At 35.0% G+C, this 71,431-nt stretch overlaps 3 protein-coding genes, 1 long non-coding RNA gene and 1 pseudogene across 9 annotated transcripts; 2 read left to right on the plus strand and 3 right to left on the minus strand.

Annotated features, from left to right (window-relative positions):
• Window positions 1–21,026: 21,026 nt before the first annotated feature.
• Window positions 21,027–24,176, minus strand: LOC110823051 (basic helix-loop-helix (bHLH) DNA-binding superfamily protein). 5 transcript variants are annotated; one of them, XM_022053320.2, is made up of 10 exons: window positions 24,026–24,176; window positions 23,783–23,887; window positions 22,978–23,366; window positions 22,655–22,831; window positions 22,505–22,570; window positions 22,246–22,314; window positions 22,080–22,163; window positions 21,825–21,980; window positions 21,610–21,715; window positions 21,027–21,386 (listed from the first exon to the last, which is right to left on the minus strand). In XM_022053320.2, the coding sequence occupies exons 3-9, from the start codon at window positions 23,362–23,364 to the stop codon at window positions 21,611–21,613; spliced, it is 1,044 nt and encodes a 347-aa protein (XP_021909012.1). In that variant the 5' UTR covers window positions 23,365–23,366; window positions 23,783–23,887; window positions 24,026–24,176; the 3' UTR covers window positions 21,027–21,386; window position 21,610. The 5 variants fall into 5 exon arrangements, with proteins under 5 accessions (XP_021909012.1, XP_021909015.1, XP_021909011.1 ...); XM_022053323.2 differs by having other exon boundaries at window positions 22,978–23,225; window positions 24,026–24,173; XM_022053319.2 differs by having other exon boundaries at window positions 23,783–24,171.
• A 2,964-nt stretch (window positions 24,177–27,140) lies between these two features.
• On the minus strand, window positions 27,141–27,936 carry LOC148239796 (uncharacterized). Its single transcript, XR_015816415.1, has 2 exons — window positions 27,849–27,936; window positions 27,141–27,614 (listed from the first exon to the last, which is right to left on the minus strand). It is a non-coding gene; the product is annotated as an uncharacterized LOC148239796 (long non-coding RNA).
• Window positions 27,937–49,017: 21,081 nt separating this feature from the next.
• Window positions 49,018–55,514, plus strand: LOC110807302 (uncharacterized). Its single transcript, XM_088210914.1, has 14 exons — window positions 49,018–49,226; window positions 49,318–49,417; window positions 49,542–49,664; window positions 49,858–49,955; window positions 52,392–52,475; window positions 52,639–52,772; window positions 52,926–52,998; window positions 53,090–53,135; window positions 53,297–53,406; window positions 53,504–53,611; window positions 53,688–53,747; window positions 54,118–54,179; window positions 54,628–54,940; window positions 55,104–55,514. The coding sequence occupies exons 1-14, from the start codon at window positions 49,149–49,151 to the stop codon at window positions 55,317–55,319; spliced, it is 1,605 nt and encodes a 534-aa protein (XP_088067040.1). The 5' UTR covers window positions 49,018–49,148; the 3' UTR covers window positions 55,320–55,514.
• A 113-nt stretch (window positions 55,515–55,627) lies between these two features.
• On the minus strand, window positions 55,628–60,717 carry LOC110807311 (mitochondrial phosphate carrier protein 3, mitochondrial-like; annotated as a pseudogene). The gene is made up of 7 exons (XR_015816161.1): window positions 60,238–60,717; window positions 58,877–59,197; window positions 56,897–56,936; window positions 56,779–56,822; window positions 56,309–56,523; window positions 56,087–56,209; window positions 55,628–55,962 (listed from the first exon to the last, which is right to left on the minus strand). The product of XR_015816161.1 is annotated as a mitochondrial phosphate carrier protein 3, mitochondrial-like (transcript).
• Window positions 60,718–66,317: 5,600 nt separating this feature from the next.
• ACP4 (acyl carrier protein 4) lies at window positions 66,318–67,340 on the plus strand. Its single transcript, XM_022053263.2, has 4 exons — window positions 66,318–66,542; window positions 66,627–66,713; window positions 66,797–66,922; window positions 67,023–67,340. The coding sequence occupies exons 1-4, from the start codon at window positions 66,471–66,473 to the stop codon at window positions 67,155–67,157; spliced, it is 420 nt and encodes a 139-aa protein (XP_021908955.1). The 5' UTR covers window positions 66,318–66,470; the 3' UTR covers window positions 67,158–67,340.
• Window positions 67,341–71,431: the final 4,091 nt, after the last annotated feature.

The raw sequence follows: 71,431 nt of genomic DNA on the forward strand, positions 1-71,431 counted from the left end.
GATAGGAAATAGGGTGAGGGATCCTTACTTGTTTCGGAGTCTGAAATCGGGTTCTCACTGCGCCTACGGGCAGTCCCTAGATTCCCTGAATTTTTTTTTCAGAAACTGAAACACACTTTCGGTACCTGCACATGTCCCCAAAAACCCCAAATAAGACCCAGGGCCTATTCGGCCAATTTTGAAATTTTGACATGGCGCCACCGCCGCCCACGGCGGCGATCCACCTCGGGTTGGCCGTTTTCGGCCGAATTCGGCCAAACTTGTATTGGTTCCTGTGATAAAACACCCCTAGGGCCCTCAGTGGGCCAAAAAAATTCAGAAAACTGAGACTTACCGGCGACAGAGCTCTCGGGTGCGACGGCTTCTCCGGCGCGAGTCGCGATTTGGTATTTTTTTCTCCGATCAACCTGTAGAGGAAAAGACGATGGTCACAGTGGTGTAAAAATTACATCAAACGGGAATCGGAAAGGGCCTCATCGGAGGCAAAAACTGAGAAAACCTAAGGCGGCGCTGCTAGGCTTCGGCGATGTTTTTCGGCCAATTAGCCAGTGGTTTGGCTCTGATTTTGCCACAGGTGGGTTCAGCATCAAATTCCGAGCCAAGAGGAGAAATTTTACCTCGTTTAGCGGCCGAAAAGTGCTCCGGTGTGGCGGCGGGTGGTGACGGTCGGTTCCTCCGGTGGCTGGACTGTCTTCTCCGGCGAGGGCTCTAGCAGCTAGGGTTTGGGGTTGGGTGTGGATAAGATTATTTATAACCCTCTCCTTTTAATCTGAGCCGTCCATCACGATTTAATTTGGACAATCCAATAGCGATAAATTTGAAAATGAATCTGAGTCGTCCATCGCGATGCGATCTGGGCCGTTCGTGCGTGATTCAATCTGGATCGTCCGCACGCGTGCAATATGGGCCGTTCGTGCGCGCGTTTGATCTGGATCGTCCGTGCGCACGGGAGCGGATCTCAGCCGTCCGATCGTGCACAGGCGGATCACCCACGTGGCCCGTTCTGCGTGGCCTTTCTGCGTCAGCGTCTCTGCCACGCGGCGTGTTCTGGTTGGCCGGAGTTGCTGACCGGGCTGCTGACTTGGCTGCTGACGTGGCACAATTTTTCTAAATTACGTTTTGACCCCCCGGTTTCTGATTTTCTTTTCAAAAATACCTCCAGAATCCAAATTTTCACCCCTTTTCCCCAAAATTATTTTTAATTAAACCCCAAAAATAATTTAACCCATTATTATTATTATTATTTTTATTTTTATTTTCTATTAAATTAAATTAAACTAAATTAAAACATTTATTTTATTACTTAAATAAATAAATAAAAGAAAAAACTAAAAATAAAAATAAAATTATAATAATTCCAATAATAATAATAATAATAAATTTTGGGTGTTACAATTTTAACATTCAAAACCCACTTAAGTAATATTAGATCTTCAACTTTTCGTTCTAAATAACTGCTTATACTTTAAAAAAATTTCAAAAGAACTTTTTTAGCATAATAGAAGGTAAATTTCTATTGAGTCAACACCACGACTACTAAAGTGATATGACATGGTAAAAGATTTATAGTTGACAAATTTTTATGGTGTGACATCCACATGGATTCCATATTATACTGGTATTTATGCTCTCCAAATTTAACTTCATCATTATTTTTGAAAAAATAAAAATAAAAATGTTGTAGAAAAAAGATGGTGGTAATTAATAGAAAATGAAGAACAAGAAAGGAAAGGGATTAATGTGATTTGAGAGGAGCAAACCCTAATCGGTTGCCTCTAGAATTTTCTTTCTTTTACTTATGAATTGATACAAAAACAAAAGAATATATATGAGGAAAATTGGTGTATCTACATTACACCCATACTCACACGAGCACTTCCTCTTCCTAACCCTAAATATAAACAATGTTATTTTTATAAGTATATATATACACATCATATACACATACATACTCATGTCATGCTGTTTGGAGCTTGCGAGTTAGCTCCTTTTGACAACCCTCGTCAAGATGGAGAAAAAATGTTTCTTACTCCCATTCTGGACATGTGCAAATGAAGTAATGTTGCTAATAATGGCTAAGTTAGGCATCAACAACTCATTGTGTACTCCCAAAATATTTTTTCATTGGGCTTCCGTCTTGTGTCCTCTTACGGGTCAAATGATAATTTAACTTTATGTGTTTTGTTCTTAATGATAAACCAGATTGAAGAGAATGTGTAATATACCTTTATTGTCATAATATAAAATTGTTGCTTGTGGATGTTCAACTTTCAAATCTAACAGTACATACTTTATCTAGGTTATTTCACAACTTGTTGAAACCATCACTTGGTATTCTACCTCTGCGATATAGTTGGTTGCTTCTTTGATTTTTAAAAAATTAAGAACGTTCTAAAAAACACATAGTATCTTGTGATAGATCTACGTATATCATGGTAAATTCCTCAATCATTGTCATATTTGGTCTTTAATTATAATTTAGAAGAAGATCGATAGAATAATCCTTGCCCCGCAGTGCCTTTAATGTATTTGAGCACTTTGCAAGCAATATCAAGATGTTAATCATGTGAACATTCCATGAATTAGCTAAGTAACTAGACCAATTATGATAAATATGTTCTCAGTAGAGTTAGATACATCAATTTGCCTATGAACCTTTTGTATATGATTGGATTAGAGATTAATTTACCATTTTCCCTTAATAGCTTTAGATTATGATCCAATGGCACATTTAAAGCTTTTATATCCAATATTCCCATTTCAATCAATAGATTCAAAACATATTTTCTTTAGTATATATGAATTCCATTATCAAATCGTGACTTTTATCTCAAAAAAATATTTGAGATCTCGTAGATTCTTGATTTTAAAGTTCTCATTCATTGCCAATTTCAAAGTACTTTATTGATTTCATGTCATTACCTATAATAATTATCTCATTCACATAAACCAATATAAAAACGAGCTTCCTTCCATTATTCTTCACAAATAACCATAATCAACCTTTGATTATTCAAAACTTTATTGAATAATGAATGTTGATAGCTTTATGTACCATTGACGTGAAGCTTATTTCAATCGATATATGTTTTTTTATTAGTTTACATATTTTTTACCTTCCTTTATCAGGATAACATGATGATAACTCCATATACACTTGTTCATTTAAATTCCAAGCAAAAATATATTATTAACATCAAATTGTCAAAGATGTCACTCTTTAATAGGTTGAGGAAAGAACTAACCTCATAGTGGTAATATTTATCATTAGTAAAAAAGTTATCGAAGCTGTAACTCTTTAATAGTTGTCAAGGAAAGGACAAACCTCATAGTGGTAATCTTTACCATTAGTAAAAAGCTCTCATAGTAATCCAACCATTCTCTTAATATAAAACTCTTAGTCACTAACCTTACTTTAAATCTTTCTACCATACCATTAGTATTGAATTTAATTTTGTACACCTATCTACATCATATTGCCCTTTTATTAGGTGGTAGATTTATGAGTATACAAGTCTTGTTCTTTTTTAATACATTAATTTCAGCCTTCATAACATTAACCCAATTCGCACTTTCACAAGTTTCGTGGTACAAACTAGCTTGTGTTATGAGTTAATGCAAGTACAAAATTTTTGTACTTATTGCTAAGTCTATCATATGAGACACTAGATGATATGGTATGGGCATACACTCCTTAATTATTCTGTAGTCTGATGGTTTTGAATGATCACTTAGTTATATTCTATTGACATATGTCATCTTTCAATAAGGTGATGGCTTTCTGATTCTATTAGATCTTTCTTTGGCCTTAGGAGAGGTAGTTTTGTCTTTAACTTAACTTTAAAATCTCATGAATTCTTCCTCCATTAGATAAGGGAGATAGAGGCCTTGATATTTCTTTACCTAGTCAATCTCTGCATGTCTCTATCTCAATATTCTTGAGATTGGGTTCGTTATTTATACTATTAACATGGTTAACACTTTATGAGACTTCTAACTCATAATTTTATAAACCTAGGTACCTTGGATCTTTACTTGCTCGAGACCTATAGGAAAAAACATGTTCATTAAGCACCATTGATACAAAGATTTGTCAACTCTCCATATCTAACAGTTTGTATCCCTTAACAATAAGGGATATCCGAGAAAAAACACATCTTCTTACCATTGGATCAAACTTGTGTTTGTTATTAGTCAAAGTCGAAGCAAAACTAGACACAAACATTTTTAGGTGAGTGTATCTTGATTTAGTTTTTAAGAAAAAATTCAAAGATCCAAGTATATTTACTAAAGTCACCCATAATAGAAAAAAATATCTACAACCACCATATGGAACTTCATTTTTAGGGTCTCTAAATGTCACTAGTATTAAAATAACATTTAGACTTATGTTAACTAATTGGAAACAAAAATTTACTAGGTCTTGCAAGAAAACAAATATAACATTGTTCATGCTTAATATTTTTGGAAACATATAAAAAGAAATCTGACTTAAGTAATCTAGAATGCTAAGATGATAGTTCCACAAATCAAAACTCTCTATTTAGTTGAGTTCAAGTGTTACATTTATGGACAAAACCCATATGGTCTTCAACAAACATGTTCTATATTGTTGTAACTGGTATAGGCCTTTTGCCAGCTTACCCACTCCAATCGTCTTCCAAGTTAAAAGATCCTGTATTACCTAAATTTCACATGATTAAACTAGATAACATTTTGAGTCGTCAGCCAATCTTTTAGCTGAAGACTTAATGCTTCTGATATCCTTACTGTCCCAATATAAGAAACATCAACCTTATCTCCATTTGGCAATGTAATAGTAGAGATAATGCTCTATATTACTTGTGTATAGGTGTGGTGTGCATACAATATAGTCTTAACCACTTGAATCAATAATCTAAGGAACTATATGTTGTTTATTTAATTTTATTAAATAAGTATTGAGAGAAAAAGACATACTAGAAAACGTTAAAATATTATTGTCTTTATAGGAAGTAGGAAATGGTTGTACCAAATGTCCTAACAAGTTATCCTATCATAATAAAACCATAAATTATGCATGCTTTCCTGTGTAATCATAAGCTCTTTTGGGATATCTATCTCCTCAAACATTAAGGATGATGAGACTTGATTAACACTCGATGCCTTCATCTTCCTACAAAGTTTGTGCCCTTTCATGTATTCATGAGTTTATAACAACCTTCTACTTATGCTTAGGCATGCTGCAATAGAAACTCACAAGTTTATTTAGAATTTTCTTAAATGAAATGATTTGTTAGTTTACATTATTAGTAATAGTCTTCTGATTTGAATTAAGAGCCCTTGTGATTTTATTCAAATCTTTAATGCTAAGGCCAAGGCTCTGTTAGATGGATTATCCAGTTAGATTTCTTCGTGTTTCTCTCTTATTGTACCATTGAGTACACCTTATTCAAATTGGGGGAACAATTTAATTTGTAATATTTTTACTTTTATATATTTATATGATTCATTTAATTCCACAAGAAACTTTATCATCTAATTTCTTTATCAGTACTCCACTACAACTTTTAATCTTCCAATGTATAATTTGGAATATACTCATAGTTAAGTAACTCATTAAAAAACATTTTGAGTTTGAGAAATAAATTCTTATAATATCCTAGTTTTCCATAATATTGGCTATCGATTGCTTTACCTCATAGATCTTAGGACCATTCTACTTTAGATGCCCTTGTTCTAGCTTGATGTAAAGCTAATAAACGTGTCAGTATAAAAAGTGCTACACTTGATATCTATAGGCAACATAGTTTTTATCCATGTAATAACAATATTGTTGCACCGAAGCTAGTGCTTTACAAGTAGATTGTTTAGATCTGTTAGTTGCTTCAAACTTCCATCAACGAAACCTAATTTACTCTTGATTCTCAGGGCACGCTTCACGGATCTCAGTCATGTGTGATAGTTACTAGAATCTAGAAGCTACATCACAAGTAAGGTCCATGAGCTCTCGTTGACTCTAATATAGTGCAAATTACTTGGATGAGAAGAATCAAAGGTGATTCTATTCAATGAAGTTGGGTTTTGAATAGGATTTGAGTTGGAGTCTTCGTTCTCCATCATTGGCTTTGATATTATAAAAGATTTTAAAGAAGAAAGATGGTAATAATCAAAAGAAAATGAATGAATAAACAACAAAAAGGACAGATGTGAATGGAGATGAGAAAACCCTAATTGATCGCCTATATAATTCTCTTTCTTCTTATTAATCGATATAGAAAGAGAAGAATACATATGTGGAGGAAAACTGGTGCACCTATATTACAAATATACATGAGCATTTTCTCTTCCTAAACCTAAATATAAATGGTGTTGTTTGTATAAATACATATATACATACAATTTACACATACAGACATGGATCCCATATGGGGCTATGCCACCTACTCCGTGTTATTCGAAACTCCTTGAGTCAGCTCCTTGTGAAAAAAAAAAAACTATTTCATCATAGAGAAGTACAAGGGAAACGACTATGTAACACCCAAAATAATTTTTTCTATTTTATTTTATTTTTTATTTTTATTTTTTTGATGTAATTTAATTTAAATTAATTTTTGTGAATATAAAAATATTAATAATCATAAAATTGGGTAAAAATATTATTTGGATTTAATTGAAATTGATTCTGGAAAAAAGGGGTGAAAATTTAGATTCTGGGGGTATTTTTGAAAAGAAATTCGGAAACCGGGGGTCAAAACGCAATTTAGAAAAATTGTGCCCCGTCAGTGCCATGCCAACAGCCACGTCAGCGGCCCAGTCAGCAGTCCTGGCCAACCAAGACCTGCCGCGTGGCAAGGCCACGCCGAACCGGGAACGGGCCATGTGGGCGATCCGCGTGCGCGCGATCGGACGACCCAGATGCGTCCCCGCTCGCACGGACGGTCCAGATCAAGCGTGCACACGGACGACCCAGATGCACGCACACGGACAGCTCAGATGCACGCACACGGACGGCCCAGATTCAATCAAGTACGGACGACCAAGATTTAATCGCGATGGACGGCCCAGATTTAATCCAAATTAAATCGCGATCGAACCGCCCAGATTAAATCAAGATGGACGGTCGTGATTAAAAGGCAAAGGGTATAAATAAACCCCCCACACCTGACCACAAAAACCCTAGCCGCCAGCCCTCGCCGGAGAAGACGAACCAGACGCCGGAGGAGCCGGCTGCCGCCACCCGCCGCCGCACCGGGGAGTTTTCCGACCGCCGATCGAGGTAAATTTCATACCCCCGGCTTGTTTTTCAATGCTGAGTTCCCCTATGGCCAAATCGGAGCCAAACTCCTAGCCAAACGGCTGGAAAACACGGCCGAAACCCAGCGGCGCCGCCGCGTCCCTCCTCGATTTTTGCCTCCGATGAGGCCCTTCCCGGCCTCCGTTTGATACAATGTTTATATCACCGTGATCACCATTATTTTCTCTACAGGTTGATCGGAGCCAAATCACCAAAACACAAACCACGCTGGAGAGCCGCAGCACCCGAGAGCACCGCCGCCGGTAAGCTTCGATTTTTTGTAATTTTTTTGGCCCCTCGAGGGCCCGAGGGTTGTTTTATCACAGGGACCGATGCAAGTGTGGCCGAATTCGGTCAGAAACGGCCGAAAACGGCCAATCCGAGGCGAATCGCCACCGCTTGCTGGAATTGCAATATTGGCCGAAAGGGGCCCCGGGTCTAATTTGGGATTTTTTGGGACACGCGCAGGTACCAGTAGTGCATTTCAGTTCCCCGAAAAAAATTCAGGAAAAATTAGGGACAGCTTGTAGGCGCACTGTAGAGACGTATTCAAACCTCGAAAACAAGTAAGGACCCCTCACCCTATTTCCTATCACGGTATTAAAGTTCAATAAATGCTAAAACGGTATTTCATGAATCAATAGATGTGTGAGATTGTTTAAGGTCGCTAATGGAGCTCGAGTCTGGTGTGTTTGTCGGTCAGCTATTGTTTGTCCTATTTTACAGTTTTAAATGCGGTATGAGGTATGATGTTTTCATTTCATAGTTTCGTGCATATTTCTCTGTTTTATTGATTATGGATTGAATGACTAAGAACCCGATGTTGTGTGTTGTCTTGTTTGGCATAAATTACTGGTTTGCCTGTTGTGTGTGATTTGATGATGCTGACTGAGAAAAAAGGGAATAAAAGGTTACGTAAATTAATAATTAGATAATGTAGTCAGCCTGACTAGATATCCTGGGAGATGGTGGACGGACCGGGTCCGTAGGGAACCCTACCGGGATTGTGGTCTCTCATACCGGACGGGGTATGGAGACCTTATGTGTTTTGGCACCCATAACGGACGGGGTATGGGGACGGCCCTGGAATCTGATTACAAGTATTAAGGGTTCACGGGTAGCGGGACCCCTATGGATCCCCATGGATACTAGTAGGCTGGTAAATGAGGAAAATATATTGTGTAATGATTGAAATGCAAAGGCGTGGTAAGTATTATGTTATACAGTTCATATGATTTCATGATGATGATAATGTTATTGCTTTCGTATGTTGTTTTATGAACTTCATCGAGATAAGTTGACAGTAAATGATTTTATTATTGATAAAAGAATTTGTTGTAAATTATGCTCCATTGGTCTTTTTGTGTTTTCTACCCACCTTTACCTCCGTGACGGTGAGATAGTGTGATGTCTTTACTGGGCTGGTGTAACTCATTCCTTATTTAACCATTTCAGATCAGGAAGAGATTGTTTCCGAGCCCGTTCCGCAGGAAGACGGCGAAAGGGACGCCTGAAGACTCCGTAGTTATATTTATAGCTTTTATTTTTGAGTTTCTCTTTTAGTTAGTTTGTTCTTTTATACTTTGAGCATGTTTTTGGTTTTAGTGTAAGGGATGTTAATCAAAACTTTTATTACGCTTCCGCATTTGACCTTTTTAATACACATATTTCATTTAAAAATTCCGGGGCCGTTACAGACTACTAAAGTATAAAATAGAAGACAACCACAATATCACTTTAACAATGTGTTGTAAGAAGGTGATATGTATAAACATATAAGTAAATGAAATTGAAGTGATGTGTGAATTTGCGCCCATTCCAAATTGCAGTTAGTAGAGCAGAGAAGTTATTGACAGAAATAGTAAAGGAGAGAAGTAAGGTGTGTTGGCAACAAAATGTTCTTTTTCTTCATTTGCATGAAGAAGACAAATAAACATGTTTCTCAATTTAAAAATGGGTGCTTGTAGAAAATCCTACAACCTCTTGCTCAATTGTTTATTTTCCACATATTGTTAATTATTTAGGTAAATATAGAGTAAAAATGCATCAAATAAAACCCATAAGAGAATGAGAAGAAGAATGAGGCAAAGTAATTCAAGAAGTCAGAAGAGTAGTTTAGAGACCTTCAAGAGTTAATCAGTCATTAATCCAAAGTGGGACTAAACACACACCTAACCTAGCAAGAAGAGTGTTTTTTTTTTTCCAATGATAAGGCGAAGAAGAAAAGTTTTTATACTTGATGGAAAATTGGTTTAAAAAAATTAATTTTAAAAACGTAAACGTTAGTCTTATGTGGCATTCACGTAGATCCTCATGTTAGGAAAATTTCAATTTTTTGTAGTCACGCTATGCCACATCAATGGTCACATAATGTTGATTTAAGAAAAAATTAATTTCTATTAGGATACAGGGTTATTTAAAAAAAAAAATTGAAAGTAAACTGATTTATTTAGAACAAATAATACTTAAGTAGAAGAAAAAATAGTAAAGGAGTATATTATATATTTAGGTTCATTATTTAATACTAATACTTGATTTACATATATAGAAATGGATTAAGAAAGATTATATTAATCACTTGGCCCTAAAAGAAGCATATATTACTTATCACTTTAACGTAAAACAAAATTCAAAAGGAGACAATACTGTAATTGCCAACAGAGAGCTTTTCTTTGTTAATATCTAACTATATATATATATATATGTATATGTCTTAATTTATCTAAGTTCATATATTCAAAATAACCGGCATGAATGGAATAGCGAAGTTCGATATCTTAATTATTTTGATTAATTAATAGCAATGAAATTAATGTTGATGTTTCATAACTAATCAAACATGGGACCTGCAAAAGTAAAACAATTTAAAGGAGAAAATACTTAAAAATAAACAAAAGGGTTCCCAAAAAGAACAAATTAATGAGTTGGTGAGCAACATATAATTAATTATACTATTTTTCTTTTTAATTGGCTATTAAATTATTAATTATTTATTCTCTTGGGTTAATGTTAAAGACTTTTTTTATTGTTTTTTTTTGGATAATCATTTTGATTAGTAAATGACATGCTATTTTACTCAAGGAAATAGTATGCTAATCTACAAGCCAGATTTGAGCTATATACCTTTGGGTTATTTGCTTTTTTATGATTATGCACTTTCTTTTATGTGTGTGTGTATATATATATATATATATATATATAATTTGCATACCAACAAAGCTAAAAAGGAGAGAAGTTGGGTAGAAGATGATAAAGAAACAAAATGAATTCTGTAGTTAATTCTAGATGTATATGACTTTTTGATACAGAAGATGGGACTGGACAAATGCCTCGTTAAATCTCAACACCATAAGCATTTACAGTTTAGAAATAAATATAAAAATTCCACACAAAAAATGAGTCAAAATTTCCCAGCATAACCTAATATTTGAGGCAGTCATTCAATTCAAATGGGTTTGATTTTATATCGATCGGCCAGAAAATGTTTTGATATAACCAACCATTAATGAGGAAGTATATGATTGTTCCAATAAGTCTGATATGCAAGCATTATTGTGTTTGTCCTATCATCATGTCAGCCACCAGTCCTTTTTTGATTGACATGTCCGAATCAATTAATATTTTATATTATATTTTAAGTTTATTTATTTTCGAAACTGGAACAAGTATGGTAATTACTAATCAAATTTGTGTGTTTATTAAATTAATTATATCAATAATGTTATATTAGCTTCTAATTATGGTGATTGATTTGCATGGCTAATCAAATCAAAATGATTAACGTCATTAAAAGTAAATGTTAATTACATGCATGTCGATGCAGGGTGACAATTATTATTACTGTGCAGCTAGTAGATCACAATTCACAAGTAGCCCAAACAGGAATTGCCACTAATTGCTAAATAATTATATAAAAAGGTACTGCCTAGAAAGTAATTACCCCAACAGTATATTAATAATCATGATCATAATGATACTAATATATAGAAATATATCAGCTAACGTATATATCCAAATCCAATCCATCTAATAAGCCGCGATGATTATGACACCCATGATAGAAATTATATATGTAACGTTTTGTTTTTGTAACGTATATATGCATATATATATATATATATACACACACACACATGGAAAGCGGAATGAATGAAAATAAGGAGCATTAGAAATATGAATGTCTTCCGGCTCATTAGGTAATGAAATAATTCTAAGTTTTGCATTCAAATAATGGGAAAGGAAGAAAAGAATAAAGATATACCTCCAGCTTCGTCGTCCGTCAAGTGGCTGTGAAGCATTTAGTAATAACTATTCATTGTCTCTTTCACTCGTCGAAGGTCGCAAAAAAAAAAAAGAAAAAAAAAGAAAAAAAAGCAAAGCTTCCCCAATGAAAGAAGGGGTTATATACTTCTATGCAGATGAGTGCATGTACACTGATTTACACCAAAAGACAGCCCAATGCGTGTTTAGTGAAACAATATTTTGGACTAACCTAGTCCAAGGAATTGGACTAGATTGCATGGACAAATGGGCTCAATAACTTCCACCCTCAAAATGGTGAGTAGACGTTTTCTACTCTCATCTTGATCATGTGCTCCTTGAGCAACCGATTAGCTAACACCTTTCTAAAAATATATGTCAGTTGTTGCTTACTAGTCACATGTTTTGTAACTATACTCCCTTATTGTATTTTTTCTCTCACTAAATGACAGTCAATCTTGATATGTTTAGTTTTTTCGTGAAATACAGAGTTGTGGCTATGTGAAGAGCGATCTTATTATCACAATATAATTCTATAGGTCCTAAGTTGCTTTCTCCAAAATGGCTTAAAAGGTACATGATCCATGTGAGCTCACAATACCCAGCAGTCATTGCTCTGTATTTCGCCTCAGCAGATGATCTAGAAATAGTTTGTTGTTTTTTTTTATTTCTAAGACACTAGTGAGTTTTCAACAATAACATAGCATCCCGTAACAGATTTCCTCGTATTAGGGCATCCTACTATTATCAGTGTAGGCATGCCTTTAATTTTAATTCGGACGTGCTTGAATAAAACAAACCTTATCTAATTGTTCCTTTCACGTACCTCAAAACTTTATATGCAATATTCAAGTGTTTACTTGTTGGAGTCTCCATGAACTGACTAAAAACTTAAACTGAATATGATAAGTCGGTCTAGTGAGAGTTAAATACATCAGTCTTCCTATCAATCTTCTATACATTTTGGGATCTTAGGTCGGATCTCCTTCATCCTTTAAGAGTTTAGTTATTTGATCCAAAGGTAGTGATGAAATTTTGCTTCCCAAAACACTTGCATCTTTTAGTAAATCCCAAGCGTATTTCCTCTGACATTTATGCATGCCATCTCTCGACCTAACTTCTTTAATTCCAAGAAAATATTTTAAATTACCCAAGTCTTTGATCTTAAACTCACTGTCAAGTTTTAGTTTTAACTCATCAATTATGTTATTGTTATTACTTATCACTATAATATCATCTATATAAACTAGAAGTACTATGAAATTCTTACCAGTGTTCTTTACGAAGAGGCTATAGTCTACTTTAGACTGATTAAATCCTTGTTTGATGATAAATTCTGAAAATTTAGCATATCACTGTCTAGATTCCTACTTGAGCTCATACAAGTTCTTCATGAGTCTACACATCTTTCCTTATTTCTTTGCATATCCAAGCAACAACTCTATGTAAAATTATTCATCCAGATCTCCATGTAGAAAAATATTGTTGACATTTAATTATCGGAGATGTCATCCTTTTATTGTAGCTAAGGTTAAAAGTATACGTACTAAAACTATATTTGCTATCGGAGAGAATGACTCTTAGTAGTCAAGACTTTCCCTCAGCGTATAACTCTTTGCTACAAGTTTGGTTTTGTACCTCTCCACTAATCCATCTATCTTAAACTTTACTTTATAAACCCATTTGCATCCAATAGCTTTCTTTCCCTTGGGTAAATCAATGACTTTCCATGTTTTATTCTCCTTAAGCGCTTGCAGCTCATTTTTTTATAACATTTCTCCAATTAATGTCTCTACTAGCTTCTTCATATGTATTGGGTTCTGTTCGAGATGCTATGCTTTATGTATATCTCTTGTATCCCCCCTTAAGTTTAGCATATCAAACGGTACTTGATATTGGTATGGCTCAATTTCTTTGAGGCTCTGTGTCTAACATTTCCTCTTCACCATTTTGATATTGAATTTATTCACAGATGTAATCTTTTAGGTCGTTAGTTGGCTTTCTGACCCTGTTTGATTTTTTTTCTAGGTGGATATTCACTTATAATCTCTCCGTCTAATTCCTACACTTCATGGTTTATCTCTTCACTTGAGTTTGCTTCTCCTACTTAATTAGGAGCTGTTGTTTCCAAACTTTGGTCATGTTCTTCCCAAATATCACTTTCTTTAAAGTTTTGAGTGGGGAGGACAATTTATGGATCAACAAAAATATGTCCTAATTCTTGTGCGATTTATAACTCCTTTTTGCATTCTTTACCCTTGCAGTGGAATATTTTTTCATAAAAAATCACATTTCTAGAAATAATGATCTTACCAGTCTCTTTATCAAGTAACTTGTACCATTTGATCCCAAATGGATACCCTTTAAAAATGCATTTCCTGGCCTTAGCAATTTATGTCTATTACTTGTCAATGTAGATGCAAATACAAGACATCCGAATACCTTCAAGTAATTGTATTCTAGTTTCTTCCCGTATAACACCTTAAAAGGTGTTTTGTTTCCTATAATTGCAGAATGAATTCTATTAATAAGGTAAGTGGTAGTAAATATAAATTCACTACAATACCTAATGTCTAGTCTGCTCTAGAATTTCAAAGCTCTTGCAGTATTGGGGATCTGTTGGTGCTTCCTTTCCACCCTTCCATTTTGTTGAGGAGTCTCTATATAGGTTTTCAAATGCATAATCCCCCTTTTATCAAAAAAATTCCTCATCTCAGAAAGGAGAACTTTTCTGTCAAATTGAGTTTTAACAAATATGCAAAAATGTTTAATGTGTAGACTAGTTTCAGCCTTATTTTATCATATAAAGCCATGTGCATCGACTATAATCATCAACAATAGTTAAAAAATGAAGATATCCATCATATGAAGTTTCACTACAAGGCCCCCAAATGTCACAGTGTATCAAATCAAAATAATTGTTTGCTCTACTATTATTATCAGAAAAAGAGAGTCTATGGATTTTTGCTAAAGGACAAATATAACAAATTTTGTAATTTTTGAAGTTCAATACATTTGAGTTAACATTTGACTTGGATTGTGAAGGGTGTCAAAGCTTGTAATGCCAAATATCAAAGTCTTCTTCTTCTTGATTGTGTATTGATGCAGTATCAGCCGCACTTGTAAAATACTGTTGAGGAAAATTTTCTGGTTTTCTGGACCATTTAAGCTTGTACAACCCACTTTAAGTGTTCTCCAAATAAAAAGTTCTAGAATAACACAATGACTTTGTGAAAAACTTAAGCAGCATTTGGTGTTTTGTGTGTTAACCTTATTGCCGATATCAAATTAAAATTGAATGTCAGAACACATAGCACATTATTAAGTGTGAGTTCATCATTGAGTTTAATTATCCCAATATGGGACATATCTACCTTTTCTCCACTTGGTAAGACTATATTAGAGGTAACATTTGATGTAATTTTAGTATATAAATGCGAGACATGCACAATATGATTATATACACTAGTATCTATGATCTAAGGCACATGTATGTTTTCATCTACTTTTAACATGGAAGCATTGAGACAAGAAAACTTACTTATGAAGCAGTGAAACTCAGCTCCTGTGAACGTATTGAAGGCGATCACAACATATTGATTGATGCTTTGTTTTGGTGAATAACTGCCATCAACTCATTGTACTGATTCTTTTTTAGAATATGTTACTATTCTCCTCGGGACTCCTCACTCATGCTACTAGAAGACACCTGATTCACATTTGGTTGTCTACCATTGCCTTGAGGTTTGTAACCCTTGCCTTGAGTTTTCACCCTATAGCATTCATCTACTGCGTATCTAAGAATATTGTAATCGGAACTTATGAATTTACTTTGAAACATTTTTTTAGAGAATGTCTACCCTTCTTGCAATGTGTGCAATAATATTTTTTCTTATTGGGGCTTGAAATCTCATTTGTTTTACTCGATTCCCTTATGTTAAATGCTATTGGTCATAGAATCCACATAAACTTCTCTCCTTTTCTCTTCTTATTGCACAATGGAAAAAACATCATCCAAGTTAGGAAAAAAGATTCATCTAAAGAATTTGAGCCCTAAGATCTTTATAAGATTCGTTGTGGCCCATCAAGAACTTCATTGTATATCTACTTTTTCGGTCCATAGTGATGGGTTTTTTGCCACCACAAGTGTAATTATGGCTGACTTGATAATTTATTGGCTCATTCAATGAGGTTTTTCACCTTTGAGAAATACATGCTCACTGATTCTTGATTTTGTAAAATTCTTGTTATGGACTGTCTAAGTTGATACACTCTTGGTGCATTTCATTAAGAGAAAATTTTCCTCTAAATCAACCCATAACTTATATATTGTTTCAACATAAACTATATTATCCCTAATGTCAGGAGTAACAAAATTTTGTATCCAAGAGATCATAATGTTATTACATCGCTCTCAGTGCTTACTTTATGGATCCGCTGGATCCTTTGGTTCGGTTAGAGTTCCATATGTGAACCGTACTTTATTTTGTATACTTAAAGCCTGTTGCATGTATCTTAACCAAGTGTGATAATTGCTTCCATCATACAATTGTGTGACTAAGGCGACATTTGGGCCTATGATTATATCAACGTAATATGGGTTGTTGAAGTGCAGATAAAAAATCATTTGTTCTAAAGCACTAAGGGTTTGATCTGCCGTGGCTCCAGAAGAGTTATGACTTTCCATTTTTTTGTTTTGACTATCTAGTTTTGGGTTTTTTTTTGTTGAACTTTCAAGGATTAATGATCACAGTCGGATCCTATCCAATAAAGAATATTATATATATATATATCACTACCAAGATGCAGCAAATACCTAAAAGCTGTTGACTCCAACAAAAAGCAAAATGCAACAAATATATATATATATATATTAAAGGGATTCGTTTTTTCTCTTTCTCTTTTTTTTTTTGCATTTAAATCTGTTCTCACATCAAACAATATTCAAAGGTTCTTCAGTTCTTTTCATTTTGCTCTGATACCATGAAATAATTCCAAGTTTTGCATTCAAATAATGTGAAAGGAAGAAAAGAACAAAGATATACCTCCAGCTTGGTAGTCCGTCAAGTGGCTGCGAAATGTCTAGCGACAGCCATTCGTTGTCTCTTTCACCCATCGGTAATTGCAAGAAAAATAGAAGAAAAAGAAGAAAAAATACTAGGGCTTCCCCAGTGGAATAAGGTATTATATACCCCTGCGGAAGTGGGTGCATGTACACCCATTTACACCAAAACACAGCCGAATACGTGTTTAATGAAACATGCGTTTTAGGCTGACCTAGTCCAAGAAATTGGATTAGATTGCATGGATAAATGGGTTCAATAACAGGTAAAAAAAAATTGTAACACTTTTAGTGTTCCATCTAAGCAAATCAAGAACCATTAAATCAATCAACCTCTCAATATGTGAATTGAGCACTTTAATGGAATAAACTCGTCTAACTGTCTTAAATGAGAACTATTTATCATCTCATACATTAATCCTTTATTTGGTATCCATCATCCATTTCAGTCAGTCAACTAGTAATTGTCTTCTTGTAAACATGTTATCCACATGTAATTAGGGCGAAACCCAAGTTTGTTATCCAAAAATTCCTTAAAAATAAATATTTTGTCTCTAGTAAGTCAAAAAGTAATGAATTTTGATTAGTTAATATCCTTTGTATCTATTTTGCCAACCTAACTATATTGAAGCAATGGAAATAAGGGAACCCCAATCCACTATAGAGTTTCAATAAGTAAATTAAGGTCTATTCAAGTTAATGAAATTTTTTTTGATCCCCTTAATGCCTCAACCTTTTTGCTACCAACCTCTCCAACTGAGCACATATAAATTTAGGTAAAAGAAATAAACTCATGATATAAGTTGGTATAGTCTGAGCCACCAACTTAGTCATAACTTTCAACCTGCTTTTGATGATTTGTGTGATTTTAATTTTGAAGTATCCTAGCCACTCTTGTAATAATGGAGTCAAAAGTCTTATGCAAAAATCTTGTCAGTCATTTTAATGAGGCCTAGATAGTTGTCATGCTCTGCCACATGCTTCACCATTAATAAATCACCAAGTTTCTAACCCAAGGATATAACCCTTTGAGAAAGTAACAAAGAACTTATTAAGGTTTATGGCTTGGATAGAAGCCTACCATACTTTTTTAGAATATCTCAAATGCTAGAATTTCCCCCATCATTGCGCTTCTAAAAAATAAAGCTATCATCGAAAAAAAAAAGTAGGACACAGTTGGGATAACTCTAATAATTTTAACACCATGAAGTTGACCATCAATTTTAGCCTTTCACAACAAGTTTAATAAAGCCTCTGTGCATAAAATAGATAGGAGAAATGCACCCCCTCCCCTCGATGGAGGCCCCTCTTTGATTAGATTACCTAAGTTGGTTTTCTATTGACAAGAATAGAATAAGTAACTACATTCACATAAGACATAATCAGAGCCACAAATTGTGGATAAAAACCCAACTTATGTATTATACCCTCTAAGAAAGACCAAGATATCTTATAAAAAGCCTTACTAATGTCAAAGTTGAGTGAAAAAGAATATTATTTATTGCCCCTGGCTTTCCTAAAATGGTAAAATATTTCAAAAGCTATAAGAGCATTATTAATGGTAAGTATATCAAGGATAAAAACAAATTGTAAGACATGTACAATATGATCAAAATAATTTTTGAACTATTTTACTATACATTTAGCTACTAATTTCATTACAATATTGCATAAGCTTATTGGACGAAAATCAAAAGTGAGGTTGGTTATGACACTTTTAGAACTAAAGTAATATTGGTATGATTAATATCAATGAGAGAGACATAGTTATTGATAATATTAAAAACATATTAACATACATCATCTCTAACTAGCGATGTTAGTTTTTGATAAAACAAAGGGGTACTACATTCAAGCCCAAGTGCCTTCATCGAGTGTATCTGTTGGAGCGTAACATAGATCTCTTCTTCATTATAAGGTTTTAATAGTTTCTTATTCATCTCTAGTGACTTTTAGCTCCATAGGGCTCAACACCTCATCCATGTTGTTGTCTGAGCCTTTCTTAAAACCCTTTGGACCAAAAACAACTCTTGAATCCCTTCTTGTCTATCCATGCAATCTGCAGTCATATTCAGTAGCTTGATAATTATATTTTAACAATGAAATTGTGTAGCCATTGAGTGAAAGATTTTTATATTTTTGTCTTTCCATTTAAATAAATCAACTCGAGAACATTGCACCCATAATATCTCTCATTTTTTTGTATAGTTTTTCAAGCTCCATCTCTCCATATTATTGCCCAATTTATTATAACACTCAATACCCATAAGTTCCTTTTTTAGTGTCATAATTTTTTGCCTAACACTTTTCACCACATTCTTGTATTAGTTAATTAATTACTTACCACACATGCCAATTTTTCCCATTAGGTCACCTAAACTTCCTTCTCACGCCTCTCTTGCTATATTATAATATGAAGGCTCATGCAACCACATGTACTCAAATTAAAAAAATCTTATGTTGCTTTCTATTACTGTTCAATCCATTTGATATATGTAAAAGGATCGGGCCATGATTGGACTCATACCTTAGTAAGTACTGTACTCAGTAATGAGAAAAAAAAATATTTTTTAAGATTACGTGGCCAAAAGATTATCTAACCACTCTTGTACACTTTCCTGTCCCATGTTATTATTACACCAAGTAAATCGATTCTCCAAGTATCCAAGGTCCACCAAGCCGTACAGATCCATTATATGCTTGAAATATTCCATCCAATAGGTAGGGACTCAACTACTACTTTTATTTTCATCAATGTATAAAATTTCATTGGGCACTGATTCCATATTGAACACATAAAATCCCAAGTGTGATATTCTTGAGTTGTCTTACCAACCATGAATAACCATAAAATGCTACACAGTACTGCTCCCATTATTTTATGTTGACATGAATGTGATGATCTAATATCGATACAATGTTCATATGTAACTCATTTTTCCACCACAAACATCCTCCTGCTTCATTGGTGTTCAAGACACATGATTAAAACCACACATATTCTGAAAACCTAAAGTTTCCATCAATATCCCCATTTCATATAGTTTTTTCTTCATCTCCATCAATATTCTTTGAATTCTTCTAATTGTCATAGGCCTCGCCAACCTATAACAATTATAGCTTAAAATTGACATCGTTGTCGATGTCGCTGCTGAACAACCTTTGTTGTTGGATCAATGTTTAAAGTAAACCCCTCCTCATGCAAAATCTTTTGGAACTTATACTTGGACTCCATGATTGAAACTCGATATTTCAAATAGAAAAAATAGAAGCAAAGAAAACAAGATCTGCTTCAATAATATATCAAAATTTTATTTCAACAATTAGTTTTGCTCATGAGTATGTGGGCAAGTGAGAAGATGACCAATACATTTTTATTTAAAATATTTACTTGTTAGTATTCAACAACCAATCATAATGAAGGAACTAAATTATTGAAGAATTAAACTCATAAAGAACATAAACATCAAAGATGAAGGACATAGAATCAAGATAATTTTTATTATTTAAGTTGTACAATTATGTAAAATGTTACAAAATATTAATAACTATACTAAAATAATAAAAACCTAAAGAGGCTAACCTATGAACAAGATTTAAAATATTCTAATGAACAATATGATAAATATTGGAGATCGAGTTGACAGGCACTAACTGTTAATTTCTTATCGTATACTGAAATAAAAAGAAACTCTATTCAAAAGTTATAAATGCATTTTAAAATATTTTATTTGCCAGATAATTTGAATTGCTACTAGATATAATCCATGTACCCATCAAAATAAAATTATATATATTTTTTTATTAAGAACTTGTATTTATGTATAAATACATCAAGAGGTTGAGTTAAAAAAAAAAAACGTGTGATATACATTCTATTTATCCAGTAGGTATTTGATTTTGATGCATTGTATACATAAAGAGTTGGTAAAATCAGTAATTACACGAACTTAACTAAAGTTAAAAGGTTGTTTGATGGGAGTGGTTAAGAGTAATGATTCAATTGCTTTGGGGAATATGTATTAATTATTATTTAGTTGAAAAGACAATGTACATATATATATATATATATATATATATATATATACACAGAAGATATGGTGGTGGGGGTAAATCCAGGGCAGCAGGCGTAAAGAAAAATGGACAAATGGAGGGTTGAGAATGGTGGGCAGGGGGAATTCATCCACTAAACCACCTCCTAAATGACAAAAAACATATAAAGCCAACAAAATTAATGCTACCTGGTCATGTCAGCTACACCACTGCCATCAACTTTTTCTTCATCTTCCTTTTATTTTTCCAAATTAAATTCACATTTTTTACAGACTAATTGAATTAAATGGATTCAACTCATTCATTTTTTAAGTCTTGCTGATTAATTAAATTAATGTTAAGAAGGAAACAATGTAGATAATGAAACCAAAAGGGTACTCAAAAAGTCAAATTAACTGTATTAACTGTAACTACAGAGTTCTTTTTCCAAATGTTACAAAAAAAAAAAAAGTGCTATATATATATATATATATATTAAATTTATAACACAATTGTATAATATTAGATTAAAAAATAGATTCTAAGTATTTAACAACCACAGGATGTAGGAATTTGTGCATGAAGGGGACGTGAGTAGTCAAAATGGATCTGCAAAAAGATGTGCCTTTTTATTTGGTTTCTTCTTCTCTTTCTTCTTCCTCCATTGATTTTGCTGCATGTCCTTTATTCATCTTCAACCTCACCCTTCTCTCTTCTTTTTCATGTGGATATGTCTTAGTTTCAACTCCATGCAAGCTGGAAAATCCATACATCAAAATATCTTATTAATTTAATCCAATCAATTTAATATCTACGCGGGTTTCTTTGTCCTTTTTTTTTTTTTTTTTTTTTAATTAAAGAAAAAATATTGATGATCAGACAGGACATATGAGGACTTATGCGTCACGTACACATATAGCTAGCAGGTGTATAGATATAGGAGATGTTTTGTAGGGCAGGTGTGTATATAATTAATTACATTAATGGAAACAACACAAGTTGCTGTTGGCCAACCCAGTCCCAGATGGATTAAGAAACTTTTGTCTTTGCTCTTCTGCATCCCACAATAGTCCGTTACCGTTGTCCTGAAATCAAAATAATATTACACGTCTTTACTTAATAATATATTCTCAATATAATTAATATAACATAATATATACATATATTATGATACGTATGTATATATGTATGTACCTGAGGATGAGGTCTGATTTGGGGTTGTTGAATGAAGAAAGCGGGTGAGGAGGCATCAAGAAGAGAATAGTTATTAGCTGGGGCAAAGTTGGTGGTGGTTGCATCGGCAAAAGCTGTAATCTGCGTGGGGCTGCATTCTTGTACACATCCCATTCTCTGAAAATAGTGATTCATCTCATCTTATCACATCTACGTATATAATATGTGTATATGCATATATATATATGTGTGTGTGTATCAACAGAGAAAATTTACCTCTGGTTTCACCATGAATGCATCTAGGTCCACTCCAAAGTCATAGAACACAGGATTCAGAGAAGCAAGTTTCATTGACAGAAACTGATCAATCATGAAAAGTATTTAGTAATTAATTTTAACATAAATATATTATAATGAAGGAAGATGGATACGTGAGTGGTACCTCTACTTGATTCTGTAGGGACTGAACATAATTTATTATTTCATCCAACATGAGGGCCTTCCCAGTTACCTATTCTCATTGCACAACCACATGAGTTGTCAGAATATATAGATATAGTTACATATATATGTATGCATGGATATTATTAATTAATCAATAACATCAATTTCGTAATGAAGAGAAGAGAAAAGAAGGAAAGCAAAGCATGTATAGATTATTAAGGAAGAAAAAACTAATTAGAAGGTGATGAAACTCTCACCTTGTCACATCCAGGAACAAGTTTCTGCAAAATCTTCATCCTCTCACTGATTTTTTCTCTTCTTACCTAAAATAACATTTGACAATATATAAGTACTCATATCTTATATATATATATATATATATATATGATTAGTTTAGGGCAGGGTACCCTTTCTGCAAGACTGTGACTATCTGTTGCTTGGCCTCTTCTGGCCCTTACATGAATGTAGCCTGTTGGTGGTTGTTGATCAGCAACCTTTTTTTCACCTTTCCCTTCTTTTCTATCTTCTCCTCCATTACTCATGCATTTCTTTTGTCTCTTGCTCTTTCCTTCTCTACCCGTTTCCTGATTTAACCACAAACCCGTGCATGCATACTCAACTCTCTACTCACAATTTATAAATTAAACAACATACATATACATATACATATATATATATGTATATACAAAGAAGATGAATGAATGAAATTGTTGTAAGAGATTAAACAAACCTTGGAGTGATGACCAGAAGAAGTTAGTGTAGAGCCATTTCTGGTCTTTCTTTTCTTGTCGAGCACTGGAGCGAGGTTTTGGGTGACTTGATCTCCGTCCACGACAGTTGATGAGTCAGTGCTCTGCTTTTTAGTAACAGAGGGTTCATTATCGCTGAGAACAACGCAGCTGTTGTCGTAAATCACAGGAGTAGTGTCTTTCATGGAGTCTTGAGGAGGATCAAACTGAGAGAAACAGCTGCTGTGATCTTCATCCATTAAATTATTAGTATAAAGCTTCATGGAAGGAGGAGGAGGAGGAGGAGAAGAAGAACAAGTTGTGTTGGGCAAGCAGAGAAGAGAATCAAGAAGAAAGGGGTGGTGCAATTGGTACGGAAAGGAAGCCATTTCTGGAATTTGAGAAAATGACTATGGAATTAGAGAAAACCAGAAGTTGCAGTCGAGAAAAAAAGTTGGTGTGTGATGAAACTACCACGCCCATAACCTATATATATATATATATGATATACATATATAGAGCATCACCCAACACAGTAAACATTAATGAGATAAGACCAGTCAAATCTACAATAGAACCAATGTGATGTACATTTTCTCTCTCTAGGTAGCTAGGTACAAAAATATTAAAGTGTATAATAATGAAAGAAAAAGAATTGTTTATAGTATACAAAAAAATTGTCAGTGATTCAGAAATTCATATGGATTTGATAATAAAATAATAATTCATGAAAGTGATTTGGCACTCTTCTTTTTTTTTTTTCTTTTTTTTTTTTTTTTTTTTCTTCTTCTACTGCAAAGCTTATACCTTTCGAGCTGCTTTTCAATGTGGGTTGTTTTGCCTTTTGAACTTCGCAGTTAATTCAGCCTCTGCTGCCATTGGTTTCTGCTTATAACCAAAAGCAAAAAGTCTCTGCAAAAAGATTTTCAGCAAATTACTTTTTGGTTCATTTTACTGTTCATCAAAGTTTAATATTATATATATATATATAATAATTATTGAAAAACAAGAAAAAAAAAAAAAGAAAAATAAAAATGATTCTGTAAGCACTAGAAGATTTGAGCCTGGCCCAAGTAGATGATGATGATAATGATGATGATGAAAGACTAATCAGAGTTGAGGTTTGGGCCATGTTGATAAAGAAGATGATTACACAATACGTGTTAAATGATTATAAGCCTTACTGTAATGTCTTATCTAAAAAAGGAAATATCATCATTTCAATTCTCTAATACATTATATAACTCACTTGCATTTCCTATCAAGAAATCCAGTTACATCTTAAACTCAACTTAATCTTTCTCATTAACTTTAGAAATAGTTGATAATTTTATTTGTTTGTACAAGATTATAATTTCAAATCAGAGTTGTGTTTATAAATTGTTAGAAGATTAATGTGTTAAAATTTGTAGGTGTATATATCATTTTATTAATTAGATATTAGTACTTCTATTTAAAAAAGATTCTACATGTGAACTTTTAAAAAATAATTTTGAATAATTGTTCGTAAAATTTAATTATATATGTCATATTTTTTAATCTGTATGTTAATCTAAACTTGTTTAGCAATATATATAAATGTATACTAATCTAAACTTACTTTCTTAATGTTATGTTATGTTATTATCATTGAATTTAAATGGATAATAATAATAATAATAAAGAAAATAGTGTGGAGAAATCACTAGAAAGACGTATAGGACCAAAAATAAAGAGGGAAATGAAGTTTTAGCTAAGAGCAAGAAAAAGCAGTGACCCTCTTTTGCCCGCCACTTAAAAGGGAAACCCTGTTTCTGAGGAGTAAGAAACTTAACATGCCTTACACTTGTAAAGCATCACCCACCAACACACATATATATACACACATACATACACACACACACACACACACACACACACACACACACACACACATGCTCTTAATCAGTTATATATGCAAAAAGAATCAATTCTCAATTTAGTTATATAAACGATTGGGTATTTAATTATGTAATTAAAAATTAATAATAAAATATGTGAACCAAAAATATATTTGAACTTTTGCAAAACATATTCCAAATTGTCAACATATGAATTCCAAAATGGACATTAGAAGGAAGAGAAATTATGTTGTTCATCATATTTTATTAACTTTTTCAAAACATATTCCAAATTAATTTTAGATCAAATGATCATCACCAGCAGCCAATATATATATATATATATATATATACTTATTAATTATCACGTTTTATTGATTTGGAATTTCCATAAATATACAATTTGCCAAGATTTTAATCTTCTCCTAAAGTAGTAATTGATTAACTTAATTAACTAATCTATGTTCATATTATCTTCTCCAAAAAAAAAAAAAAAGCTTCTCGCTCATCACAGCCTATATAAATCAACAATCACTATAACTTAATTAGTAGTGATTAATTTACCTGGTTAAATCATACCTAGATGATAATCACACATATTCAAGTTAATTAAGGATCATATATGTAATTTATGTTCAAAAGGAAATCCCATATGCAATTCTTTAATTCTTAATTATTCAAAATTTTGATTTTAATATAAGTTCAAAATATATATGTGTTTTTCATGATTTCATACAGTATAATATCTATGATATTATCAATATTTTACATATACACCCTTTTTTTATATGAATATCGTATACAGCACCCTTACACTAGTACATAGGATACTAATAAGAAGAAAACATGTAACAAGTACATATATAACATAATATCAACATTAACATATATATTTACATATGTATACATATATATTTTATAAATAAGATTATTAAGTGATATTAAGTCTTCATATTAAATGCTATTTTTTCCTAGAAGCATCAAATTGTAATTGCATGTCTAAATGAAATTTTAATTAGCAATCTTGATTTGGGTTATCGTTCCAAAGCTATAAGATTACTTCATCTCCTATTATGGAGGTGGTTGAGGGTTCCGAACCTATAAAAACTTTCATATATAATTCTATATTCAAATATTTTTTTAAAAATGTAAAATAAGCTATTTATTAAATAAAAGAAAAAAAATGCACTATTAACATCTCGTCATCTAATATTAAATATGTAACAGCCTGTAACTTAAAAGGGAATAAAGTTATAAATTAAGTGCGGAATTGAAATAATAGAGTTTAGGGTTTACATTTTATATGCAATAATTTAGAATGCTCAATATAGTTACATGAATGTCTCTTCTAAAATAACAAACGAAAATCAAAGAAATGAACTAAAAGCGAGTAACTAAGTATTCGAGGACGACCTTCACTAGTTTTTGAAAGGAGTTCGGGTGGTGAACTTATTCACAACTCTCTTATTTATCGGGATCTAGATCTTGATCCTCTTGATCTTAAATAATTAATGAAAAGGTGAGCTATACTAATCTAGTAAGAATATCAAACTACTCACCGATACAGAAAATAAAAGTTGGTAAAAATCATAAAAACAACCAATGGAGCTCTTGATTTAAGTAAATTCATTTATCATAAAGAAAACTATTTATTGCATATATTTGCCGTTGTAAAATTTTTAAAATTGATCTATATAGATAATAACTTAAATAACATTCCAATCTTATATTCAAGTGAGCAAGAACAGTAACTTTCCCTCTTTATTAGCTTGTTAGTATCCTTGAGGGCCCATAAGAATATTCCACTATGCATGAACTATCATTTAACATTGTCAACTAACCAGCCATCTCATACCTCATCTGATATGAGCGCCAAGAATACTATCTTTCAATATTCCGTCCGGTATGAGGGTGAAACGAGTCGTCTCCATACCCCGTTCAGTATGAGCGCCAAAAATACTAATCTTCGATACCCCGTCCGATATGAGGCGACATTCATGGTAGGGTTTTCTATGTACCTGGTCTGTCCACCATCTCTCAAGATATCTAGTAAGACTACCATTCATTCATTCACTTAACCAATCAATTTTTTATTTACATTTAATTTTCAGTTTCACAATTTAATCATAAATCAACACAAGACAAATAATACACACATCAAAGAAACACAATTGAATCATTTTACTAATTTCAGTATATTATCATGCATTTAAAGTAATAAAATCAAACAATCGGTTAAATAGGACAAACGATAATAAATAACCGGTTTTGTCTCCATTAGTAACCTATAATTAATTCTCGAAAAGTTTTAAATTACGCAAAATACCATATTATTGATAATTAAAGTTCAATTCCATAACAGAAAATAAGTTGAAGAATTTTAACCAGAATCGATATCCGAAATACTGAACTTTCTACTGCACCTACTAGCGGTCTCCGGGTTTTCTGAATTTTTATGCGAAGATTAAAACACGTTTCATATACCTAAAAAATATCCCAAAAAACTCAAAATCGGTGTTAAAAATCTTTTTCGGCTAATTTCAAAATTCCGACACGTCAGCACTGCTGTGCTCCCGCGACGGCACCGATGCTCGCGACAACGGTTTGCCTCGGCCTAACAGTTTTCAGCCAGTTTTGACCGGTTTCGGTCAGTTTTATACACATCCCTGCGATAAAACATGTTAGGAGGTCTCAGTTGATCGAAAAAAAGTCAAAAAATAAAAAAAATTACCGGCGGCAACATTTTTCGGTGCGGCGGCTCCGTTGACTCACCTTCGCGGCTGAACATTTTTTTTCAATCAGCATGTAGAAAATAGAATGATGAACATAATAGTGGAAAAATCGCATGAAACGTGAAACGGAAAGGGGTTCATTGGAACTGATTTCGAATTTTGCCTGCGACAGCTTCGCCAGGCTTTACCCGAAGTTTTCGTCTGATCCGTCGTTCTTTTTACTCTGATTTGGTCATGAGGGTGTTCGAAATCAAATTCCGAACGGATAGAAGAATGTTTTACCTTTTTTGACGATCGGAGGTGGCTCCGGCGAGGCGGCAGGTGGCGGACGGCTCCCTTCTCCGGCGACTAGTTCTTCTTTTCCGACGAGAGGCTGGCGGTTAGGTTTGGATTTGGTGTGATGCAAGATATTTATACCCGTCTCCCTTAAATATGGGCCGTTCATCGCATTTGATCTCGACCGTCCGATCGCATTTAAAGAAAAAATAAATATGGACTGTTTATCGCGATTTGATCTCGACCGTACGATTACGTTTAAAGATAAAACGAATATGAACCGTTTATTGTATTTAATCGCGACCGTCTGATCACGCCTAAGGAGAGAATTGATTCGAACCGTCCACGCAGGCAAGATTACATTCGGGTTGTCCGATCGCGGGCACACAGATTGCCAGCGTGGCCTCCCACGTGGCACTAAGTCAGTGTGCCTTGCCACGCGACGCGCTTCGGTTCGTCGGGGCTGTTGACTAGGCAGTCCTATGTGGCGTAATTTTTTTAAATTGTGTTTTGGCCAGTAGTTTCTGATTTTTATTTTAAAAATACATTTCGAACCCAAATTTTCACTTTTTTTTTTCTAAAATTATTTTGAATTTCATCATCAACCTATTTTTTCATAATTTCACATTAAATAAAAATTTATAAATTTTAAAATTATATTTTTCTATATATTTTAAATTTTAAAATTAATTCCGGACCAAATTCCAGAATCGAGTATTACAAAATAAACTTTCATATATTTAAAAATTTATGATTTTTACAATATTAGGAATAATCTTATTGAAATCAAAATATTTTCAAAATCTACAAATATCAGTATGAGAAGACTAAGTAAATTAGTACTAATTAAGTTCTCTGTAAATATGTGTATATTTGATTTAATATCTCTTTTATTTAAATTAATTAAAGATATCATAAGTATTATTAGGTATTAAGAAGTATTATGATGTGAGTTCTTGGGAGGTTTGGAAATCCTTTCATTGGATGCTAATATACATAACATTATTTAACTTTGATTCACAAGAGGTAAGTAATTATTGTCTTACACAATCTTAACTAAAGAGATATTATACTTTTATTTGCTTGTATATAAATTAAAAACTCAAGTTTAATCCTATGTATATTAGTTTGAAACACTATGATGTAATTTTCAATGATGAATAACCGTTCGATTAATCTTTTATGATTTAATTTTTTTGACACACACATATTTTTCACTATCAATTAATATCTTATAATCAAATTTGATTGTGGGTGTGATTAATTTGTTGTGTTCAACCAATGATATAGATATTTTGCATGCTAATTATTATACGTGTGGCATGAAATAACTAAATAAAGACTAATTCGTATATATCAAGCTAAGGAAAGAACAACTTTCAAAACATGTGCAACAAAACCACTATGCATGGCTTTTACGTTCTTCAATATTCGACCTCCCATAATAGGAAACAAATACTGTCACTTTCCTAAATCCATCACTTCATATATATTTTTTTTCTCTAAAACATTAACAATCAAATTTGTTTTCAACTATTTCTTTTCAAATATCAATACAATAAAATTAAATCATAATATTATTTAAGATCAACAAGGTAGAAAATGCATCTCATATGTTTAAATTGGGTAGTGAACAGAAGCTTTTTACCAAAGATTCTAATCGTGCACGCGAGATCTTGATATCATCATAACATAAATATATATAGATCGAGATGAATATATTTCTTTGGGTTTGACCAAAAACAGTTGATTAAGCAATTAAGTTTCGAAATTGACCAATTACCCACACGTGTAATCTTTTCTTTTTACTAATAAATCATAGTCCAAAGTACGAGAAAAAAGAAGATAATTAGACCACACGAACAACAATTATCGAGGAGTCTATTCAAGATATATACAAAGCATGTCCAATTAAAATGTCTTACTTATTGACTACCACAAGTCTAAGTAAATTACAAGTCTATAATAAAATATAGCCTAACTTCATAAATTTTATAATTCAATGCAATTTCTTTCAAAAATAATCACATCAACTTGCATCAATTACTAAAAAATTATCAAGACAATAACTTTCGATAAAGAAAGTCTGCCTTAAAAAGGAAAAACAAAAAGTAGATAATTATGTATGTATATATATATATATATATAACGTTTATCTCATGTGGAAATTTGAAGTTAGACCCTTCTTTTGTTTTTAGGTTATAAGCCAAGTTCGACTTGATTTATCAATGCAAGCACAGATAGATCATGAATTCTAAGGACTTAGTTTTCAAAATCACAAGACCTTTTCTCTTTTTTTTTTTTCATTTTATTTATATAAAAAACAAAATTAACCCTTTACCATTGTGTCTTATATGTCCTTGTTTCTGTAGCCTGTCAGTGTATATGCATATGTATGTCGACTGCAGCCATAATCTATAGTGACTGAAGAACATTCATTGCTACAGAAAGGTAACCCATATGGCTAAAGTTGAGACATCTGGAAATTTGGGCTGAAGATAACCATCTAGGCCCAGCAGCTCACCTTAAGCTCTGTGGCCAGCTTATTAGATTTTTGCTTCTAAACTTGAGATGGTATTTAAAAATGTGGAATGCCCATGTTAGAAAGTTTGCTACTTGTTTCCCGGTCGAGCTTTGTAATTATCCAAGTAGACCCAGTTCATTCCAATACTTCATTTAATGTATATGGTTATATTTGGGAGTTGAATGAGGTAATGGTTAAGTAGAGTTAGGATATTATGTCATGTATAATTAAATGAATAATATAAAAATAGAAAATAAACAACAAATAGTATAGTGTAAAAGATTATATAATATTTTCTCATTTCATGTTAATAATTAGTTATAATAGTGGTGATACTAGCAGAAATTAGAATAACAACAATGATGATATTGGTATTAATGGTAATAACAATGGTAGTGATATTTATTATGACAAAAAGTAAGAGTAGTGGTGGGAGAAGTAATAATAACAATGATAATGATCATGAGAGGTGGCAATCAAATTAACAAGTATAACAATAAAAATAGCGATATAGATTATTGCAAAAGCGGTGATGCTAAAAGTTACAGTGATAAAAGTAATAGTGACGATAATGTTGGTGTTGACGACAATAACTTTAGTTATCACTGATTATAGCCACAACAACGATAGTGGTGACATCAATATTGGTCATGGTTGTAGTGGTGGTGGCAATGTTTGTGAAGTCTATTGTGATAAAGGTGATATTAGTTGTAATTAAAAATGATATCATCAATAATTATAGTAGGAGTGATAAAAAATGGCGAAGGTGGCGATGTGGCTACAACAACATCATAAAGATTGGCGACAATAATACTGATAAAGATAAGAGTGAGAGTGTTAATATTAGTAAAGTGACAATTATATTATCCTTGTTAATTAGTATATGTGAAAAAAACAAATTACAGTATAGACATTTGAGCCTTTTTAAGGTATTACCTAGATATGTTTATTCATATATAAGAGTAATACTACTTATCATGAGATGGGTTATTCCTTGCCATTCATAGAAAAATTATCTCCAAAACAAATGCATAGGATAAGAAAGTAATTTTGTCCTGAGATTATAAGCACTAGTTGCCTCATGGTAAATAATGTTATTCACTCTATGAGATATAAATAAGCACTACTCACTTGGGTAGTTTCTTCAAAAAGACTAAAAATAACTATTTTTAAATTTTTTTCTATATTTTTCCTTTAGAAAGAATGCTACAACTATCAATCTTCTAATATCACCATTCTCATGGTTGTTGCTACGTAGCTTTAACTATAGTTATTGTTTATGATAAAATTACAAGATTTTGATAATTAATAAATATTAAGAGAGAAAAATACAATGAAGAAATAAGTTGTCATATTAGTGACATGAAGCAGAGGTGCCTCTTCGAGAAGTTCACCTAAAAACCTTGAAAATGTCTAGTAGATAGCAATCTCATAAAATCTTGACCATCATTGAAGAACCTTGCTAGATGAACCCAATCATTCACTCCTTGAATAGGTGGAAAGTATTGGAGGATAAGGAGAATGTCATAAATATAATAAGGTAGGCAACACGATTCTTGTTATGAGATCAATACTGCATTAAAGGTAAGTTGCCTCTTAATAATGCTTTATGTGATTAATGTTAAACCAACACAACTTATTTTCTTTATTAAGTAGTAATCGAACAACTCATCAAAGGTATGACAAGCTATAAAATTTCATTTAACATTTGCTTAACTAGACCAATATCTAAATTGATACAATTCATAATTGTCTTCAACCATTTCTCATGAAGCCATCATCAAAATTAAATTAACTTATTAAAAAGTCAAATTTCAACAAAAGTTTACACCAAGATTAGTAATTTTCTTCAAAATCTACACATTTTCATAGTAAATAAAAAAATTATCTCTTTAAAATAACTATAACGAAAATCTCTAGTATCAACTTCAATAGAGTTATAGGATAATTATTCTTTTTTAGCTTTAACGATAAATAAATAGGAGCTCATAATGTTTTGTACCGCATAAACATGATGTTCACTTAATGAAGATATTTATATTGCCACATGAGTGCCACTAAAAATTTTTATATCTAAACAATTCGTTATTCATCCAAATATTATGTGTGATCTTTTTAAATCATTTAAACTTATAGAATAAATAAATAACAAACCACCATATTATGTGCCTTAATCAAATTTGTCATCGTCAATGAAATTCTGAAGTAACTTGCAATCTTTTAGCTTCAATAAGTAATTCAACAATAAACATATCGCCTTATATCTCCAAACAAAAGTTTACAGTCTATTAGAATAATCTGCTTCGATACAATTACCACTAAATATGGCACATTTTTAATCAATTATTCTTGATACAATGTACATATACCTAGAATTTAGCTTTAAAGATAAATAATTAATACTTTTTTTTTCTTTATATTCTTTTATCAAAATTTATTTTTCATTAAGAATATCTATGTCTTCAAGTATAAATGTCCGTAACTCAAAAGAAATAAATTTGTATTTATAAATGCAGAAACGAATAATAAAGTTAGAGTTTACATTCTTTACACAGTAAATTGGAATACCCAATAAAATTACGGGAATATCACTTCTACATTGTTTTATAAAAAAATACAAACGATAATTAAAAATAAATAAATAGATATCCTAAGTGTTAACCTCCACTAGCACTTGAAGGGAGTGCGAGAGGTGAACTACTCACAACTCTCTTACTGATTGAGATCTGAATCTTGATCTTATTGATCTGAAATGATTAATGAAATGGTGAGATACATTAACTCAGTAAGAATATCACACTAATCACTGATATAGAAAAAAGGTTTGTAAAAATTATTAAAAAAAAGCTAATTAAGCCCTTGATTTAAGTATATTAAAGTTTTACCTTAAAGCTCAAAGAATTTAACTCTTTAAATAAAATAATTTCTTAAGCTAAATACAAATTCAACTAATATTTTAATTCTTTATGTAACGCCCAAATGATTTCAGCATTTTTGTTATTATTTTTATAAATTTTATTTATTTAGTTTAATTAAAAAAAAAAAGTGTCACGTCAGCAGCCACGTCAGCGGCCCAGTCAGCAGCCCAGGCCAACCAGGACCTGCAGCGTGGCAAGACCACGTCGACCAGGGAACGGGCCACGTGGGCGATCCGCGTGCGCGCGATCGGACGGCCCAGATGCAATCGCACAGACGGCCCAGATGCACGCGCACGGACGGCCCAGATTTAATCAAAAACGGACGGCCCAGATTTAATCAAAATGGACGGCTGAGATCAAAAGGCAAAAGGGTATAAATAGAACCCCCACACCTGACCACAAAAACCCTAGCCTCCTGCCCTCGCCGGAGAAGACGAACCAGACGCCGGAGGAGCCGGCCGCCGCCACCCGCCGTCGCACCGGGGAGTTTTTCGACCGCCGATCGAGGTAAATTTCATACCCCCGACTCGTTTTTCCACGCTGAGTTCCCCTGTGGCCAAATCGGAACCAAAATCCTGGCCAAACGGCCGGAAAACACGGCCGAAACCCAGCGGCGCTGCCGCATCCCTCCTCGATTTTTGCCTCCGATGAGGCCCTTCCCGGCCTCCGTTTGATGCAATTTTTATATCACCGTGATCACCATTCTTTTCTCTACAGGTTGATCAGAGCTGAATCACCAAAACACGAACCTCGCCGGAGAACCGCCGCACCCGAGAGCACCACCGCCGGTAAGCTTCGGTTTTTCGTAATTTTTTGGCCCCCCGAGGGCCCTAGGGTTGTTTTATCATAGGGACCGATGTAAATGTGACCGAATTCAGCCGAAAACGGCCAACCAGAGGTGAATCGCCGCAGCAAGTGGCGGCGCCGTCGCCAGAGCACGGCGGAGCCGCCGTGCCAGAATTGCGATATTGGCCGAAAGGGGCCCTGGGTCTAATTTGGGATTTTTTGGAACACGTGCAGGTACTAGTAGTGCGTTTCAGTTCCCCGGAAAAAATTTAGGGAAAATTAGGGACTGCCTGTAGGCGCACTGTGGAGCCGTGTTCGGACTCCGAAACGAGTAAGGACCCCTCACCCTATTTCCTATCACGGTATTAAAGTTTAATAATGATAAAACGATATTTCTTGAATCAACGAATGTGTGAAATTGCTTAAGGTCGCTAATGGAGCCCGAGTCTGGTGTGTTTGTTAGTTAACTGTTATTTGGCCTATTTTACAGTTTTAAATGCAGTATGATGTCTGATGTTTTCATTTCATAGTTTCGTGTACATATTTTACTGTTTTATTGATTATGGGTTGAATGACTGAGAAACCAATGCTGTATGTTGTCTTGTTTGACATAAATTACTGTTTTACTTGTTTGTGTGTGAATTGATGACGCTGACTAAGGAAAAGGGGAATGAAAGGTTATGTAAATTGATAATTGTATAATGTGATCAGCCTGACTAGATATCCTAGGAGATGGTGGACGGACCGGGTCCGTAGGGAACCCTACCGGGATTGTGGTCTCTCATACCGAACCGGGTATGGAGACCTTATGTGTTTTGGCGCCCATACCGAATGGGGTATGGGGACGGCCCGTTTCACCCTCATACCGGACGGGGTATTGAGGTTTATAGTTTTGGTGCCCATACCGGACGGGGTATGGGGACGGCCCTGAAATCTGATTACAAGTGTTAAGGGTTCATGGGTAGCGGGACCCCTATGGATCCCTATGGATATTAGTAGGCTGGTAAAAGAGGAAAAATATGTTGTGTAATGATTGAATTACAAAAGGTGTGATAAGTATTATGTTATACAGTTTATATGATTTCATGATGATGATAATGTTATTGCTTTCGTATATTATTTTATGAATTTCACCGAGGTAAGTGGATGGTAAAGGTTTTATTATTGATAAAAGGATTTGTTGTAAATTATGCTCCATTGGTCTTTTTATGTTTTCTACCCACCTTTACCTCCGTGACGGTGAGATATTGTGATATCTTTACTGGGCTAGTGTAGCTCATTTCTTATTTAATCATTTCAGATCAGGAAGACATTGTTCCCGAGCCCGTTCCGCAGGAAGACGACAAAGGGGACGCCTAAAGACTCCATCGTCATATTCATAGCTTTTACTTTCGAGTTTCTCTTTTAGTTAGTTTGATCTTTTATATTTTGAGCACGTTTTTGGTTTTAGTGTAAGGGATGTTAATCGAAACTTTGACTTCACTTCTGCATTTGACATTTTTAATACACATATTTCATTTTAAATTTCCGAGGTCGTTACAGTTGGTATCAGAGCCGCATTTCCTCTGACCCATCCCTTACACAATAGTGCCTTAGAGAAATACTCACCGATATATCGTTACTCAACCATTCCTTGTGAATGCAGGTACACGAAAATGAGGAGAGGAAGACCCCCACTAAACCAAGCGGCCCAAGATAATTCGCTTCGGGAGGATTTAGACAGACTATTTGAGATGGTGGAAGCTCTCGTAGCTGCCCAGCAAAGGCGAGAGGAGAGAAGGGAGTTACTCGGACCTCCTCTGCTATCGCAGGTTGAGCCACCGCTACAGCAGGCTGATCACGAGCCACCCCGGCAAGAGCCTGTTCCTCCACAGTACCACCCGGCACCACAGCCGCGGTACGACCTGGTACCACAGCCACGGTACCACCAGGCACCGCTACAGCACATTCCAGTACCCCAACCACATCAGCAGGTGCCACCACAGGGTCCCCCCGTTCACCCTCAGCCGGCCCCGGTCCCTCTACCTCGGGACCCCGCTCCTTCCTTGATCGACCCCGGTTTCATAGAGAGGTACAGAAGACTGAACCCTTCTACTTTTGCAGGGGGATCCTCTTTTGAAGAGGCCCAATACTGGCTGGCAGAGACTGAGAGAGCTTTCGAGACCTTGGGAGTAGTTCCTGAGCAGAGAGCTGCCATTGCCTCCTACATGCTGGTAGGGGAAGCAGTACGCTGCTGGGAGCTCAAGCGGACCGCCCTGCCTACACCAGCTACTTGGGAGCAGTTCTTAGCGGCCTTCCACGCGGAGTATCTCCCTAAACACATCCAACACCTGAAGGAAATGGAGTTTGCTCAATTGGTCCAGGGAAACACGACAGTGTCGGAGTATGCCCGTAAGTTTCTGGAGCTGGGCCGATATGCCCCGGAGACATTGATGGATGAGGGCCGAAAGGCCAGGAAATTCCAATGGGATCTACACCCGGAAATCAGACAGCACTTACTAGTAATGGAGCTCGTGACATATTCAGCAGTCCTAGCAAAGACGCAGATCATAGAAAGGAGCTTCGACACCCACCCTCAGCTAGCGGGGAGTTCCCGACCCTCAGTCCCGCTCCGCAGGCCAGCACCTACCGTGCCTGTCCAACCCAGTAAGAGTCCCAGACCCGTCATCCAGGCCCCTCCTCAGGCTACGGGGGCAGCACGTGGGAAGATCTGCCAGCACTACGGCAGGGATCACGGGGACCGACCCTGCTACCGCCTCAGCAACGCCTGTCGCATATGCGGCAGTGCCCAGCACTATGCAAGGGAATGCCCGAGGAACCAGAATCAAAGAAGGCCTCCAATCCAGGGCAGAGTTTACAACCTTACCCAGAAGGATGCCGACGCAGACCCGGACGTGGTACATGGTATGTATACTATCTCTGGCCACATTGCTCATGTTTTGTTTGACACTGGTGCATCATATTCTTTGTTTCACATGTTCTTGCTTCCAAAATTTGTGCACCACCTGATAGACTTGATTCATTATTGCTTGTATCTACCACTGGGGGGAGACATTGCTAGGAGAGGTTATCTACAGAGCATGTGCCGTGGAGATAGCAGATAGGAAATTGAGGGTAGACCTGATAGGGTTAGACACGGGGGATTTTGATGTAATCCTAGGAATGGATTGGCTAGCGGCGTATCACGCCACAATAGACGGCTTTAATAAAAAGATTGTATTTAATCCTCCCAACGAGGAGCCATTTACAAGTTAATAAAATCATTCAGTACTGATTTCCCCTTATGGCAAGTTTTCTTAATTCCTAGTGCCTTAATCTTGTATTTTCTCTAACTAGGTAAACCTATGAAAGAAGTTTGTATCCAAGAGATTCCAGTAGTCTGAGACTTTCCAGACGTATTTCCGGATGAACTACCCGGTCTACCAGTGGACAGAGAGGTCGAATTCACCATAGACTTACAGCCAGGTACCCAGCCCATCTCGGTTGCTCCTTACCGAATGAGCCGCATCGAGATGGAAGAACTAAGGAAACAGATCACTGAGTTACAAGACAGTGGTTTCATTAGACACAGCGTTTCCCCTTGGGGTGCCGGGGTTACTTTTACAAGGAAGGGAGATGGAACGTTGAGACTGTGCATTGATTACAGAAGGATAAACAAGGTAACAGTTAAGAACAAATATCCTCTTCCCCAGATTGATGACATTTTTTATCAGTTGCAGGGTGCACGGGTATTTTCTAAAATAGCTCTACGATCAAGTTACCATCAGGTAAAGGTAAGAACAGAAGACATCCCCAAGACGGCATTCCGAACCAGGTACGGACACTATGAGTTCCTGGTCATGCCGTTTGGGCTAACCAACGCCCCGGCCATCTTTATGGATCTAATGAACATGATCTTCAGAGAGTTCTTAGATCAATTTGTCATTGTGTTCATCGATGATATCTTAGTCTACTCAAAAAGTAGAGAAGAACATGCTCATCATCTTGCCCAAGTCCTACAGGTCCTCAGGGAAAAGAAGTTGTATGCAAAGTTGAGCAAGTGTGGATTTTGGCTCGAGCAAACAGCCTTCATGGGACATGTTATATCGAAGGAAGGGGTATCATTGAACCCCAAAAAGGTTGAAGCGGTACTTGGTTGGGAAAGGCTGACAACAGTTAAGGAAATTCGCAGCTTCCTGGGGATGGCAGGTTATTACCGCCGGTTTGTCGAAGGGTTCTCTAGTCTAGCAGCTCCTCTAACCCAACTCATAAAGAAGAATGCAAAGTTTGAATGGAATAAGGACTGCGAAAGGAGTTTTTCAGAATTGAAGAAGCGACTGACTACTGCACCCGTGCTGGCTCTACCGAGTGGATCAGGAGGGTATACAGTTTATAGTGATGCCTCCTATCTGGGCCTGGGTTGTGTCCTGATGCAGCATGGAAAGGTTATAACATATGGGTCTAGACAGTTAAAGAATCATGAGAAGAACTATCCCACCCATGACTTGGAGCTTGCCGCAATCATACACGCCTTGAAAACCTGGTGCCATTATTTATATGGAGAGACCTTTCAGATCTATACCGATCATAAGAGTTTGAAGCACATCTTCACTCAGAAGGATCTCAACATGCGTCAGAGAAGGTGGATGGAACTCCTTAAGGACTATGATTGTGATATCCTATACCATCCAGGTAAGGGCAACGTAGTAGCCGATGCCCTCAGCAGGAAAAGTGCAGGCACCCTAGCCCATTTGATAGTTTCAGAATGTAGGTCAATTGGGGCCACATAGCAGGTTCGACTGCGAGATCTGAAGAGGGCCACATGGTTGGGCCACCTAGCAGTCCAACCCGAGTTAATCCAAAGAATAAAGGAAGCCCAGTCAGTCGACCCCGCCCTAGTAACCCGCAAGAAGGATGCAGAACAGGGAGTGAGTTCAGAATTTCAGATCTCTGCCGACGGATTGATTCGTTTCAAGGACAGAATGTGTGTCCCAGACGACAGTGAGTTAAAAAGAGACATCATGACGGAGTCCCATAGTTCAAGGTTTGCCATGCATCTAGGAAGTACAAAAATGTACCAAACTATGCGACCTCGGTTCTGGTGGAATGGGATGAAGAGAGATATAGCTGACTTTGTATCTAAGTACTTGGTATGTCAGCAGGTCAAAGCAGAACATCAACGCCCAGGTGGGTTACTTCAGTCTTTACCGATTCCAGAGTGGAAGATGGAACAAATCACCATGGACTTCGTATCGGGACTACCCAAGGCACGATCAGGACATGATGCTATATGGGTAATTGTTGACCGACTCACTAAGTCTTCCCACTTCCTGGCCATCAGAATTACTGATTCTTTGGACAAATTGGCAAGAATATATATCCGGGAGATAGTCAGATTGCATGGAGTCCCAGTGACAGTGTTATCCGACAGGGACCCCAGATTCACTTCTCGGTTTTGGAATAGTTTCCAGCAAGCCATGGGAACAAAGCTGTCCCTCAGCACTGCTTTCCATCCTCAAACTGATGGACAATAAGAAATAACAATTCGTACACTGTAAGATATGCTCCGAGGTTGTGCCATTGACTTTGGGGGCCATTGGGACGACCATTTACCCCTAATAGAGTTTGCTTACAACAACAGCTATCAAGCAAGCATTGGCATAGCTCCGTATGAGGCATTATATGGACGCCCATGCAGATCACCGATTTGTTGGGAGGAAGTGGGCGATAGAAGATTGTTCGGTCCGGAGTTGGTAGAGGAGACCACTTCGAAGATAGCTAAAATCAGAAAGAATATTCAGACAGCCCAGAGTAGACAGAAGAGTTATGCAGACACCCGGATGAGGAATCTAGCATTTAAAAAAGGCGACCGAGTGTTTCTTAAGGTCACTTCTTTCAAGGGAATTAGTAGGTTCGGCAGGAGGGAAAAATTAAACCCTCGATATATTGGACCATTTGAAATCTTAGACAAGATTGGTACCGCTACTTACAGACTAGCACTGCCTCCCGAGCTCTCCCGAGTTCACAACGTGTTTCACGTATCTATGCTACGTAAGTACAACCCGGACCCTTCTCATGTCTTGGCTCATGAACCGCTTTCACTCCAAGAGGACTTGTCTTATGAAGAAGTACCGGTTGGTATCACGGACCGAGAGAGCAGAATACTCCGCAATCGGGAAATATCATTTGTAAAGGTCGTGTGGCAAAACCACACGCCCAGGGAGGCTACTTGGGAACTGGAATCAGAATTTAGAGTCCAGTATCCCCATCTGTTCGATCAAGAGTAAGAGGCAAATTTGGATGACCAAATTTCTTTAAGGGGGGGAGAGTTGTAAAGCCCAAATGATTTCAGCATTTTTGTTATTATTTTTATAAATTTTATTTATTTAGTTTAATTAAAAAAAAAGCGCAACGTCAGCAGCCACGTCAGCGGCCCAGTCAGCAGCCACGTCAGCGGCCCAGTCAGCAGCCCTAGCCAACCAGGACCTGCCGCGTGGCAAGACCACGTCGACCAGGGAACGGGCCACGTGGGCGATCCGCGTGCGCGCGATCGGACGGTCCAGATGCGTCCCCGCATGCACGGACGGCCTAGATCAAGCGTGCGCACGGACGGCCCAGATGCAATCGCACGGACGGCCCAGATGCACGCGCACGGACGTCCCAGATTTAATCAAAATGGACGGCTGAGATCAAAAGGAAAAAGGGTATAAATAGAACCCCCACACTTGACCACAAAAACCCTAGCCGCCTGCCCTCACCGGAGAAGACGAACCAGACGCCGGAGGAGCCGGCCGCCGCCACCCGCCGCCACACCGGGGAGTTTTTCGACCGCCGATCGAGGTAAATTTCATACACCCGACTCGTTTTTCCACGCTGAGTTCCCCTGTGGCTAAATCAGAGCCAAAATCCCAGCCAAACAGTTGGAAAACACGGCCGAAACCCAGCGGCGCCGCCGCGTCCCTCCTCGGTTTTTGCCTCCGATGAGGCCCTTCCCGGCCTCCGTTTGATGCAATTTTTATATCACTGTGATCACCATTCTTTTCTCTACAGGTTGATCGAAGCCGAATCACCAAAACACGAATCTCGCCGGAGAGCCGCCGTACCCGAGAGCACCGCCGCCGGTAAGCTTCGGTTTTTCATAATTTTTTGGCCCCCCGAGGGCCCTAGGGTTGTTTTATCATAGGGACCGATGTAAGTGTGGCCAAATTCGGCCAAAAACGACCAAAAATGGCCAACCAGAGGCGAATCGCCGCTGCTTGCGGCGGCGCCGTTGCCGGAGCACGGCGGAGCCGCCGTGCCGGAATTGCGATATTGGCCGAAAGGGGCCCTAGGTCTAATTTGGGATTTTTTGGAACGCGGCAGGTACCAGTAGTGCGTTTCAGTTCCCCAGGAAAAATTCAGGAAAAATTAGGGACAGCCTGTAGGCGTACTGTGGAGCCGTGTTCGGACTCCGAAATGAGTAAGGACCCCTCACCCTATTTTCTATCACGGTATTAATGTTCAATAATTATAAAACGGTATTTCTTGAATCAACGAATGTGTGAAATTGCTTAAGGTTGCTAATGGAGCCCGAGTCTGGTGTGTTTGTCGGTTAACTGTTATTTGGCCTATTTTACAGTTTTAAATGCAGTATGAGGTCTGATGTTTTCATTTCATAGTTTCGTGTGCATATTTTACTGTTTTATTGATTATGAGTTGAATGACTGAGAAACCAATGCTGTATGTTGTCTTGTTTGGTATAAATTACTGTTTTGCTTGTTTGTGTGTGAATTGATGACGCTGACTAAGGAAAAGGGGAATGAAAGGTTATGTAAATTGATAATTGTATAATGTGATCAGTCTGACTAGCTATCTTGGGAGATGGTGGACGGACCGGGTCCGTAGGGAACCCTACCGGGATTGTGGTCTCTCATACCGGACGGGGTATGGAGACCTTATGTGTTTTGGCACCCATACCGGACGGGGTATGGGGACGACCCATTTCACCCTCATACCGGACAGGGTATTGAGGTTTATAGTTTTGGCGCCCATACCGGACGGGGCATGGGGACGGCTCTGGAATCTGATTACAAGTGTTAAGGGTTCACGGGTAGCGGGACCCCTATGGATATTAGTAGGCTGGTAAAAGAGGAAAAATATGTTGTGTAATGAATGAATTACAAAAGGCGTGATAAGTATTATGTTATACAGTTTATATGATTTCATGATGATGATAATGTTATTGCTTTCGTATATTGTTTTATGAATTTCACCGAGGTAAGTGGATGGTAAAGGTTTTATTATTGATAAAAGGATTTGTTGTAAATTATACTCCATTGGTCTTTTTATATTTTCTACCCACCTTTACCTCCGTGACGGTGAGATATTGTGATGTCTTTACTGGGCTAGTGTAGCTCATTTCTTATTTAATCATTTCAGATCAGGAAGACATTGTTCCCGAGCCCGTTCCGCAAGAAGACGACGAATGGGACGCCTAAAGACTCCATCGTCATATTCATAGCTTTTACTTTCGAGTTTCTCTTTTAGTTAGTTTGATCTTTTATATTTTGAGCACGTTTTTGGTTTTAGTGTAAGGGATGTTAATCGAAACTTTGACTTCGCTTCTGCATTTAACATTTTTAATACACATATCTCATTTTAAATTTCTGGGGTCGTTACACTTTAAATTATAATCCTCATATACTCACATGTCTTAACTTCCTTATGTGCATCTTATTCTTCAAAATCTGTAAGAAAAGAAAATGGGATGAGCTTATAGCTCAGTGAATAATAAAAAATATAAAATGATTGGCTCAATTAATTTTACTAATTAGACCAAAACAATTTAGTGTATAGTAAAAAATGAAATAATAAAATAATTCTAAAGTCTTTTGATATTAAACATTTAAGATAATTATATTAACCTTTAACAAAAGATCGAATAAGAAAAGAAAACCTCATAGTCTTTAGCAGTTTTGGTCACATCATATCCTTTTGACAAAGTGTGGAACCATATTTAACACCTATGGTTTAAGTAATACATATCTCATAATATCTAAACTCATAACTACATTTAACTCTTATGAAATAGGTAATGTATATAAATAGATATATATATCTTCGTATTAAAGCCCAAAAGAAATATATTTATGAAATTATGTACTAATATTTATCCTCGTTAACATGATCAGATCTTAACTAAACTGAATTTTAAAATAAATTAATAAATCATTTTTTATTTTTGTCAAAATAGATAAATCATTTAATAATTCTCTTCAAAGCATATAACTTCATCAAATTTATCAAAATTTAACTTTATTGTAATATAAGCTTGATGCAAAGTTTATACTATAAGAAAAGTTATATATAATATGTACTTTCAGAAATTTTGTAATTTATAAATAATACAAGCAACTAATAAACTTACGTAAAATTTTAAATAAAATTTAAATATTATAAAATACCAGAATATGTCTAAGACTACTTACACATAATGCCAAATCTTAAAAAATCCAATATTTGAAAAACTTATATATTCGAAATATCAAATAAATATTAAAAATTCTAATAATGCATATGCATCTTGATGAGAAGTCTAATGTATGACATTTACAATCTAATAGACATCTAGTCGACCATTTAGTAAACACAAATTTAAAATCTATTAAACTTTTTAGAATGTAATGCAAACTAATTACTTTTTGAATTCACAACCTTTGTCATACAAACTAATAAACCCTAATATGTAATATATGACAAAATCTATATATTTGTAAATTTTCAACAACAATAGTATTAACTTCAGCATCTTAAAACTACATTGTTGGAAATTAATGCTCAAATCTTCCTATTTTTGCATAATGTGCAAACCAATTTGAAAAATTCAATTCTCCCATTATAGATCAAATTAGGCAACGATTATCATATATTATAAAATTAGACATATTAAACTATAAAAAAGAAGAAATCAATCAAAAAGGTTATCAGAAAATAAAAATTCATAAATTCTTAAAGTTGTTGCTATTATTTGGATTTTTTTCCAATAGACTTAATTATTTAAAAATTTATAAATTCTTTAATTCTCATCCAAATCTTACAACTTTGTTGTATGCGGAAAACTTATGATATAGAGATTATAAAAAATTATTTTAATGGCTAAAAATTAGCTTAAAATTATAAAATAATTAGAAAACCTATTACACTGCTATCTGTAGTTTTTTGCAACCTTAGATCTTTAAAAATTCATAACTTCTTAAATTTTCCTGCAGATTATGTAGTTTTGGTATGTATAGAATTATAATTATAAGTTACAAATAAAATAGTTTGAGGTTAAAAAATGGCAAAAAATGAATATAAACATGACTAAAATTCTATTACACCTTATTCGTATTATACTATAATATTAAATCTTTAAAAGTTCATATCTTTTTTTTTATTTTAATATAAATCTCGCAATCTTAACGTTTATGAAAACACTAGGTTATGTAAACTATAAATAAAATATATTCGTTGCAGAAAATTTGCAAAAAGATCAAAAGGTTGCCAAAACACTACTACTACAATAGTTTTTTCATATATACAGTTTTTTTTAACATATATTTTTAATTGTTAGAATTTTTCTAAGATGAAGAAAACTTAAATTTTTATTGACTTCACTCACTCTAAAATTAACAATTTAAAGTTTTTTTAAATAATTTTACATTAAATTCAAATTTTTTAAAAATAATGTATTATAATCTAAAAAATAAACATTAATAAAATATTTTAAGAGATAAATTGCCACTAATAACATGATATTTAAAAAGTAAACATGTCTTAAATTTAACTAAAAATAAATTATATTTGAATTCAAACTAATAAATAAAATAAATTATAATTTTTACATTAATCTTCAACACTATCCCTTAATGTAAAAATTATAATCACCAAATTTATTTTGTTGGAGTACATCTCTCAAATATATCTTGTTTAATCTTCATATTTTAAAATACTATCTTCAATTATTGATGCATTTCTCACCAACCTCCGGTTATTGATGTTCTTCTCATCAAAATCTCTTAAAATATTTCTCTCCAATTTAAAAAAAAAAAAAATTTCTTATTGAGTAAAATTTGTTTGTTCATTTTTCAATCTAAATTTTTTTTTATATATATCAAAATTTTTTACAATAAAAACATTGTATTTACCTTTTTGTTGATAATTTTTTTTATCGTGATTATTTTTCTTGCATACTACGCATGATGAAAATTTTTCTTTTTTGATGTTGAAAAGTTGTTTGACATCTTGTGTAATGGCCCCGGAAATTTAAATGGAATATATGCATTAAAAATCTCAAATGCGGAAGCGTAATAAAAATTTTGATTAACATCCCTTACATAATAACCAAAACGTACTCACAACATAAAGGAACAAACTAATTAAAAGAAATACTCAAAATAAAACTATAAATATAACTATAAAGTCTTTAGGTGGTCCATTCGCCGTCTTCCTGCAGAACGGGCTCGGGAACAACGTCTTCCTGATCTGAAATGGTTAAATAAGGGATGAGCTACACCAGCCCAGTAAAGACATCACACTATCTCACCGCCACGGAAGTAAAGGTGGGTAGAAAACAAAAATGACAAATGGAGCATAATTTATAATGAACTCGTTTATTAACATAAAAACCTTTACTGTCCACTTTCCTCTGTGAGATCCATGAAAACAATATATGAAAACAATAATCTTATAATATTATGAAATTATACACACTTTATAACATAACATATATCACACCTTTACATTTTAATCATCAGGAAACAGATTTCATTTTTTACCAGCCTACTAGTATCCTTGGGGATCCATAGGGGGTCTCCGCTACACGTGAACCATTAACATTTATAACTTCATTCCAAGGCCGTCCCCATGCCTCGTCCGGTATGAGGGTAAAACGGGCCGTCCCAATATCTCGTCCGGTATGGGCGCCAAAACACATAAGGTCTCTATATCTCGTCCGGTATGAGAGACCACATTCCCGGTAGGGTTCCCTACGGATCCAGTCCGTCCACCATCTCCCAAGATATCTAGTCAGGCTGTCCATATTTTTTACTTATCAATTCACATAACCTTTTTGCCATTTTTCTTGGTCTCAATCATCCAATCATACATAACATGTAAACCAGTAATTGATACCAAACAAGACAACACAGTATCGGGTTAATCATAATATCAACCATAATAAAAGAAACTATGATTCATGCATACGGGACCATAAAATAAATACATCAGACATCATACTGCATTTAATACTGAAAAATATATCAAACAATAACAGACTAACACTGTATCAGACTCGGGCCCAATTGGCAACCTAAATCAATTATACACCTATAAAGTCACACAGTATAGTTTAATTATTTATTTAGCTTTAATACCGTAATAGGAAATAGGGTGAGGGGTCCTTACCTGTTTCAGGGTTTGAATTCGACTTTACAGTGCGCATACAGTCTGTCCCTAATTTTCCTGAATTTTTTTTCGGAAAACTGAAACACACTACAAGTACATGCACGTGTCCCAAAAAATTCCAAACCAGACCTAGGGCCCATTTATGCCAATATCAGAATTCCGGCACGGTGGCTCCACCGAGCTCCGGCGACGGCGATTCGCCTCGGGTTGGCCGTTTTCGGCCACACTTGCATCGGTCCCTGCGATAAAACAACCCTATGGCCCTCGGTGGGCCAAAAAATTACGAAAAACTGAAACTTACCGGCGGCAGCTCCTCCGGCGTGAGTCGCATTTTGATGTTTGGCTCCGATGAACCTGTAGAGAAAAGAACGGTGATCACAGTGGTATAAAATTTGCATCGAACGGAGGTTGGGAAGGGCCTCATCGGATGCAAAAATAGAGGGGGGGCGCGGCGGCGCCGCTGGACTTCGGCTGGGTTTTCCGGCCATTTGGCGGGTGGTTTGGCTTCAGTTTGGTCATAGGCGGACTTAGCATCGAAAAATGAGCCAGGGGGAGAAAATTTACCTCGATCGGAGGTCGAAAACTTCCCCGGTGCAGCGGCGGGTGGCAGCGGCCGGCTACTCCGGCGTCTGGTTCTTCTTCTCCGGCGAGGCACTGGCGGCTAGGATTTTATGGTCAGGTGTGGGTGGGGTTATTTATACCCTTTGCCTTTTGATCTCAACCATCAATCAAGATTAGATTTAGACCATTCGGTCGCGATTTAATTGGGATTAAATCTGGACCGCCATCGCGATGCAATCTAGGCCGTCCGTGCCTGATTGAATCTGAGTTGTCCGTACGCGTGAATCTGGACCGTTCGTGCGCACGTTTGATCTGGATTGTCCGTGCGTGCGGGAACAGATCTGGGCCGTCCGATCGCGTGCTCGCGGATCGCCCACGTGGCCCGTCCCCTGGTCAGCGTTTTCTTGCCACGCGGCGTGTCCTGGTTGGCCGGGGCTGCTGACGTGGCTGCTGACGTGGGTGCTGACGTGGTATAACTTTTTTAAATTGCGTTTTGACCCCCGGTTTCTGATTTTCTTTTCAAAAACACCCATAGAATCTAAATTTTCACCCATTTTTCCCAAAATCAATTTCAATTAAATCCAAATAATATTTTTATCCAATTTTATCATTATTATTATTTTTATTTTCATTGAATTAAATTAATTAAAAATCTAAAAAATTCAAATAAATAAAAATAAAAATAGTAAGATAAAAATTAAATTACTTGGGTGTTACATCTTGGCTATGAAGACTCCCTCCATGTCTTTTTTTTTCTTCTTTTCTTTATTACTCTTCTCTTTATATTATTTTTTCACATACTTATAACTAACTTGGTTTTGATACTATTTGTTAAGATTTTTTTCATATGAAGAAAACTTATTCTAAAATTAACAACTTAAAGTGTCTTTAAATAGGTTTACATCGAATTTAAATTTTCTAAAAATAATTTACCATAATATAAAAGATAAACATTAATTAAATATCCTAAAAGATAAATTGTCACTAATAACATAATATTTAAAAAATAAATATGGTATAAATCTAATTAAAGATAAATCTTATTTAAATTTAAATTAATAAATAAAATAAATTATAATTTTTACATTAATCTTCAACATGAATATCATGCAATAAAAGTTCTAATTTAGATTTATAAGACTTAACTTTTTGTTGTAGACATTCTGTTCTTATTTTTCTCTCTTCTTTCTCTTCTCTTCTACTCTTAAGATTTCAAAGTCTTTTAACTAAATTATGACAATAAACTTACATATATGAGATTACTATTTTCATAATTATAAAAAGACCTAATAACTTACACTAAATTATAAAATAACTCGTGAGTTTTATGAAATAATAATATAACTTCTCTTAAGCCCATAACTAACTAATAATTATATTAGTATAGTTATAATAATTGTATATAGACATAATATTCGAGGACTTAGTATACTCATAAATGAGAAAAATTTATTTATTTTTTTTAAAAAAGAGAGTGAGACACTAATTTATCTACGAGTTAACTAAAAATAGATAGATAGAAATATATAACTTAAATCAGTTAGATTTTGTTATTTAATTCTTCTTATATTTAGTTGTTCTAATATGATTGAATTGTTCTAATAGAACGTGGGCTGAAGTTAGCTGACAACGCCTCTTATCACTCCTATCTCGTCGTGAACTTATATGATTGATTTTACTAACTTAATTATGTATAAATATTTATTATTATTTAAATTTGAAAATAATGCATTTGTGTATTTTATTGCATTTAAGGATTGATGATAATAAGTTTCTCCTTAACTAAATATTTTGTATATTTTTAATACAAGATGAAAAAATAAGGCTCAAACTCTAATGATTAGTTCAAGCATGAAATCATTTGAGTTCAATGCCAAAATAAACACTATATTTAACTTATTAGAGGGTAAATATAGCATGTAGTATATGGTATGTACTATCATATAGCATATAGACTCTTTATGACGTGCCACGTGGCAGAGAGATATCACTCATGATCGCAAATTTACTAAACCTCTGCCTCTTGTCCTTAAACCCTAACTCTTCCCTCTGCATCAGAACTACTACTTCTGCTGTTCAGTGTTTAACCCCATGTCATGAATCACCTCCTTATCCATGGCAATTTTAGGTTTCGGCTTTGCTTGCAGATATCATCTGTCTTTCCCTCCCTCCATCTTTCGTCGCATCAGCAAGGTACTATACACATACAGATGTGGGTGTGTTCGTCTCTTTTTTCGTGGGAATTTTTTTATGGGTTTTATTAATTTAAGTCGTTCCGTTGCAGATCCAATACAGTTCTGTTGCGGCCATTGGGATTTTTGATGAGCCAGAGAGTGTTGTGAGTGAGATCAATCGTAATTCTAACGGCAATTCAGGTGGAAAAGGCAAGTAAAGTTGTTAGCTTCTGAATTTGGGTCAGGATTCTTATTTTATTTGCATGGGTGCAATATCGTTGTGTTTTTTACTTGTTTTATAGTCTAGTAACGAGGGTTTTGTATACTGTTATAGTGGGTCAAGGGAATGGTAAGGCACCAGAGTGGAAGAAGTTGAATTCTTCTAAAGACCTTGGAATTAGTAGTTCCATGATTGATAAACCTACAAGAAAAGTCCTTAACGGGCTCAAGAGGAAAGGTATCATCTGGTTTTTTTCTTTTTTATAATTAGTAGGAGCAATGATTCTTTCAGTTTTAATGGTTTCGTTTGTGCTGTCTTAGACTTATTGGGGTAGCTTAGAACTTTTAACAGTTTAATTTTAGAATGGAGAATATCCTGTCTTATATCCACATTAGTTTTACACCATTTGTTTTCCTGTTAAACCTTGTAGGGTATGAGGTTTACCTAGTAGGAGGTTGTGTACGGGATCTTATCTTGAAGCGAACGCCAAAGGACTTTGACATAATTACTTCTGCTGAACTTAAGGAGGTTACTTTTTATTTTTTCTTCAAAACAAACTTTCATGCTATGCTCTTGTGATGTTTGTAACTTGTCTCATAGAATCTCACTTTTGTTTAGTACATGACTGCCAATAATTGTAGACTTCCAGGAGATTTCTTAGATGGTTAGGAGATGATTTATATTTCTGATTTCAGTTAGTTGGACACAACCAACTAAATCCAACTTAATTGGTGGAAAACAAAAGCTGAGTAAAAATTGAATAATCTCTTTTTTTTTCCCTAAAAAAGAAGGAAAAGTTAAAAGAAGAAAGTAGAAACTATTCCTTTTTCTATGAACAAAGAAAAGTACAAGACTTTACCCTAGAACTTCAAACTCTGAATTATAGATGCAAGAAAAGTAGTTAGTATATATCTAGATCTTCTTTACATGTTAGAATACTGAAATTATACCTAAAGGGTTGCCCTTTTTTTCGTTTTGAGGTGTTTTAACAATAAAAAAGATGACATTTCCAATAATTTAGTCTCTTTATAGTTCTTCTGGTAGAATTGATCCTTGAGAAAGTGCATCTACATTGTCCTATGGATGATTATTTAGTGGACTAGAACAAATTTCCCCGTAAATTGGCTGCATTAATGCTCTAGCTTTAAAGTTATTATCAGACATGACACTTCACCTTACAATTGATATTTTCTTCTGAGAGTGAAAAGAGAAGTAACCATATTAACAAGCTAGTAAGGAGCTGGAACCAAAATTTAAAAGAAGCTTTACTAATTGCAAAAAGAAAATAAACTATCCATATCCTGTGTTAAGGGGATGATCATTAAACAAAATCATGTCTTCAGTTCTTTATTGCTAATGCTAGCAAAATGAGACATAATGCCATCAATAACCCCCCTGTTCCTTTCTTTCTAGATCACCTAAATGATAGCCAACAAAACAAGTGACAAGCTTTTTTCTTGGACTTGTATACCCCAATGTCGTCATATGCCCATAATTCATTCTCATTTGAAGCATCTAGCTTATTAGGACAAGTTTAGAAAGGATAGATATGAATCCCATAACTTTAGGCTCTACACACCAAATAAGGAGATGCTTCAAGATTCACTCTCTTGTAAGCACATTGGATACCCATTAGTGATAAACCTATCACGCTTGCTCATATTATCCATTGCGAGGATATTGCCTAAGCAGCTTTCCAAGCGTAGGAAGTAACATGAGGGAAAGCTTTTTTCTTCCAAATATGCTTCGAAAGAAATCAAAGACAAAATGGTAAAAAGTGATAATAAGAATCAAAGACAACATGGCAGGAATCTAAGAGTCATAAAAAGGACCATGTAATTTATCTTCCAATTTTAAGATTGGGCAACATATACATATTCCTCAAGGGAGAAGAAGCACCATTACTGGCCACAATTGCTGAGTGAAGCGTCCCTAGCCACAACAAGAGGAAAGATTCTGCAGAATCTATCTTTTTGAGTGGTCTCTTACCACACCATCAATTTGCCCAAAGCTCAATGCATGGCCAGTGGCAAGTGAAACAACATCAGGTCAATAAAAGAGCTCATTCCTTATTAATCCATTTCTAGAGGCAAGTACCATAGCTTCGACTAATCCTATTTGTCTTCCAACCCATGTTGTCCAATCCATACTTAGCAATGATCATCTCTCCACAAACCATTTTGGCAGGACATGAATTTCTAGAGCCACTAAGCCAATAAAGCCTTGTTGATAGTAGGCATAGATTTTATGCTAGGACTGTTGAAACGGAGCATCCTGCCTCGCTTGCTAGGTAAGTGCTGCTTCATCCTTCTCTTTCTAGTTAACTGCATCTTCCTCCAAGCAACAACGGTCCACAAGCACTTTTATTCTCTCATCTACTAGGCTCAAGTCAAGAGTCAACTGCCAACAAAATTATCCACCACCCATCTGCTCTAGTGCCTTTGTGGATGAGCTGTCTCCAGTAGCCTCCTTCATTCTTCTCCCTTAGTTCTACACTCTCGTGCACTTCACTACAGGATTTTGATGTAGAAAAACTTACACAGGTTTAAAAAACCTTCTGATTTCCTGGTGGAAGAAGTGAAAAGGAGAATCTTTGCTTAAGACCATCCTCGATGATTTTGAGAATGTCCCAAATCACATTCTAAAACCACATCAGAAGGTTTTCCTCTCTATAATAAGCCAAGCAGCAGGCCCAGAAACAAGGAAGATAGGATTTTATCACTCTAAAAAGAAGAGAGTTTAAAACACAAGCAACGTTACTTCACCTTGCATTAGTGATAATTTTTTTATTAGTCAAGAGTCCCTTGGTTTTTTTTTTTTTTTTTTTTTTTTTGTTTGAAGAACACACAAACTAATTCTAGGAGACCCTCGATATTCAAAATTTCTATCATGTGTAGAACATCATTTAAATAATGCTATGTTGGGCTTATGGCATAACATGATTTACTTTGTCCTATTGTGCAGGTGATGAGGGTATTCTCAAGATGTGAAATAGTAGGTAGAAGGTTTCCCATATGTCACGTGCACATCGGTGATACCATTGTGGAGGTTTGTTCATTGCATTAATATTTTACTAATTTCTTTTTGTCCCTAATAAAACTCAAAACTTTGTGCTGCCGATACTTGGTCAATTGTGTTTGGAAAAACGACAGTAAGTTCTGATGGTTCTTATTGTGTTTGATTTTTCCTAAATAATCTTTCTATGAATCAGGTTTCAAGTTTTAGCACCTCAACAAGAAAGTCGAATATGCACTTGAGATATGAATTTGGAAAACCAAGTGGCCCTAATTATAAGGATCATGTTCGTTGCGAGAATTGTTTGCATCGGGACTTTACAATTAACGGGTTCGTTGTATGATATACTTAGAATTGATACTGAAAGCATCATTTCCTTCCATATTGCTCAAGTAGTGCAGCTTTGCCTGAGAATGGCTCTTTTTTTTTCCTTCCTATCCCAGTGTTTTTATTTCTTTTATTTATGTGTCTTTATTGCCACAGGCTTATGTTTGATCCATATGCAAAAATAGTGTACGATTATGTGGCAGGAATTGAAGATATTAAAAAAGCTAAAGTGTGCATGTATTCCATTCAAAATTTGTCTTATGTTACTTCAGATAAATTGGGAATTCGCAATGTTCTCATTTCATCATCTTTTGGCGTAGGTGCGAACAGTGATTCCTGCAAGTAGTTCTTTTCAAGAAGATTGTGGTGCGATTATGTCCATACTTTCTTTGATTAGTTTGTTTTTTTCCTCTGAAATTGGTGTCAGTAGCTTATCTTCTGTACTGCCTTGGGCACATCCACAAGCACACATTTAATGCTTCTTTTGCAAATGAAAGAAGTGGTCTCTGATTCATCATCCTCTGCAGCTCGTATCCTACGTGCAATAAGGATTGCTGCTCGTTTAGGATTCCAGATTTCAAGAGAAACAGCTCACTTTGTCAAAAACCTGTCTTGTTCAATATTAAGACTTGACAAGGTATGTTCAAAACCTTGTGCTTCTTCTGCACTTTTTATGTATTTGGTTTACATGATAATGGCGATTCAACTTATACTATCTCATCTGGATGTTTCAGGGAAGGCTTCTGATGGAAATGAACTACATGCTGGCATATGGTTCTGCTGAAGCATCTTTAAGGTTATTGTGGAAGTTTGGACTCCTAGAGATACTTCTACCCATTCAGGTAAGAATCTTATAGTGCTTTATCTGCAGCTTATTAGCTATTGTACTGAAAGTTCTGATGTAACTTCCTTTTGCAGGCAGCATATTTTGTTGGTACTGGCTTCCGAAGACGTGACAAAAGATCTAACATGCTTTTGGTATGTTTGCTGGTTCTTTTTTTTTTTTTTCCAATCTTAGGTTGATATCTCTCTCTGTTTATTTGCTTGATCTTTGAAACATCAATGACTTTCTATTGGAAAATATTTTTTGGCACAATTTTTACAAGGTACGTATGGCTCTTTGAATATGTAAAGATAACTTTGGGCTGCATTGGGACTTTGTTTGCCACTGCTAATAATAGTGTGTCATGGGAGGATTTATGCATCCCTTTAAAGTGAGTTGATGTTTTCTTTTTCTTCATTGAAAGTCCTGTTTTTTCTACTATGATATGCGAACTTTTAGGTAGAGCTTCTTTTACACAATAGTTTCGAGGCCAATACTAACTTAATCATAATATTTATTATGCAGTCTCTGTTTTCCAATTTGGATAAACTTCTGGCACCTGACAGACCTTGTCACAGTAGCTTATGGTAAGATTCTCGTTAACAGAAAATGTTTATGAATTTTTTGAATGGATTTAACTCCCCCAAAAATCATGATTTTCCCTGCATTCTATGCTACTCCTGGGTATTATCTGATTGATCTTCCCTGAATATTCTTTGCTCCCGTGGTATTGAGTGTGCTTAAGGAGTTTGTTTTCTTCAGTAAATATAGTTGGGAAATCTCGGAATGATCTGAATAAAACAGGGCAATTCAATAGTGAGACATTTTGCTGTGAATATCCCTCAAAGTCTAATCACTCATATATATAGGAACAGATGACTTTGCAGTGTGGACAGCCAGACTGTTACTCCTGGATACCTAAATACTCAATATGCTGCATGATAAATTTAATTTTGCTGTGCCATTTTTAAAAAACTGATTTTTACAGATTGCCTGCCGCCACTAATTCCATAAAATGTCTGCTCATGTTTTTAGGGTTTTGATCTTTGCATTCCATAAAGCGATGTGTGACCAACCAAGGGATCCTTCTGTGGTTGCTGCATTTAGCCTTGCTGTACACAATGGTGGAGATATATCAGAAGCTGTAAGCATTGCAAGAAAGATCAATAAACCCTATGACGTCAGCTTTCATGAATTATTAGAGTCTAAAAATCTAGACTCTCGAACATTAGTAAATGAGGTCATGGATCTTGCTGCATCTGTTAAAAGTGCCTTGTCTGAGATGACTGATGAGTATTTTGTGTCCCAAGCAATGACAGGATATCCACAAGCCCCATTTTCAGATCTGGCAAGTACTCTTTTCTTCATTTTCATTTCTGGTCCTCTTTCAGCCGACAGACAAAAAAATTAGCCTCTGGTTTCTCTGATTGGCTGGGAGGGCCTTGGTTCAATGTCATTTTTTGTTTGCACGGACTATCATATATTGACTGATAACTTTCTTAAATGTGCAGGTATTTATATCGTTGGCATTGTATTTAAAAGCATGCAGGATTTTTGGATGCGTGCGAGATGGTCCAGAGGAGAGATTTTTGGCAAAGCAAGGCAGTAAGATTGACTATGAGTCCTTAGCTTTAGGAAGCATGCAAGAAGTTCGCCATGTATTTGCTAGGATTGTCTTTGATACTGTATACCCTTTCAGCCTAACCCAGAACACTATCCCTCCATAACATTTTTGAATGCCATAGCATGTGAAATGTGAAAAATTTTAAGCTCTGTTTATAATTTTCTGCAATTGTTTATTATTACCTTGAACTAGAGAAAGGACATGCCACTAACATTCCTTTCTCTATATTCTTTCATTTGTATGTAACATGCCATTCTTCCTTTCACAGTTTAAACTCTCAGTAACGAGTGTTGTCAAATGTTGGATCCAATAACTAAAATTTATTATTATTATTTTTTGAAATAACTATCCATTCTTTGCATAAGGTCACAAAAAATGATTATAAGAATCAAAGACAAAATGGCAGGAATCTAAGAGTAATAGCTAAAATTTATTATAAACTATAAAAATTCTCTGCTACCTGTAAACTATAATTGAAACATGACTTGCAACCATGGGTAAGGTCCCGAACTCATAGAAGATGAAATAAAAATACTCAGAAATTAACTGAACCAGAAAGAATCAAGAACAAATGTGAAAAGAGAGACCTGCAGAAATTTATGAAAGCATATAACGGCTGTGCCCTGTCCAAAGGAAGATCCCTCATCTGAAATAAACAAACCACTTTGTGCTTGTAAAAAAACATCATCTAAATTCATGCTTCGATAACAGCTGCCTGAGCAGGAGTGACCCCACCAGTTGTATGCCTGAAAAACCGCCCCCAACAAATTTGAAGTCAATAGACTAAACAGACTCACTGGCAGATGAGCAAATACAAAACGTTAATCAATTAGTAGACTTATAATGGGAAAATGGTGGTAGAGAACTTACAATCCAACAAAAACTTTAAAACGTCATAAATTCCCCACTGGGCTCCTGTAAGTGTTCCAATCATGAGAATACGAAGAGGGAGGCCACGGGTAAAAAGACCCCCAATCCTAGTTTCTTCACCGCCTGTAAACACAACAGGAAACAAAAACAAAGCACGTGAACTTACGGAAAGAGGAATATTTATTGCTTAGGAGGGATATTTTAGGAATAAAATCCGCTCACATCGCCCACAGTTTGCCCCTTCCCATTGTTGAGAAAAGATACCAAGTTGTCCGCGGGGTGTGAGACAACTGCACAGAAGACACCAGCAATGTATCCACTAGCAAAGCTCACCCCAAGTTGCAGGGTCTTACTGCACTGTTCTTTTGGAGTTGGGATGGCATGCTTGTATCCCATCTCCACAATCCTCTCAAAAGATGCAAATTTCATCATTGTATCTGCAAATGCAACCTTCCCATTTTCATCATTCCCTTCTAAAATTCTACTTTATCTTTTTGTATAATCATTAAACTCTTCTAAGTAATTATAACAACCAATTAGATCAAGATATAGAGATTAAACAGGGAAACGGGGGAAACTTGCAGAGAAGTCATGAATGATATAAAAGAGTAGTTTAAAGATTCAGGGAATTCAAAGGCTCTAATCCCGAATGAATACAGGAAAAATCAAAGGGTGAAAAAGTTATGGCTTACATGGAATTTGACGTCCGCAAAGAGGAACAAGCCCTTTGTACAACCTGCAATCATTTAGAGCAGTCACAACTTTAACTAATAGAATGAACAAATTTATAGAATATGGACACCACCATACCCAAGGGCACCTTCAGCCTTGACTAACTTTGGGAATCCATGTAATAACTGAGAAATATATATATATATATATATAAAGGAACAAATAAAAGAGAGAGGGGAGAGAGAAAGGAACGGTGTAGATTAGATTAAGGAAAAAGAGAGGGACAGCTGGGATGAGCCACAAGATAAGTATAAATAAGCTGAGGAAATAGAAAAAAGAAAAGAAGGAAAAAAAAGGGAAAGAAGGAAAAAAAGAAAAGAAAAAAGAGGAAGAGGAGAGGAGAGCGGCTGAGGGAGATATAGGGGAGAAGTGAAGGAGACGACGAGGGAGAGTGAAATCACAGGAGGAATTCGAAGGACCGGAGGAGTTGAGTGAGCCATGGCTGAGGGAGAGGAAATGGAGGCAAGAAGTAAGGGAATTTAGAGTTTCTGACTCGGTATGATAAAGCAAGATCAATCCTATTTGTGTTTTTCTTTTCTTGGAATCGGAATGAGGTGATTGGGAATGAGGGAGGAGAGATACGTATGAGGTTATTAAGTCGAATGTGGATGTAGTAACCTCTATTGTGAGGATAGAGTATAAGCAGTCGGGTGAGAGTATAGGTTGAGCAGAAGTTGTGTAGGCTAGGGTAAGGTCATAAGATCCAAGTAAAAGAGGCGGATTGAATGTTATATAGCGAGGGAGAGGTCGTGACACAGTCGGTGTGCGTGTGTGGCCATTATAGGCTGAGTGGGACTGTGTGAGTGAGCGGCTTAGGGAGTCTAATACGTGCGTGTGTGGCAGACATTGGCCGAGGATTGTATGTACTGAGTAGTTGAATTTTTGTAATTTGATTTAGGTGTGAGTGGGTGTGTGGCTCCAAAAGAGCATGACACGGTCAATGGGCGTGTGTGGCCATTACAGGCCGAGTGTGACAGTGTAGGTGAGCCTTACAGGGTCGCATCTGGTGTGTGTGGCAGAGATTGGCTGAGCATGGTAGGGACTGAGTAGGTGAGTTTATGTGATATGTGTGTGAGTGTGTGTAGCCTCTATGGTTGTGGTGACAGGTGGGTGATGAATAGATGGAGGGCCTTTACTGGCCGAGAGTTATGTGGGAGGAAGTCATATATGTGGATTAGGATGCTGGTAGGTGTGGTCTTCACATGCCTTTGTCCCAGGTTGGACATGGAATGTTGGTTGGGTGAATGTGTGGGTGTCGCCTCTCTAGGTTGGCCATTTGCCGATAATGGTATAGACTCGGGTGTGTAGGTGGGGTCTTTACAGGCCGTTGCCCCAGGGCTATTAAGGGATAACTGAATGAGTGATGTGTGTGGCTGGCCTCTCCAGGCCGGAAAAATGGAAGGTATGGATGTGTGTTTAGTAAAAACTGATTGGTTCCGATGTTGAGGTTGAGTAGTGGATATAGGTGAACTATGAGTGTATGTAGGCCTTCAGGACCGTAGCTACGGGTGGGGTAAGAGTATTTCGGGTTAGTAGGAGTAAGCAGTAGGTGCAATTGAGTGGATATAGGTACTAAGTTATGGGAAAATGGCCACCTTAGGGTAGGGATGGGAGAGCGGACAAGTGAGAGTGTGGGTCTAAGTGAGGAGTGTTGGGGAGGAGAATTTCTTGGTTTTCATGCTGTAGTCTTAAGTTCTACATTTTTTTACTGGATCTATTGATGCTCATTACTGTTGTTTTTAGATGTGTTGGATTCAAAATCAAAATTAAAATGCATAGCGATGGAGGCCCACACTTAAGGAAGGGAAGCACCCTAGCATAGGATACTTGTTTTATACATATGAGTGCACACACTATACCAACCTTGAAATTATAGTTGTTGTAATATCAAACTATGCGAATTGACAATGTACTCTCTAAATGTTTAATAGACATGAGATGGTTATTACTTTTGAGGAATGAAATGATAGAAATTTGTTGCAAGATGGAGAAAGTTCTGGAATTAAGATGATAAATGGTGGTAATGCCCCATATTTAAGACGGGGCGCTACAATCCATCTACTAAACTGCGGGCAAAATCAGACTGAGTTTGGACACAAACCTTCATTGCCTCCATGGGGCAGAGAGCAACATCAGCAATGAGTTCAGCAGAAGCTGAACCAGCCAGATGAATTAAGATCTTATACTTAATTGCGTACTCAGGTCCAGCAAGGTCCGAGTAATACTTCTAAAAGAATTCGTAGAATCCAAGCTTGCAAGCACTTGAGCACTATAACCGAGCAACGTTGGAACCCAACCCCTGAACAATCCTCTAACTCCCTGCTCCTTGAGCAATACTCCAAAATCAGATGAAATATTCTTGTACTTAACTGAATCTATCTGAAAGTTTGATGATGACTTTAGTTAGTTTAAGTATGTTGTATAAAATTAGAAATGTTCACAATACTTTTTATAAAAAAATACGACTTTTCGTGAGTTTATAAGAGATAAACACTTATTGTAAAAGAATATAACTCTTTATGAATATATAAGAGGAAAAAAAAACTATTTTTATTTAATTAAGAAAGTAGATAACACTTAGAAAATACATATTATTATTATTTCTCTCAGTTAAATAAAATCATAAAAAAACTTAGATTTTGTGGTGTGAAAATTACCTAGAACTCTAATAACATCCGAGAGAAAATATTTAAGAGCGTCAACAATTAAGAATTATTATCTGTGGATAGAAAAACAAGCATTTTTTCTATTATTTCTGCATTAAGGTTAGTTCTAATGTTTCTAACAATTAGACAAACCACAAGAGAAACATCACGACACAGTGATTACAAGCTCCACCCTTTTATGATTATAAATACAGAGATTAACATTTTCTCTTTTGATTTTGCAGACGTTAAAAAAAGGGATGGAGAGAAATAGTTCCAGAGGTTTAGGGGGTCGGCACAATTCTAAAATCAACAACCAACAGGGGCGCAAGTCATATTAACTATTGTTTTGAGTAAACCACTGGCTAGTTAGCTCAGTGGTTAGTTGTCTCCACGTTGTCGGGGTAGAGGCTAATGTTACGGGTTTTACTTAATTAACCCCTTATCACCAAGAAAGAAAAGGAATACATTGTGTAGAATAGTCAGGAGAGATCAAGAGATATCAAATTCAAATTCCAGACACAAGAAACAAGGTTACAAATCCTCTAGTGATTGCTTTTTGTATCATTTTAGACAGCAACAAAACTAAACCGCCAAAAGATAAAGCACCAACCATGCATATATTATTACTGAAGGATCAAGCGACAAGATCGTAAGTTTCGAAACGAATTGAGAACAGGAAAGACAGAGATTAATTACGTCGAAAAAATTAACATATACTCATCAAAACAAAACAGAACAGTGCTGCAAATTGAAGAAAATAAGATGAATAACCAACTGCATATTGCACTTGACGAGATCAAGCGGAGTGACAGCCATGTGAGTAAGACCGCAGCTTAACATCCCGCCGGCGGTACAGGCGGCAAAAAAATCCGGAGAGTACATCTGAATCTTCTCATTTGGTGCCGGTATTACAAATGAATTAAGGTTTGATGATGATGCCTGTGATGGAACTGGCGGCGATTGATGCAATGCGTCCAAACTGGAGAATCTCCCCATTGATAACGGTGAATAAGAACTAGGAGAAGACGAGTAAATGGAGCTCGGGATGAGTGATCTTGGAGAACTCTGAGGAATACACTGATAATTAAGTCTCTTTTCCGAATCCTGCTTGGTTTGGTTTCGTCGTGCACTTGGAGAAAGGGAGAAATAAATGAGGAAGGAAAATGGAGGGTTATGGCGATTGGCAAAAATGGTGTTTGGGGCGGGAGAAAAATCAGAGGCGTGCCTTTGAGTAGTCGAAAATGTCTGCACTCAGAGGACTGAACTTTCTTTTCAACGGGACTGGATGATGGTTAAATAAAATTATTTTTTTATAATTTTATTTATTTATTTATATTTATAAATATATGGTATAATTTTTAAAATTATAATTTTTACAATTTTTTTATATTATTGATTCGGTATTTTTATGATAGTTTGATTAATTTTTTTTATATCTTTAATATTTTTATTATTTATAATATTATCATTTTTTTTAATTTTTTATGCCCAACACTTTTTTTTATATTTCTTTAAAATATTATATATATATTTTTTTATATATAAATATATATTTACATATTTAATTAAATTTATATACTTATATTTTTAATTATATACATGTGTATATATTTAATTATATATATTTATATATTTTTACATTTAATATTATATTTTTTAATTTAATTTAATTTATTTTTTATTTATTAATATATATAATAAAAGATCGACAAAATAAAAAATTTGCTCAAATATACAATCATACTATCTTATCAATCCAAACAAAAATAGTTGATACTATCAAACATTAATGAACCATCATTCAAATATGTTTAAATTTGAATATTAATAAATTTTACACATATTTAACTGTATCTGATATTAATGAACTCTCGTATAAATCATTCAATTAAATTCTTATTATTTTGTTTGGAAACTTTGCCCCCTTAGTTTTTGTTTGTTACGATTGTCAACTCTGTTGATTTCTTTAAAAAATTTGTTAGACTTTTTGTTATGATATAAAAATTTAAATATAAATAATTTTTTAATTTTAAGGTAATTTCTTACAGCCAAATATAAATATAAATTTATTTTTATAAAATAAAGAATATGGAAATATAATTTTATATATTAAATAATTAAAATATTTTTTATTTTTATTTAAATAGCTAAGTAATTAAAAAATAGTAATTTAATTTTTGTTTGTAATTTAGAAAATTCAGTTTTATCAATATACCATTTCTTAGACAGTAAAAAATAAAAAATTAATAATTTTAATTTTGAAATTTTGTTTTCTAATTCAATAATAAAAAAAGATGTTAATATGTCTATATGCTGATAAATAATATGTATATAAAGATGATGAATATACTTATATAATATTGTTTGGTGCATCTCCCATTTTGAAAAAATTAAATTAATTATATGAATACAAATGTTTTATTTTAGTATTTGTTCTTCAAGTTTTAAAGAGAATAGAACAACAAAAAGCTTGATAATTTCAGTTAAAATTGATTTTTTTTTTCCCCTTCAATTCAGCCTCGGTTTTATCAAATATTTCTAATTATACTAACAATATTAAAAATTAATCAAGAAAGTCCTTAAAATTGTTGGACCTCACTTTCAATACTTGAAACCAATCTTTAACTCCCTTCTTAAGAATAAAAAGAAACATTTCACATGGTATTAGTTATATCGCCTCCAACAAACTCCATAATATTTCTATAGTTATTTAAATAATTTAATATACACTTTTTTTTTATGGTACTAATCAAACAGTTATGATTTAAATTGAGAAAATTGACTCTTCTATTAGCTCTAGATCTCTAGGGTGATGAAAACTCTCCATCAAAAATGATATTGTGATTATCATATTAGAATGGTTTTACCTCAATTTCTCTAAGCAAGTCTCCATTCAGATTTTGGTGTCTTCTTCAACAAATTTTACATCCTCCTTGATACACTTCATTTCTCACTTAGAAACATTCTAAACTCTGTGTAAAGTTTTCTCCTTGGTTTCTTTTTAATGCTTTTGGGGCATAGTCGAACATTGATCTTCAATCATGCTCCACAAGAGAGTGTTTTTTCTACTTTATGCAAGTTGTTTGCCCTTGATACACTCTATAAAAAGAGTGCATTTTATTTCTTTCATACGGAGGTTATTTATTTTTACTCCAAAAATACTCATATTATTTGATGATATGTTATATAAGTTATCATAAGTTTGTTAATTGGTACTTGACTAGCATAATAATTAATTTTTTTTTACTACACTAAAAAGATTTTCATGCTCCTATTGAATTATTTATTCATTTGTCATAATTCTTTTTGTAATACAAGAGCCCAAAAAGCGATCCGAGATAAAGTTTTTATTTTTTAATTATTAATTTAAAATAATTGATTAATTTATTTTATTTTTATTTAAGTAAAATTTTGAGAGAAAATAAATTAGAGACGAAATTAAAAATAATTTTGAGAAAAAGTTGTGAAAATTTAGGTTCTGAAAATATTTTTGAAAGAAAAATTGAAAACAATGGGTCAAAGTCTACATAAAAAAAGTTCGACCACGTAGGATTGCCTAGTAAGCAGTCTCGACGAACCGTAGTGCGTCCCGTGGCAAGGCGCGCTGACATGGGTGCTACGCGGGCGATCTGAATGCCCCGCGATCGGATAGTTAGGATTGATTACGTGCTTGTGGACATCCCTGATTCATTTTCTCCTTAGACGCTATCAGACAGTCAAGATTAATCGTGATGAACGATCCAAATTTATTTTCTCCTTAGGCACAGATGATCGAGATCAATCGTGATGGACGGTTCATATTAACGCGAAATGGTTATAAATACTTCGTATCACACGGGAACCAGAACCCTAGTCGTCAGCACCTGCCTGAGAATAAGAACAAAACGCTGGAGAAGGAGGCCGACCGCTGACCGCCGCCGCACTAGAGCCACCACCGACCGCCAAAAAAGGTAAAAATTCTCCTCACTCGCTTGGAATTTGATTCTGGGTACTCCTGTGGCCAAATCAGAACAAGAGGGACGATAGATGCTCGGCAGAGCCGCCACAACTAAAACTCTAAAATTCTTCCGATGAGCCCTTTTTTTATTCCTGTTTTATATGATTTTTTGATTATTGTGTTCACCGTCCTTTTCTGTGTAGGGTAGCCGAAGAAAGAATCTTAACCGCGAAGGAGGACTGGCGGAGCCACCGCACCCGGAGGTCACCCCGTCGGTAGGTTCGATTTTTTTGTAATTTTTTGACCAAACGATGCCCCTAATGTGTTTTTTGTAGGAATACGGCCAAAACCGATCAAAACCGGCCAAGCCAAGACGAACTGTAACCGTGGGCGGCGGAGCCGGCACCAGAGCACGGCGGCGGCGCCGTTTCGGAACTCCAAAATTTGTCGGAATGAGTTTTGGACACCAATTTTAGATTTTGTGGGGGTATTTTTAGGTATGTGACAAGTGTTTTGAATTTTACAGAAAAATTTCAAAGAACCCGGTACCCGTTAGAAGGCGTAGTAGATAGCTCAACGTCTAGAAACACCGATCTGGGTAAGGATCCTTGAACCTATTCTCCATTATGATAAAATGAGATTTAACGATATATAATTTTATGTTTTGTGAAAAAATTAAAAATCCTAAAAAAAAATACAGGTTACTAGTAGAACTGGAACCAGTTAGTTCACAATTGTATTGATTATCTGTTTATTTTTCTGTATTGTCTTACTTGTTTGATTTTCGTATAGTACATGTTTTTAATTTATAGTTCAATAGTTTTATCAACTTATCTGGTTATTTTGGTTATATACCATCAGCATGAGTGTAGTTTAATTGATATGTAAATGTGATATGAGATATTAGTATGAGTTTGTTGGTTGGTTGTTTGTTGATGAAAATTTGCATGTAAAAGACTTGTTAGTTACCTAGAAAAATGGCAGACGGGTTCGGTACATAAGAAACTCTACCGTAAATGTTATCTCAGTTGGACGGAATTACGAAATCCCTTACTAGAAAGGTTTGGAAGATATGGTTCACTCTCATATTAGATAGGATATCAAGGCGATGGAATGTTTGGGAATTCCCTTACTGGAACGTTACCTCAGTCGGACGGGGTTGAGAAGTCCTTTACTGGAAATGTTTAGGAGATATGATTCACCCTTATACCGGACGGAGTATCGAGGCAATAGAATGTTACCTCAGTCGGATCGAGTTGGAAAGTCCCTTACTAGAAATATTTAGGAGATATGGTTCACCCTCATACCGGACGGGGTATCGAGGCGATAGAATATTTGGTGTCCATTATCAGACGAGGTATGAGGACGACCGGTCAATTGTAAAATTAGATATTGGGTTCATGAGTAGGCAGGACACCCCTATAGACCCCTAGGGGTACCAGTAAGTAGGTAAGAAAGAAAAACTATTATTTCTCGTTCTCTTATGCGTGAAAGTAAAAAAATGATATGAATATGGGTTTTCATAAATTGTCTTTGAAAAACTCATTATGTTAAGTATTAAACAAATATCTTCAAGTTCTAAATGTATTTAAATAAAACAATGGGTCTATTAGTTTTTTTCTAATTTTTTTACTAATCTTCAATTTTTTATATTTGTAATTAGTATGATATTTTTACTAATCTAATATAACTCACCATTTCATTAATTATTTTAAATCAAGATAACCAATATCAAAATCCGGATCAATAAGAGAGTTGTGAGTAGTTCACTATTCAGACTCCTTCAAGTGCTAGTAAATGTTATCTTAGGATGCTTAATTATTCGTTTTTCGTTTTATTTCTTTAATTTTTGTTTGTCTTTTAGAATGAATATTTTCGTAATTTTATTGGATATTCAAAATTATTGTGTAAGGAATATAAACCATAATTTCATTAATTGATTCTGCATTTAATTTATTTTATTTTTCTTTAAATTATGAGTTTCTATATTTTTATAATAAATATTTGTAATTGATAGAATTGTTAAATTTTAGTGGTTTATTTCTTTAATTATTGCAATAATAAATATGAAATAATTAATTTCTATAATAGCTTGTAATAGATAGAGATTCATATGCTATTTAGTGGTAGTTGTAAGCTATCATACATTCTTAATTATGTGATCATTATCAAGTATCCACATGATATTTCTAAAAATTTCTTGTTATCTTATGACTAAGTATCTATGCAAATTAGATATTTATCATTTGCTATTAGCTTCCAACTATCTTTTGATATATTAATCTATTATATTATATAAGTATACTTGAAAATTTTATGTCTTAATTCTTTGTTATTTGAATAATTTTTAAATATAAAAAAACAAAATTAATGCATAATATATACAATAATTTTCTGTTTAAATTTTTTAATATAAATTAAAATTTAATTTTTAATTGACTAGAATTATATATTAAATAATTTTTAATATAAAAATAAAAATCATATGACAATAATAGTATTTATACAAATTTTTTAAATATAATAGTTTATACATATATATGTCTAATTAAAACTTTTATCATAACTAAAACGGTTTAATTGATATAGTTTAATTATATTAATTTTAGAAAATTCTACTTTTATGGTATGTACTCATAAATCTCATGCATAAATTTTATTAATCATCTCATTTTTCTTTTAACAACAATTTAAAAAAAAAACACGTAGAACTCCTTGGTCAACTTGCCTTGTGAGGTGGGACCTACACGTCCGGTTGCCACGTAAGCAGCAGTCCAGCTGCGGATAGGCCTTGATTACAACAACCAATATTTGCCACTCGATTTCAATGCTCTTTGCTGTCCTCCCTCCCACAGACATTAAACGACACCGTTTACATGGGTTTAAGAACAGACATTTCCTTTTGGTAAGTATAATTGGCTTCCCAGTGATTTGATTATCCATTTATCCCTATCAAACGAGCTCAGGAAGCTTTCCATTCTTTTCTCTTTCTCCTCTGATTCCGCATCTTTGTCTCTGTCATAATTCTTCTAAAAATCAAATACTTGTTTTCGTTAATCAACTCTCAATGGCCTCAATCTCGGCTACTTGTCTTAGCTTCAAAGCTTCATCAACCAAATTTAATAGCAGGATTAGCCAGGTTCTTTGATACAAAACTATGCTCATGATGTTCATATTCTTCATTCTACTTCTAGTTCTTTATTTTCTTATCTATGTTGAACAGGTAGGTATTTCAAGTTCAAGATCGAAGTTAATTTCATATAGCTTTGCCAAGGGTTTAAAGGCTTCTCGTTTCCGAATCTCCTGCGCAGTACGTAATTAGCTTAATTCCTCATATCTTCTATCTGCACGTTTATTTCCTCATGTAGTATTAATATAAGAGGAATTTGGCAGGCAGCGAAGCCAGAGACTGTGGAGAAGGTATGTGAGATTGTGAGAAAACAACTTGCTCTGAAACCTGAGATACAGCTTACTCCTGAAACCAAATTCACGGATCTCGGTGCCGATTCTCTTGACACGGTAACTCCAAATGTTGCTTTAGTTCGTTTCATTTTGTCTAAACAGCAAAAGCATGTATATGTATAGGTATATGTATATGTTATATGGAGCGAATGCGCAGGTTGAGATAGTAATGGGGTTGGAGGAAGAGTTTAACATCAACATTGAAGAAGATAGCTCCCAGAACATAGCAACTGTTCAAGACGCTGCTAATTTGATTGAAGAATTTGTTCAAAAGAAAGCTGAAGCTAGCTGAGTCAACAACTCGGTTTCAAATGACTAATTAGGACTTAGTCTCATTTCAATTTAATCCCTTCCTTCTCATTTTTTATTTCCATCTCCGCAGACGTTTTTGTAATTCTTTTAGCGAGGATTCTGTCTGAAGAATTTGATTGCACGGGTTCATTTTATCCTTTAATGCTAGAATTTTGTTGAATCACGTTCTATTCTACTTTAATTTTAAGTAATAATTATTTGATAGAGGGTATTTATATTTTTAAATTTTTAAACACAAAAGCGTATTTATTTAAGCTTATAAGTTTTTTTTTTTAATTATTTGAAAAGATTTAAGCTTATTAGTTAGCCACAAAATTCTTTTTTTTTTTAAATAATAAAAAAATGTTTGAATGAGGAGTTGTGTTTAATTTTGTTGTTGCAAATCAGGATTGTGATTAGGGCAGTGTGTTGGTCCAAAAACTGATTGAATTAAACTAGGTCGAAACCAGACCAGGACCAAAAAAGACATAAACCTCGAATTAAAATATGGATCATATAGGTTAGTCATGTTTGATTTGCACTGAATTTAGTTATGGTTCGTTATCGATCCAAATTGAATAAACTGCATTTGTTAGTTTTATGTTAAAATATTTAATATTAAATTTATTAAATCTAGCATAATGAAAACCTAGAGGCTTGAGCCTGGAGGTTGGAGGAGCAATTGAATGAAGTGGAGTATAGGGAGTTGAGAGGCGAGAGGGTGGAGGAGACTAAGTAGAGAAGCACGACTTCATGAGTGGCATAGTGGAGCCTAAAGGAGGAGTAGCTAAGTTTGAATAAGTAGTGGGTTAAACAACTAATACCAATAGAGGACATAAGAGATGAGAGGACAACTACATCTATAAGTGAGGCAAGAGGACAGAGACAAGCAAAGAGGCACAACTCACAACTCACGAGTGAAACACTATAGTGGAGGCTGGAGGAGGAGCAACCATAAGCTAAATGTGACCATAAGAGGCGTTTCTCACGACTCACAACTGAGGCACTAGAGTGGAGCCTAGAGGCTGGAGCCTTGAGGCTGGAGCCTGGAGGAGCAGTAGTTGTTCACGACTGTGAGCCAAGCATGAGACTTGAGAGGCGAGACCATAAGAGGACAAAGGATACAAGAAAAGAGGAGAGGCATGGGGCGTTAAAAATTTAAGGTAGAAGAGCTCTAAATGCATTTTCTTAAAATTTTATTATCAGTTTAGGCCGAGACTGCATCGGTTTAGATTGAAAAATTTAGTCCACCTATGAAAGGACCAAAATATTTGGTCTAGTCCAATTCGGTCTAACTTTTCAATTTAGACTAGGATTTGCACGTGCCTAACTATAGTTACTCCTTGGTTTATTTTGAATTATTATATAAATTAATATTTGTTACACCATATAAATATAATAAAAAATTAAAAATTGGATACTAAAAATTTTAGAATTAAAAAATAATAAAATATGTTAATGATGAAATTTTAACATATTAAATATTTTGTATAATATACTTAAATCTTAGTAAATATTTTAATTAGATATGAGAATCTAAGTACAAAATTTACATGTGAAAAGGGGCATGTATGTAAAATTTGTACTATTAAGAAGATTTATACATACTTTGTAAAATTTAAAAGCAGATTGCACATAAATTTTGCATATTAAATTTGGAGTTAGATGTAAAAGCAATATATTAACGGGTTGAGGAAGACAACTTCAAAGCACAAGAAAAAGAAGTAATCCCCACAACATGAAAGAAAGAAAAACAAGGTGGTACTAATGGACCAAACCTTGGTTAACTATATTTGATTGTGCTTCTCTAGATAAGGCATAGGCAATCAAATTATAATATCTAAGAATCTCATAAGAGTCAAAAGGCACAAAAGAACTATTTAATAAAAGAAACATCCTACGTAAGTAAACTAAAAACCGTTTAATAAGTAAAGTAGTAAATATATTCTTGTAGATTACCTGACAATATACTTTGAGAATGATATTATCAAAACCCATACCTCTACCAATTCCAAGTCATAATAGAGTCTTGGTACTTCAACGAGCTCAACCAAACTGAATATCGATATTCTTTGTATGCCTGCAAATAAGAACTCTTAATCGAAGTCACGACCCACAATATGTAGTTCTGCCTAACCATCCTTAATAATTGATGCATCAACATTCAATTTGATAATCGCATGTGGAGTTGGAACCTATGTAACTATGGCGTATGTTTGTACTTTATATTATAAGGTACACCGGCCTTTTATATGGATTCTTTATAATTCATGTATGTATCCTTGTAATTTATGAAATAGGTTAGTTGATTCATTCAATTATCGACAATGAACGCTTAGCAACATGTTCAAGCATATACATACTGTCAAAGCAAATGTTTAATTGTTTCCTCACCATTTCCACACAAAAGGAAAATGTGATCAAAATGCATACCTTTCCAAACAAGTCTTGCTCTTAGAGGCAAAATATCTTTAGAGAAGTGTAACACCCAAAATTTTTCTTTTATTTTATTTTAATTTTATTTGAATTTTGTCTAATTTTGTTTTATTTTAATAATTAATTTATAAGGTTTTAATTTAATTTAATTTAATTTAATAGAAATAATAATAATAATAATAATAATAATAAAATGGGGTAAAATTATTTTTAGAATTTAATTAAAATTGATTTTGGAAAAAAGGGGTGAAAATTTGGATTATGGGAGTGTTTTTGAAAAGAAAATCGAAAACCGAGGGTCAAAACGTAATTTAAAAAAATAGTGCAACGTCAGTAGCTGCGTCAGCAACCCCGGCCAACCAAGAGACGCCACGTGGTAGGGACGCTGACGCGGGAAGCCACGCGGGATGGAGACACGTGAGCGATCCACGTGCGCGTGATCGGACGGCCCAGATCTGTTCCCGCGCGTACAGACGGCTCATATCAAAAGCACGCATGGACGGCCCAAATCTAACGCGTGTGGACAGCCCAGATTTAATCACGCACGGACGGCCCAGATCGCATCGCGATGGACGACCCGTATTTATTTTCAATTTAATTCCGATCGGACGACTCAGATTAAATCATGATGGACGACTCAGATTAAAAGGGGAAGGTTATAAATAATCGCATCCACACCCAACCCCAAATCCTAGCCGCCAGAACCCTCGCCGGAGAAGACGACCCAGCCACCGGAGGAACCCGCTGCCGCACTAGAGGATTTTCTGGTCGCCAAACGAGGTAAAATTTTTTCCCTTGGCTCGTTTTTCGATGCTGAACCTCCCTGTGGCCAAATCAAAGCCAAACCACCAGCTAATTGGCCGAAAAATATCGCCAAAGTTCAACAGCACCACCGCAGGTTTTCTCGATTTTTGCCTCCGATGAGGCCCTTCTCGGTTCCCGTTCGATGTAATTTTTATACCGTTGTGACCATCGTCCTTTTCTATAGAGGTTGTCTGGAGCAAAACACCAAATCGCAACTCGCACCGGAGGGGTCGCCGCACACGAGAGCTTCGCCGCCGGTAAGTCTCAGTTTTCTGGAATTTTTTTTGCCCACCGAGGGCCTTAAGGGTATTTTATCACAAGAAGCAATGCAAGTTTGGCCGAATTCGGCCGAAACGGCAGGAAACGGCCAACCCGAGGCGGATGGCCGCTGTGGGCGGCGGCGCCGTTGTCGAAGCACGGCGGAGCCGCCGTGCTGGAATTCCAAAATTGCCGAAAGGGCCCTGGGTCTAATTTGGGATTTTTTGGGGACATGTGCAGGTACCGGAAGTGTGTCTCAGTTTCCGAGAAAAAATTCAGGGAATCTAGGGACTGCCCGTAGGCGCAGTGAAAACCTGATTTCAGACTCCGAAACAAGTAAGGATCCCTCACCCTATTTCCTATTACGGCATTAAAGCTTAATAAATGATAAAATGGTATGTTATGAATTAATAGTTATGTAAAATTAATTAAGGTTACTAATGGAGCCCGAATCTGATGTATTTTTTGGTCAGGTGTTGTTTGATTTATTTTACAGTTTTGAATGCAGTATGGTGTCTGATGTGTTTATTTTATAGTTTCGTATGCATGAATCACGGTTTAATTTATTATGGTTTGAATTATTATGAACCCGATGTTGTGTTGCCTTGTTTGGTGTCCATTACTGGTTTATGTGTTTGTGATTGATTGGATAATTGAGATTAAAAAAAAATAGAAAAAGGTATGTGAATTGATAAATGGATAATGTTTGACAGCCTGACTAGATATCCTGGGAGATGGTGGACGGACCGGATCCATAGAGAACCCTACTGGGAACGT

This window comes from Carica papaya, chromosome 9, assembly GCF_054855325.1.
Source record: "Carica papaya isolate Zhongbai chromosome 9, ASM5485532v1, whole genome shotgun sequence".
In the NCBI taxonomy this organism is placed as follows: domain Eukaryota; kingdom Viridiplantae; phylum Streptophyta; class Magnoliopsida; order Brassicales; family Caricaceae; genus Carica; species Carica papaya.

Coding starts and splice junctions, on each gene's coding strand:
- LOC110823051 (XM_022053320.2), bottom strand. CDS start 23,364: ATGGCTTCCTTTCCGTACCAATTGCACCACCCCTTTCTTCTTGATTCT. Junction 22,315..22,504: donor TTGTTCCTGGATGTGACAAG/GTGAGAGTTTCA, acceptor CAATGAGAATAG/GTAACTGGGAAGGCCCTCAT. Junction 21,716..21,824: donor AAATCAGACCTCATCCTCAG/GTACATACATAT, acceptor TTTTGATTTCAG/GACAACGGTAACGGACTATT.
- LOC110807302 (XM_088210914.1), top strand. CDS start 49,149: ATGGCAATTTTAGGTTTCGGCTTTGCTTGCAGATATCATCTGTCTTTC. Junction 53,136..53,296: donor TTCTTTTCAAGAAGATTGTG/GTGCGATTATGT, acceptor CATCCTCTGCAG/CTCGTATCCTACGTGCAATA. Junction 53,612..53,687: donor AGATACTTCTACCCATTCAG/GTAAGAATCTTA, acceptor TTCCTTTTGCAG/GCAGCATATTTTGTTGGTAC.
- ACP4 (XM_022053263.2), top strand. CDS start 66,471: ATGGCCTCAATCTCGGCTACTTGTCTTAGCTTCAAAGCTTCATCAACC. Junction 66,543..66,626: donor TTAATAGCAGGATTAGCCAG/GTTCTTTGATAC, acceptor TATGTTGAACAG/GTAGGTATTTCAAGTTCAAG. Junction 66,714..66,796: donor GTTTCCGAATCTCCTGCGCA/GTACGTAATTAG, acceptor GGAATTTGGCAG/GCAGCGAAGCCAGAGACTGT.